The sequence below is a fragment of the Vigna angularis genome, chromosome 8, assembly GCF_016808095.1.
Source record: "Vigna angularis cultivar LongXiaoDou No.4 chromosome 8, ASM1680809v1, whole genome shotgun sequence".
Classification (NCBI taxonomy): Eukaryota; Viridiplantae; Streptophyta; class Magnoliopsida; order Fabales; family Fabaceae; genus Vigna; species Vigna angularis.
This window is the reverse complement of record NC_068977.1, coordinates 27,057,388-27,129,476: the sequence shown is the minus strand read 5'-3', so window position 1 is coordinate 27,129,476 and position 72,089 is coordinate 27,057,388. Positions and strand designations below refer to the sequence as shown.

The 72,089-nt window shown below is 32.7% G+C and overlaps 5 protein-coding genes across 11 annotated transcripts; 2 read left to right on the top strand and 3 right to left on the bottom strand.

Moving 5' to 3' along the window:
- The first annotated feature begins 14,457 nt into the window (after window positions 1–14,457).
- Window positions 14,458–17,080, top strand: LOC108344804 (beta-carotene hydroxylase 2, chloroplastic). The gene is made up of 7 exons (XM_017583304.2): window positions 14,458–14,940; window positions 15,170–15,229; window positions 15,362–15,433; window positions 15,749–15,883; window positions 16,075–16,200; window positions 16,682–16,738; window positions 16,905–17,080. The coding sequence occupies exons 1-7, from the start codon at window positions 14,554–14,556 to the stop codon at window positions 16,986–16,988; spliced, it is 921 nt and encodes a 306-aa protein (XP_017438793.1). The 5' UTR covers window positions 14,458–14,553; the 3' UTR covers window positions 16,989–17,080.
- A 2,406-nt stretch (window positions 17,081–19,486) lies between these two features.
- On the top strand, window positions 19,487–23,297 carry LOC108344947 (probable polygalacturonase). The gene is made up of 6 exons (XM_017583487.2): window positions 19,487–19,880; window positions 20,410–20,742; window positions 21,699–21,819; window positions 21,916–22,090; window positions 22,176–22,246; window positions 22,389–23,297. The coding sequence occupies exons 1-6, from the start codon at window positions 19,848–19,850 to the stop codon at window positions 23,087–23,089; spliced, it is 1,434 nt and encodes a 477-aa protein (XP_017438976.1). The 5' UTR covers window positions 19,487–19,847; the 3' UTR covers window positions 23,090–23,297.
- Window positions 23,298–23,750: 453 nt separating this feature from the next.
- LOC108344180 (probable serine/threonine-protein kinase At1g01540) lies at window positions 23,751–27,197 on the bottom strand. The gene is made up of 7 exons (XM_017582643.1): window positions 26,635–27,197; window positions 25,426–25,530; window positions 25,204–25,326; window positions 24,943–25,110; window positions 24,365–24,494; window positions 24,064–24,270; window positions 23,751–23,831 (listed from the first exon to the last, which is right to left on the bottom strand). Exons 1-7 carry the CDS (start codon window positions 27,195–27,197, stop codon window positions 23,751–23,753), a joined length of 1,377 nt encoding a protein of 458 aa, XP_017438132.1.
- A 4,749-nt stretch (window positions 27,198–31,946) lies between these two features.
- LOC108345706 (NADPH-dependent aldo-keto reductase, chloroplastic) lies at window positions 31,947–41,530 on the bottom strand. 7 transcript variants are annotated; one of them, XR_001833730.2, is made up of 9 exons: window positions 41,350–41,530; window positions 36,704–36,754; window positions 36,481–36,557; window positions 36,294–36,381; window positions 35,707–35,982; window positions 35,317–35,565; window positions 34,937–35,116; window positions 33,639–33,705; window positions 31,947–32,217 (listed from the first exon to the last, which is right to left on the bottom strand). XR_001833730.2 is itself a non-coding variant. In XM_017584403.2 (7 exons), the coding sequence occupies exons 1-7, from the start codon at window positions 41,467–41,469 to the stop codon at window positions 35,030–35,032; spliced, it is 948 nt and encodes a 315-aa protein (XP_017439892.1). In that variant the 5' UTR covers window positions 41,470–41,529; the 3' UTR covers window positions 34,819–35,029. The 7 variants fall into 7 exon arrangements, 4 of the variants coding, with proteins under 4 accessions (XP_017439892.1, XP_052723041.1, XP_052723042.1 ...); XR_008244783.1 differs by having other exon boundaries at window positions 33,639–33,690; XR_001833731.2 differs by lacking the exon at window positions 33,639–33,705.
- A 9,089-nt stretch (window positions 41,531–50,619) lies between these two features.
- On the bottom strand, window positions 50,620–55,290 carry LOC108345285 (glutaminyl-peptide cyclotransferase-like). Its single transcript, XM_017583876.2, has 11 exons — window positions 55,073–55,290; window positions 53,410–53,466; window positions 52,612–52,647; window positions 52,404–52,468; window positions 52,058–52,121; window positions 51,838–51,955; window positions 51,652–51,749; window positions 51,422–51,492; window positions 51,239–51,269; window positions 50,993–51,047; window positions 50,620–50,886 (listed from the first exon to the last, which is right to left on the bottom strand). Exons 1-11 carry the CDS (start codon window positions 55,256–55,258, stop codon window positions 50,753–50,755), a joined length of 915 nt encoding a protein of 304 aa, XP_017439365.1. The 5' UTR covers window positions 55,259–55,290; the 3' UTR covers window positions 50,620–50,752.
- Window positions 55,291–72,089: the final 16,799 nt, after the last annotated feature.

Below are 72,089 nucleotides of genomic sequence, written 5' to 3'. Positions count from 1 at the left end.
AATAATTATATATATATATATATATATATATATATATATATATATTAGCTTATTCAAAATTAATTTTACAGATTATACTTTTAAACATATGAAAATATTTTTAAACATACATTTTACAAATTTTTTAAACTATATATAAAACTTTTATTCAATCAAATATATTATTAAGTTTTTTTTTTACTTCCTCAATTTACTCTCTAATCCAAATATACCCTTAAAAGGAAAAACTTTATATTTCAAAATAAACAATAGTGAAATATTTTATCACCAATTTTTTTCTACATAATACTTTGATTTTCCAACTAAACATATTTAGATGAATTAAGAAAGGTGGGGATGAGTGTGAACCTTTCCAAAATAGACTTCAAAACATAATCTTAGAGTAAATATATATGCATCAATAGACTATTAAAAAAATATTAATCTTCTTAAATTGTTTAATCAAATAATTCAAGATTCAATATATATTACTTTCTTCTCTTATATTAATTTTTAAAATTGCAGGAATAGAGAACAATGGTGGAAACGATGAAAGAATAATGGAGAATGGTGTAGGATAAGAAAAATGCAAGTGGAATAGAACAAGAATAAAACGAACAATAACAAAGGAGAAGAGAAAACAAGTTTTGCATCGACGTAATAAAACATGACTTTGGTGTCTAGGTAAAATTAAAAAAAAAATATAACAATTATAATGAAATGTATTCATTACATATAAAAAAAATATCACAACTTTTAAAAATGGTATTAATTTTATAAAAAAAACAAATGTAATACTTTTATTAAAATTCTTACCAATGTCTCTTATTAAGTTATGGAAAATATTTACATGGACTTCAATACCTAATATCGTGGTTTGTGAGTTATGTTATTAGTTGAACTAGATACTCCATCAAATATCGAACTTAATATTTATAATATACACAATCAATTTAGTCAAAAGTAACTATTAACTTTAAATATCTTATTGTAATAATCTCTAGTCTTACAATTACATGAATAATCTTACTATCTAAATTCATTTTAATACACATCCTTAAAAAATTAGATTAAATAATTTTGTTAGCAAATCACTTTATATCAAGGGAGAGGAAATTAATACAAATTTTTCTATATTCCAATCATAAATTTTTCTTTAAGTAGTTTAAGCTATATTTTATTTATAGTTTATTTATAGGATGTTAGAATTGTTGGATTATATATATATATATATATATATATATATATATATATTATGTTTTTACATGATCGAATACATCTAGTAAAGATATATTTTTTACTATCTTTCCACATTATTTTGTATCCATCTTTCAAATCTCTTGCTTCTATTATCAAGAGGGTTGCCTCCAAAAGACTCTCCAATAGTTAAGCCAACACTTGATAAGAGCTCTTAAGTCAAATCTCAATTAATGTAAGAGAATCATAAATTATCATTAATGCGCTATTTATTGTATTTACCTTGTTGATCCTGGGTGCATTCAAATGAGCCTCAATGTGAGCCCCGAAGCTTAGTGGCCAAATTACCTGTTCAATGAGATTCAACTTTTGGCTAAATCCATCCATTGTGCATGCACGAGAGATCATAGGAAACATCGACTTGGACACTCAATTTGTGGGATCTGATCCACGATTTTCGATCTTTGAATATACCAAAGTTATAAATCTTGATTGAAAGAACTATTAGGTATTTAACCATATACAATACAATATATATATATATATATATATATATATATATATATATAAATGTTTTAATATTTTTTTAAAAATTTGACTAGTGTATAGTAATAGATTATTATAAATATTAAATGTATTAAATATTATTTTTTAAAATTTATATGTTTAGTATTATCTTATCGATTTATCAGTATTTAATAAGTATTTTGTAAGTAATAATAGTAAATATATAAAGTTATTAAATAATAGGAATTAAGTAATAATAAATTAATACTTTTCAATCCCTCAATCTCGATAGATTTAGTCCGTTAAATAATTTCAAATTTATCATGGTTCTTAATTTCCTGTTAAAAATATTTTTATATCTAAATTAATTATTCGATAAAAACAATGTGTTTATTAAGAAAATTAAGACACTTTAATATTTCTTTAAAACAAATATATTGATTGTGTGACATCCTAAATATATAGCAGATATATATGCAAAGACATCACCAATTTATAATATTAGAAAGCAGTTAAGAGATGTACTTAAAGTATTATAGAATTACACTTCCAAAATTTACTAAGAAATTAAAACTTCAAGTACTAGAGTATTCCAAAATATGTCCAGAATTTGAAACTTAAAACATAACAAAGTTCTTCAAAATTACATAAGAGAACTAAGAATTCCTAGTGAGTCTAAGCTGCAGCATCATCTTCATTTCTCTCCAATGTTGCCTCTAAAGAAACCTCATCTTCCTCTGCTCACATCCAAGTGGATGATCATTGCAAAAGAAAACACATACAACAAGCACACAAACAAGCAAGGGTGAGCTAATTATATAAAAGCACGCATCATATCAAGCACATAACATACAAGAGTTAACTTAAATCAAAGCAGTTTAAGGCATACATCCTAGCATGTTATCTTCTAGACTTGACTCGTCCGGACTTTAGAATGATAGTCGAGCTATGGCGGGTCCTACACTCGTGGTGACTTATGAAACTTGGGTTCCCCACCCTGCCACACTCACGAGGTTAGCCTGTTCCGGACCTTGAGGCACACTGGAAGCCCCCAAGACTAAGACCTCCTGCTACTCCTCACCACATGGATTAATCCCTCTACTTGAGTATGATTAGCCATTGAAGTTTCAGAATGACCCCCAAGACTGAGCTCCTACTTTCATTCTAAAACACTAAGGATCTCACCAAGAGATCCTACACAGATGGAACTTGATTTACAACTTGGATCATACTTTCATCACTTTGTAATCATATACTTTCTGCCACAACCAACATATACACAATCTCAACAATATACATTACTCACCACTCACAAATTATAAAAATAACATCTCCACAATTGAATCTAAGTTAATCAATATCAAGAACCAAACAACTTCAACTAACCCATAACAGCTCATAAAATGTATCAATTTATACATATCTACAAGTAATATAATTATTGATTAACACTCACGTTTCAATATAAGAAACAACTATCCTTACTTTATTATATATATATATATATATTAGATTAATATAATATAAAAATATATATTTATAACGTCACGTATCATATATATATATTTATATATGAATCTTACTTTAAATTCCAAACTCACAGTATTTTCTAAAATTATAATTGACTAGAAATTAACACATGATAACTTTATGCATCTACAATCAATTAGTTTTATTTTATTTTCATCCTAGTAGAGATCTTTCTTTATCCCAATTGGTCACTGGAGAGGACCCAGATGTCTGAACGCATCAAACTCACCTTCGACGCCAGCACATATGACTAGTCACAATTGACTGGACCAGGTCAGGGCTGCTCTATGATCAGGGATGTGCCAACTCAGGTTTTTAAGGTTCCTCTATCCTACCAACAAAGAAAGGCTCTCAACAATTAACAATTAATTTATTTAAATTATCTACCCTGATATCTTATGTTCTAAATCTGAAATGCCTAATTTTAATATTTTCACTTCCTCTCACAGCAACCTCAAACAGTACCTGTACATCTATTTAATACCCATATACATGCTATTACATAACCCTTACTCCAGACCTTCCAACAAGATCAATTTCAGCCAACAAACTCATTCAAAACAGATTAAATTCATCACATCACAACATGCACAATTTCACAGTTTCAGTTATAACACCCAATACAATAAAAGTCATAAAACAGTTTCACAAGAGCACACTAGTTCAACATTCATATGCATATATTTTTATAAAATAAATTCATACAAAAATAATTAGCTCCCCTTACTTGGAAAGCTTAACAGTACCACTCCTAGGAACGCTCTAGCAGTACCTCCTCACAGAGGCGAGTTTGACAGCACCTATAAGCCACCAAAAATTGGTGCAGAGCACATTTCTTAGAGTTGGAAGGGACAGAGAAACTAAAGGAAAATCTACCAGTAACAGGCAACCAGCAAGTTGCATGGCTTAGGTTCAAGAATGATTGAAGAAAAGGGAAAAAACACTTACCGGTCGGAATGGAAAAACGTTCGGTTCAAACTGAAGCCCTTGGTGCAGTGAACGCGGAAGCACCTTCAAATCAAAATTTGATCGGTTCAGTGAAGAGAAAATATAGACAGAAGGCAGAGAGAATTTTAGGGCAAGGGTTTTAGAGAGAGAAAGAAAGCTGGCAAAATGATGGAATTCTGATTTTTAGAAAACCCCTTCCTAAGGTCATGGGTCCTTAGCTTATGGGCTGACTACCTCAACATAAGGCCCAATAGCCTTATTATTTTCAGGCTCTTACAGATTGTTATTTTAATCTATATAAAAAATATAAACTTTATAAATTATTGAAAAGAGATAATATTTTTGTTTCTGTTGAATTGGTTTGAGGGTCGGTCGTCCTTCTTTGCTCTACTCTCTTTTGATCACCGAATCCTCTCCAAGAATGCAATCCTCACCGATGGGTTGTTGACCTGCAAAAGACACTCTGATGCTTAAGTCATATATCTTTTTTAAAGAAGTCTTTATTTTATTAGGATAAATCAAGGTTGAACGTTGGTGGTCCAACTGACCAAGCGGTAAGGGGCTGAACCTTCCTAGATATTTTTACTCACAAAAATATGGGTTAAACAAAAAAGTAAACGCTTCAATATTTTATAATTTTCTTTTTTGTGGAGGCATTGATAAAGAGGATTCAACGATCGAAAGAGAGCAGAGTAAGGAAGGATGACCGATCCTTGGACCAATTCAACCAAAACATTTGGCACCCATCGTGGGGCCGAGCAACATCCCCATTAAACCACGAGGAACCAGACGTGCACTCGGTCTCGACATCGCTACTTCGGATCAATACTAGGTTTTGCAACAAGAGCAAAAAATTCCATAATAATTTCTAAAGGTAGCCATTGAAGGTTTAGGAGGCAAATTGATGGCGTTCTCAAAGAGGATTCGACGATCGAAAGAGAACAAAGCAAGGAAGGACGACCGACCCTCGGACCAATTCAATCGAAACATTTGGCGCCCACCGTGGGGCCAAGCGGCATCTCCATGAAACCACGAGGAACCAGACGTGCACTTGGTCTTGACTTCGCTACTTCGGATCAGTACCGGGTTTTGCAACAAGAGCAAAAAATTCCATAATAATTTCTAAAGATAGCCATTGAAGAAGGTTTACAAAGTAAAAAATTAAATGCTTCCACAAAAATGAAAATTATCAAATATTGAAGCGTTTACTTTATTTTGTTTAACGCATATTTTTTGCGAGTAAAAATATCTTGCACAGGTTCAGTCCCTTACCGCTTGGTCAATTGGACCACCAACATTTAACCTTGATCTATCCTAATAAAATAAAGACTTCCTTGAAAAAAGATATCTGACTTGAGCGTCAGAGTGTCTTCTGCAGGTTAACAACCCATCAGAGTGGATGACGTTCTTGGAGAAGAATTGAGATCGAAAGAGAGCAAAGTAAAAAAAGACGACCGACCCTTGGACCAATTAAACCGAAACAATTTTATTTTTTCATTCTTAATAATAATAAGCTTATGTTTGAAGTACTGTTGTTTAGTGTTATAAGTGTCATTCATTTGATTCTACACTTTTTTTTCTCTCTTTTAGCAATTCAACTCATTCAAATATACTTTTAATTAATTTATTATTGTTTATTTAAAATTTTAGAAATAATTACTTGTTATATTATTTTAATATTTTTTAGGTTTTTATTTTTTATTTTGTGTTCATTAAAAAGTGGACATGTAAGTAATGTTTCATTAGATAATAATATATAAAAATTTCGCACAATAAAAATTATAAAAAATAAACTCAACTTAATGTTCTAAAACGAGATAAAAAAATTATACTTAAAAAAATAGAAAAGCAATTTATATTTAATTAATACTTATTCAATCAACATATTTAAATAAAATATTTTCTTTTGTAATATTTCATTTAATAGTGTAAAACTACTGAATAAAAGTTATATAACTGATATGAACAAGTGAGTAAGAGAAACATTCAATTACTATATTACACCAATCCATAAAGCATGAGTATAGAAAATTATACACACACAATAACATAAGCTAAAATTTTTCAAAAGAAAACAAATTATACACAACCAAACTAATCCTAACTATGTTGTTGCATCTCTTTCACCCTGCAACATCTTCATCTACTCACCTTTAAGATGATAATTGCAAACAAGAAATACAAATAGATAAAAAAAAGTGTAAGCTATTGTACCATAAAGTAATCATACATTTATAGAGATATTAACTCAAGTAAACATTCATATCAACAAATCCTAATACATGCAATCATTCATAATAGACTTGATTGTCTAAATACATGTATTGATATTAGACTCTGGTGAGTTATGCACTTATGGTGGCCTCTATTGTCCTACAACGCCATTGACAATGAGTTTCACCCTACCACATACAAGGTTAGTTTGTTCCTTTCTTTGGCCAAAGTAAAACCCCTAAACTAAGACCTCTTGCTCCTCTCACCACATACCCCACCCTTCTCTACTTAAGATTGAATGATTATTAGAGCATCATAACAACTCTCAATACGGAATCCATACATGAATTGAAACCACTACAAGAAACTTCCTTGAAATTCCTTCGACAACATTCACTAGACATGATCAAAATCATGTTATTAATAAATGAAACATCACAATCCATATTAAACATACACATAAACCATGCTAAAATTGTACCAAAGTTAAGTTTTTTGTAAATAATGAACGTTTTATAAATTATTTGTAGCATCCTGAAAGGGGTATTACAAAAACCACTTAAAACAAATTAGAGAATAAAAAGTTAACAAAATACTCATTGGCGCTTTGAAGTGACACTCAACGCAAAGCCTCTCACAAAAGAGAGCGCTCAACGATAGTCCTGGCACTCAATAATAGTCTTGTCACCCAATGTTAAACCTTTTGCAAAAGGTGGCGCTTAGTAACAGTCCTGATGCTCAACAACATTCTTCTTGCAAAACGTCTCGCTCAGTGACACCATTATGCTGCTCAGCGACCTAGAATTATATTGTTCCAGACCTACAGTGAAAAGTGGCGCTCAACCGTGCCCTACCACCGCTTAACACCAAAGAATTCGCAAAAATGGTCACTTGGTGGTGAAAAGGGGCGCTCAACGGTATAGAGTAAAAATGCTTCCAGACTTGCAAAACCAAGCTTGCGCTTAAAACCATACCAGATAACATCAAATTAAAAACTATGATTTGGGGAACCAAGGACCTGTTCAGATGATCAAATTGATATTCTTGACTTAGTGCTCAATTCAAAAACAATTTTCAATATCAGAATGCATACCAACTTGCTCAAATGGTCAATCCTAAGTTCCTCAATTCAACATCAATTCAGATAATTTCAAACAACATAACCATTGCAACACATTCAGATTACTCAACAATTCAACCACCAATGTCATAAATAAATCAATCTCAAACAGATCAAACAAGCAATATAACATTCTTAAAGAATCTATAAATAGAAAATAAGTTAATTAGTTTCCTTTACTTAATAAACCGATCAAATACTAAAAAACTCATAGAAACAACTCTAAACACATTATAAGAAACTTTTTTTTGTTTCTATGAACAACAAAAACATGATCAAGGTACACCATTAAGACCATTGATCAATAGAGACTCTTATAGAAGACTCAAACCCCACATGCAAACTATAATAGTCCACATGCATAAAAAAGCGCGCATACTAAGAAAAACAGCAGAAAACTAACTTACTCTATATGATAAACCAATCAGATGGAAGTGAAGAGCTTGCTTCAAGGATTACTCTAGCGGTATCCAATCTTCCAATAGATAAAGAGATGGTTAGAAAGTTTAGAGAGAGGATAAAAAACTCTAAAAAAAAAAGAAGTTCAAAGAGATAGTACGATATAACATAATGAAACTTTATAAAAACTCTATTTATACTTTAAACTTTTATTATTAAAATAATCTAGTTTCATCATTCTATATACAGTATCAATTCTAAAACATCATTTTCTAGGCTCTTACATATTTAAATAAAAAAATTCAAAACTTTTAAAAAATAAATAAAAGTATTAAAAACAATTATTAACAATTTCACTATTTTACAAATTTTTAAATTATAATTATATAATAATATAGTTTTATGTATAAAACACAATTTTTTGTTTATAGAATTATTATTATGTAGTAATATTCATTTATGTCATTTTTAAATTTACCGATAAATTTGTCATCTAATTTTATAATTCAAAAAATTAGTTTATGAGAAACTTATATACTAAAAATTATTCCCTCATGTTTATAATGTTTTCAATCTAAAGAAAAAAAATTCTAAATTAACTTATGTTTCTATGTTTCAAGAAAAACATTTTTTATAATTTTTTCTTAAATTAATTGTTGTCTATTTTTATTTAATGTAATATATAGATTTAAAAAGTGATAAATGTAACGCTCTTATTAGACAATTACATTATGCTAAAGATTCCACTAAACATCTAAAAAAAGAGTTATCAATTCGGTCTCTCCACACAGGATTTAAGTCCTGACCTATATAGGTCAGGATTTAAGTCTTGACCTGTATTATTTGGGTCAAAAAAGGCCATAAAACTAAAAAGTTTCTCATTACAAAAGTTCACAAGACCAAAGTGACCACAAAAGTCCTATGAAACAAATCAACCCATGGACTTTTTTTAAACATGAAAAATTATTGATTTTTTAAAAATAAATAATTGGACATATAAACAACAATCAATATAAAAATCAAAACTTCAGCTCAAACCAATTTTGTCTTGGGCCTTCTCGTGTCGCCTTCCTCCCAGGTTTGTCTTGACATTTTTCCAAGTTAACCCGTCACGACCTTCTACCGTCTAGACCATTAGCTTGGATTGACTCGTCTCGACCTTTGGCTTGGGATGACCCATCTCAACCTTCGACCCAGGATGACTTGTCTCAACCTTTGGCTTAGGATGACCTGTCTCTATCTTCGACCCATGTAGGTCCGTCTCGACCTTCGGCCTGAGGCAACCCGTCTCAACCTTCGGCCTGAGGCAACCCGTCTCAACCTTTGGTATGAGATTATTCGTCTCAATTTTTGGCCTGAAACGGTCTGTCTCAACCTTTGACTTGGCTCGAAGTGTTGTTTTTAAGAGTTCATTAAAGTCTTGTAGTGGGACCAAGTCCACCTTGACCCTGAACTTAACCCACTTTAAGATGAGACATTAATGACTGAGACTTTTATTGGCCCCCTCATTTGGTGGCCCCTTAAGAAAGAGCTTATTTAAGAGTGAGTTTGTTAAATTGACAACTCTATCTCATAATATGTTTGTAGTTCTCTATGAAGAAAAATTTTCAAAATATAAATTTCATCTCATTAAACAGAATCAAACACATATATTATTGTATAGAATACTTGCACAATTATACATTCATCTATCCCCTTACAGTGTTGAGTACTCCCATATGCAAAACCACATGCTCTTATGTAACATATGATTATAGTAGTAGAAACCATATATGAAACAACATAAGATAAACTAGCATATTTTGAAAGAACAAAATCATTTATAAAACTAACATTTCACACGTTACATTGTTTCACTAAACATTCCAACATATACATCATACCATTCATATTATATATATATATATATATATATATATATATATATATATATATATATATATATATATATATATATATATATATATATATATATATATATATATATATATATATATATATCACTATTGACATTATACACCACTTTCGGAAGACACAAGTCCTAAATTAAACTAATAGATTATGCATTATTTGTCATACTACCTCTTGCTCACACAAAACCACATAATTAGGAACTAATCTTTCTCTGATAAAAGGGTGCATTTCGTATAATTTACTTGAAACAATTCTCTTTCACATTAATTTAGGTTATATGAACCTCCATCGACTCTCACTACTTTGATATCTTTCTCTATGTGAGTCTGATGATTGGTAGAATCGAGATAATCTTGCCAAGGAATCTCTATTGAATACACATCCTAAAATCTGATAACATATTATTTCCTCCTTAGAAATACTACATTAACATCACTTGCACATTCAATCAACAATATTAGTAGATTATGGTTGTTGCCTAGACTCTACTCAGTCTTAGTAGATTATAGGTCTTGCCCTTGCTTTATTCAACCACCCACCCACACACACAAACTAGGTAAATCATAACAAGTTTGCATAATTCATAAAACTTGACAGATATATTAATTTGATCTATTGGTTCCAATTGGTATTTTTATCTCTTTTATAAGTCATGTTATATACATTTTAGTTCTAAAATCTAGTAACATGATCCAATTTAACCAATGTAATATACCTATCCTCAAATTATTCTTCAATCATATAAAATAATGGTTTAATCATTTCGAACATCCTTATTTGTGGAGGTTTTTCTCAATTAGGTCCTCGTATTCAAAATGGTCTCAATTAGGTCCTTTATTTTGTAAAATTAAATCAATTTAGTCATCGCCGTTAATTTAGGTAGACGGCGTTAAAAATTGTTGTCCGTGGCAGAATGACGTTACCAAATTTTACTAACGTGGCCTGAGTTGAATTTCTTTTATTTGCATATTTAAAAAACATTAATCAAAACATCTCTAAGGAATGCAAAGGGTGGTTATCAAAAACCCAATAATCATAATCAAACTCACCCAGAAGAATCTAGAAGCTGAAATGAGTCTTCTTAAACTCATCAGGAAGATCTTCTTCCAAAAGCGGATCGTCCTCCTCCTTATCACCCTTCTTCCCTAAAAACTCGGACTGGGCCAGCAACCTCGACTGCGAGGACGGAGTGAGATGGTTTCCATTGAATTCCTTGATTCCTTAAATTAGGATTTCAATCTTCAAATTTAGGGATTTCAATCTGCAGATTTTTTTTTCTACGATTGGTTTCCTCCCTTTAACAGTCACGTGCACGCTAGGGAGTTAGTGTTTTCCATCATCACTTTCTGTCCATATTCAAGATTTTTCCCTTTGTTTGCTCTTTCACTTTCTCCATAGACAACGATTTTCCGGTTCCGGGACACCCGCAAATGTACAGATTCCCGACCTTTCTCCATAGACAAGTGCAAAGCTAGCTTCACCACCTTTATTTGCTCACCATCTATTATTCAGTCAACAAAAACACCACTACATAAGAAGACAGTGAGAAAGAAAAGAATCTCGACCCCTACCTTTGGGATTCCACCTTGGTTTCACAGCTACCGGATCAGCTTGGTTTTCATCTGTGCCGAAATTGTTTACCTGCAAACGAACGACAAGCAATCGATCACAGGAATTGAAAGAGATGAGAGAGCGTATGTAGGGGAATTAGGATTTTGAGAATTACATTGCGGGAGTGAGAGAGAGTGAGAGAGGTAACAAGAGAGAGTGAAAGAGGTAACATGAGAGAGAGTGAGAGGTAACAGGACACGTCATTAAAAATTCCACCACACTATGCCACGTCATTAAAAATTGCATAGTCAGCAAGCCAAACTACACAAATTTTAACGCCATCCAATAAATTTAACGGCAAAGTCAAAATTGACTCAATTTTACAAAAAAAAAAGACCTAATTGAGAACTTTTAGAATACGAGTACCTAATTGAAAAAAACCTTCACAAATAGGGATGTTCAAAATGATTAAACCAATAATTCAAACTAATGTCCATACCAATATTCAACAACAATAATCGTGCTTTACAATTCACCAAATAAGTAAATAAATGATAGTAAAATCACGTTCAAACAAATCAAATAATTCATCTTATACTAAAATGGAAAATAAGGTAACTTTTCTTACTTGAATCAAGTCATTCTAACTATTGAGCGTCAAGGATTCTAATTCTCATAAGATAATCTACTTATACAAAAAAAAATTTCAAATAAATTATTCGAATACATCTTTGTGATCACATCCAAACATATATTTATTTAAATCTAATAAAGTCACATGCATGGAAGTAATTCTTCTATATGTAAGTACATTTTCAAAAATGACTCAAAAATAAAGTAAAAGATGAATTTATTTTATATTATGACAAAAAAGAAAGGTTATACCCTGTACTAAAATGTCCAGGACAATTTTTCATATTAAAAAAAAGACCAGTACAGATGTTATAACTTTGAGAGGATAAATAAATAAAAAATTAAAAAGACGGTAATTTCATTACAAAAAATATTAATATTACTGACGGATTTTTATCGACGGATAAATATTCATCGATATATTTTAATTTTCGACGGAATTACAGACGATTTTTTTATCTTTTTTACCGACGGTCAAAAGCCTTGGGTAAGGCCGTTGGTAAGTGACATGCACATTACCGACGATATTACCGAAGGCTTTTGGCCGTCGGTAAAAAGAACGGGAATTTTCCCCGCCTATTATTTCGCTTGACGACATTACCGACAAATTTACTGAAGGTTTCTGACCGTCAGTAAAAAAGCGGAAATTTTCCGGCCCCAGTTTCGCATCCAGTGCCAATATATGTGGCAACCACTCATTTCTCCTTCTCATTTCTCTCCATCTCAGTGTAATACTTCTTCCCATCGCTGCTCTCCACCACTGCTGCTCTCCACCACCGCTGCTCTCCATTATCGCTGCTCTCCACCACCGCTGCTCTCCACCACCACTGCTCTCCACCACCGCTGCTCTCCACCACCGCTGCTCTCCACCATCGCTGCTCTCCACCACTGCTGCTCTCCACCACCGTTGCTCTCCACCACCGCTGCTCTCCACCACTATTGCTCTCCACCACCACTGCTCTGTTGCAATCCACCACTGTCCACTTTTCAGCCTTTCCGACAAACTCAACTTTTCCGGTAAGCTCAACTTTTCCGGCGATCCATTGCAAAGTTGATTTTTGTGATTAGGAACATTTCTCTTACAAATATGAGAATTGCAGAGAAACTTTCCATGATTCCCTATGATTTTAACTATTGAAAATAAATTGGTTGTTTAATTATTTGGAAATTAGTTTGTTACTGGCATGATGCTTTTTTGGTGGCGGAATTCATGAAAACGAAAAAAAAAATGACACAAAGGGAGGAAGGAAGAAGAAGAAGATGAACCAGATCGCGATAATTACTGACAGATTTACCGAAGGCCAGAAGCCTTCGATAATTACCAACGGTTTTACCAAAGATCAAAAACCTTCGATAATTATCGACGGCTGGAATATCCGTCGATAAAAGTTACCGACAATGTTTTTATCGACGGTATTTTGATCGTCGGTAAACGACAATTACCGACGGATTTGATACATTACCGATGAATTAAAACCGTCGGTAATATTAATTATTCTTGTAGTGTTTTTGATAAATTAAATTTAATGAATTAAATTAATAAGTTTATTCCTTTTAATAATAATCAAATTTCATTTATAAAGCACCACTTTCTATTCTACCCACTTTTAATCTCACAATAACACTCAACTATATTATTTTATCAAGTGGTATATATATATATATATATATATATATATGTATGATTGTTCTTATATGTTGACAAAAATTCTTAAATTTTCATTATTTTATAATTAAGAGCAATATTTAATAAATATTGTCTTTATAAGTATACAATCAAATACAAATTACATAGTAAGATATTCAATTTCACAGATACAAAGTACGATAAATATTAACTACTAATTGATTAGTAGATAACAAATATTAATAAAAATCATTATTTTCTTCTGCTATGTTTTTATTACTTTATTAGCATTTAAGATTTATTAATTACTATGCATTAATATGTAATATTAACACTACATATTCAAGGTTGGTAAACAGGGACAGTTAATATATATAATATATATATTAAAGGAACTGATTTTTATATATAAAAATTGATTTTTTTTCTACATTCACCCCTGATGATCTATTTTTTAATCAGGACTGTTTCTGTCATTGTATACTTTTAATTAGGACAGTTATATTTCTGCGTCTTTCTTTGCATATTAGCGAAGATGATGAAAACACAACCTCCAAGCTTTCAAATCGTTTCATATCATTTGATTCAAACGTCAGTAAGACTCTCGTTTCCGTCCGCATGAATAGAACTCACCTACATGCAAACACAAGTAAAAGAAATAAATAATAAAAATTAAAAGGATTTATTTCGTGAATTAAGGATTTTTATTGTTTAAAAAAATAAAAAATTATCCATTGGTTGTGTCAGCGCATTTCAGCAATATTTTTCTCTGTTTCTACAGTGTCACCCACACAAAAGAACGAAAGAGAAAAATTGTGGACTCTGTTCATCCCCTTTTAAAACCTTCACTTCAAACCTTTCCTCTTCACACACAACACAAATACCTCTCTCTTTCTCTCTCTCTCTCTCTTACACACTCACACACACTTCAACCATGGCGGTAGGACTCTCCGCCGCCATAACCTTGAAGCCCTTCCTCCGCTACCACCATCCCCACTTTCCCAAACCAATTCCAGCCACACTTCCTTTCTCTCCCTTGAGAAATTCCCACCACACAACCTTCTTGAAGACCCAAAAGTTGTCACCTTTCACTGTCTCTGTCCTAACGCAGGACCCCAAAAAAAGCACCCACATGGAAATTGAGGACCAGGAGCAGCCATCACCTTCTCCTCCACAAGTCTTGTCACCAAAGTTGGCGGAGAAGCTAGCCAGAAAAGAGTCTGAGAGGTTCACCTACCTTGTCGCTGCTGTCATGTCCAGCTTCGGGGTCACATCCATGGCAGTGCTCGCTGTTTATTACAGATTCGCGTGGCAAATGGAGGTAAAATTTGACCCCTTTTCTTACTCTTCTTGCCAAGGTTTCAAAAAAGGTTGCATGTTCCATGTGATCCCGATGTTGCAAAAAATTACTGACAAACGAGATAAATGTGATTCTGTTGCCGTCTTTTTTACAATTGTTGCTTGTGTGTCTTTGACATTGTTGTCATGCATGATTGGTGATTTGCATGTGAAGATAATTTGGTTGTGAAATTGGGTTTGGTTTTGTGTAGGGTGGAGAAGTGCCTTGGTCTGAAATGTTTGGCACATTTGCTCTGTCAGTGGGTGCTGCTGTAAGTAGTCCTGTTGACTGATTATGATTTCAATTCATTCAGTATTTTTTTTTTATGGTTTGGGGATTCATATCGGGTATGTCTTTTGGGAATTTCGATCAGAAAATTCAACTGGGTATGTCTGATTTTCAGGTGGGTATGGAGTTTTGGGCTAGATGGGCTCATAAAGCTCTCTGGCATGCTTCCTTGTGGCACATGCATGAGGTATGCTTTCAGTTCTTTCATCTGCATCCTGTTTCTTCTTCACTGTTTAACTCAATTTACTCAAGTACTTTGTTTAGTTCATTCTGGTCCTCATATTTAAGTGAATTTATTTTTTAGTGTTTACATTTTATTTGACAGACCAATTCCCATAAAAATGAACATTCTGAACACACTTTTTTTTACTAATTGTTTGCACCACAAAGTGTCAAATGATTCGGTTTTTTGGTGAATCCTTGTGATGTCTCAGCAACCAATGGCCAGAAACTACATGATCTGCTTCACACAAACTAACAAATTTCTTTACTTCAATTGCAGTCCCACCATCGACCAAGAGAAGGACCCTTCGAACTGAACGATGTATTTGCCATAATCAATGCTGTCCCTGCCATCGCTCTCCTTTCCTACGGTTTCTTTCACAAGGGACTCTTCCCTGGCCTTTGCTTCGGTGCGGTGAGTGAATTCCCAAAAATTCAAACTAAATATATTAATCCTTTTTGTTATATCTTAATTAAGAGTTTGATTGGGAGTGAAATTCTTAATTAACAGTTTCGTAGGAAAAGAGTTTTCATTAAACAATGATTACTGCATAGACTTTATTGTCAAACGAACACTTTTACTAAGATACCTTCAACTATGAACAGGGTCTTGGAATTACTGTCTTTGGGATGGCCTACATGTTTGTACACGATGGCTTGGTTCATAAGAGATTCCCTGTGGGCCCCATTGCCAACGTGCCCTATTTAAGAAGAGTGGCTTCTGCTCACCAAGTAAGTATCATCATCATTAGATAACATTATGCACAAAAAATCATTCTTTTTTATTATAATAAATGTTCTCACTTTCAAATCCATCTTTATACTAATAATACCATTCTGAATAATACATCTTCATCTTGGTATATTCTTTTATACAATTCGTGTATGCCTTTACACTTCACTATTTTTATATATTTACATTCTTAAAACCCATATTGTCTATTATTTTATTTGTATTTTAACTTTCGGGAATTTAAAAAATTAATTTAATCATCAAATTATGATTTTTACTCAGTTTTTAATTTCAAGACTCTGCTACATTAGTTTGCTTTAAGATTCGTGTTTTGAATTTAAGATCCCTGTTAAGGAGCAAAAAGAGATAGATAAACATACTTAACATTTTGATTTTCTCAAAGCAAAAGTAAGTAAGTATTTGTGTTAAGTTCATTTTCATGTTCTGATACCCGTGATACTGTTCTTGTCTTTATCTCAGCTTCACCATTCAGAAAAATTTGATGGTGTGCCGTATGGGCTGTTTATGGGACCAAAGGTATGCTGCATTTTGTTTCTTTTCGTTGTTCATGTCTATTTTATAATTCTTTTGAATTTATATTTCAGGTTTTAGTTTTCTATTCTTCTTGGAATTATTAATTTTCTGTTGATTACCTCAAACTTTGATCATTAATGTCAGTGAAAATGTTAAATATGAAATGCAGGAAGTTGAAGAAGTGGGAGGGCTAGAAGAGCTGGAGAAAGAGATAAGTAGGAGAGCAAGATTACACAAAAACAGTTCATCATAAAAGCTAGTACAAATCCTTAATTAGCTGTTTCAAAGAATCACCAATGTAAAGCAGAAATGTGAAATAAATTGATCCAAAAAATTTTGCTAGCATATACATATATAAAATCCTTTACAGCATGACATAACATCAAAGATAAACATGAAATAACAGTAATAAAGAAAAGGTGGTGGTTGCAAACATTTCTGCAAACATTTTCTTATTCTGAGGTTTATTCTCTGTGTGATGAAGTCCAAAACATGACTATAAAAGTTAGGAGTGACAAAATGTATTAACCCGATTTGGTTAAGTTTTGTTTCGACGTGGTTAAAAATAGGTTGGAATTGGATGAGGTCAATTGAAAACAGATTAAACTTTATAATCTGATTGGCTAATGGATTTGTTTTTTTTTTTATGGAAAGTCTAATATTAAATAAAAAGTTAGAATTTTTTATTTTTTATATAAAATTAAGTTGATGTGGAACTCATTCTGAACTGAACTGACTTTGGTGCCTAAAATTTTGGCTTTGGTTTTGGCCCTGCCCCTAGTTGACAGGGGTAGGGAGCATTTGGCCAAAGTCTCTTTCTGTGGGGCATTGAGCTATGCATGCCACTCAAGTGGGATTTGGCACCATTAATTAGAGATACCTGAAAGGGTAGGGTATGGATTACTTCACTCAAACATTGGCACACAATCTCAATGTGGATAACAATCAATTATTAGGATTTTCCTTTTTGCATAAAATGTTAGCATAGGAGAAATAACACATTATAATAAAAAATAAGACATTTTTTATTCAAGTTATACATTAAATACAAAAAATAAGACATTATAATAAAAGAATTATAATAATTCACGTGTTCCCCTAGTAATAAAACAACACCCTTTCTAGTACATTTCATATTAACGTTGTGTTACTAGAAGGAGACAAATGACAAATAAAAGCAGAAGAAAATGTACATTTCATCTCTGTATAATTAGGTCAGAATCACGAATACCATTGTTTTGTCGTTGTTATGCTTGTTATCTCAAACCATTTTTAAGATAGTCATGTTTGGTTGGCCATGTTTAAATATCAGTTTTGATTATGATGTTTGTATGAAATTTTTCTCTGACTCTTGAAAAAAATAATTTAAATTTATTTTAAATCTTATAAAATTGACGAAATATATATCTATTTCTATAATTTAAATTATTCTTATTTTTAATTTACATAACATCTCCGACATCAACAAACCCTGAACTATAACTACTATTAACATCATTCACCTTCCCACTTTTTGAAAACAAGCATTTTTATAAATCAATACAAGAGACTGAAGTGGTTTTTAAAGAATGTAACTAGAGAAGGATTAATACTCAAACAAAAGAAGAATAAAAGTTTAAATGTTTTTGTTTACCAAATTAAAAATTCAATTTTTAGTTCCTGTAATATCAAAATGAAATATCCACGTCATCATTAATTTTAATATCTAACAAGGAAAAAAAGTGGATTTTAGTATTAGGAAGTAAAAAGTCACTTTTAAATTTGAAAATAAAAAGCAAAACTTGACCTACATTTAAAGGATAAAATAAACATCAATTAAGAAAAAACTTTGTGTAATATTCCTTCAGTTTATATATTCTCTTAAGATCCAAATACTGAAAATATGGTAAAATAAATTAAATATAAAAACAATATATCTTTTTTTTTCAATTTTTACTAAAGGCTTTGACAAAATCATACAAATCGAGAAAAATAATTAATTAATCCATTTTTTATTTTTTATTTTTCTATTAATGTTTGGAAAACACATCAAGAAAATTAATTAATTAATCTATTTTTTATTTCTATTTTTATTTTTATTTTACTAATCTGTGGAGTCTAATGAGAGAAAGATAATAATGTCAATTACTATTTCTCAAACTCTCTTCTCATTAAAAGCACCACATGTAAATCATGTCTTTAATGAGGACACATAAGGAAAAATAAAAATTAAATTTATTAAAATTATAAATTACCTTATTTTAATCACCATTTTCTTTTTCAAAATCCTTTCTTATAATAGACACGAGAGGTATTTTATATTGTATGTACTATCCACATAATAACAAGTGCTACAAGGTGACATGTTACAAAAGCACACTAGATAATTGAATTCACTTTGAACTCTAATATTCAACTCATGTTTTCAAGTTTGAACAAAAAATCATAACAATTTTTTAAAATAAAAAAAACACAACATAGTGACACACCATGAAACAAAATATCCAAACACATAATAAATATTATAGCTAACATGCATTTTTTTTCAATGATACACATAAAAATGATGGACATATAGATTCTTTGTAATTATTTCATCATTGTTATTTCATTTGTAGACGCATTAGTAAAGTAATGCTTCTTCCTAAAGTTTAGCCTTTTTGAATCATGTAACTTACAAATCGTAATTATGCCATATCACGTTCTTAGAGTCGTGCAGTGTTCCAAGAGCAAGAACTTTTTGAAAGAACTGTCAACAATGGAGCAAAATTTCTACATGTGAACCTACCTATCATGATAGTTGAATAAGTAACTGTTCAAGATCTTCCCAGAAAGGAAAATGGGTTTTTAAAAATGGCAAGACATCATGGTACATTCCCATACACGATAACATCTTTTGCTGTAACTGCCATCACATGTGACCATACTGTGGTTTCCTGACACGTAACTACACTTCTTATATTCTATAATGTAGCATTCAATCTCACCACGATCCTCAGATTCTCCGATAATATCTCCTCAGATGTACTCTTCTCCACAGTAATTCTAATAATTTTCTTTAAATATTATCCCTTTGTCTTCTGTGCGACCAAGGATATTAAACCGAAAGAAGCATCACAGTCACAGTCAAACTATGAAGCTGTGTCCAAAATTCAGTGAATCCTATGTAATTGTTATTTTCTGTGTGTGCATTGAGCTTTTCTGATAATGTTTTGTTCTGAATTTTCGTAGTGTATTTCAGTTTTGGTTGAAATCCTACATTGACTCCATACAAGACAAATTCATAATATATAAGAACTGGTTTTATAAGATTAAATTAGACCTTTACTTAAGATGGTTTTCTTGTAAAATTTGTTATTTATTGAGTATATCATATCACTTGTTATCAGAATCATTTGTTAATGTTTAATTCTAAAGTCGATATGCATGTGTGTAAGCGCGAGGGATGTGTTGGAGATCATTTTGGTTCCTGTGTTTGCACGTTCATGGAACCCTCTTCTTCTTCCTTTGCTTTACTCTTTTGTATATAAAGAATACTTTTCAAGGCGTTAAACAGCTGTTAGAGTTCTCTCATGAACTGATAGTAGCCATGGAAACCTTCAAAAATACGTTATAGTGGTTTGAATTTAAAACCTTAAGATAATGAATTAAGGATCAGTAAACTGGTGTTTGAGTTACCTGGTTTTATTGTGCAGGTTGTTGGGGTGATCTTCACTGTTTTGTTGCTGGGATTACAAGGAGTGAGGATTGTTGAATGCAAAGTAGCCAAAGAATTGGATTGCCTTGAGTACCCTGCTATCAGCTGCAGAAAACACACTGCATTTTTGACTGATTTTGGTGGTGTTGGAGATGGAAAAACATCTAACACCAAGGCCTTTCAATATGCAATTAGCAACCTCAGTCATTATGCATCTGATGGTGGAGCTCTACTTGTTGTGCCACCAGGGACATGGCTAACAGGAAGCTTGAATCTCACAAGCCATTTCACCCTTTTCCTCCAAAGTGAAGCTACCATTCTTGCATCTCAGGTATTTTATTCATTCTACCCTCCTCTCTTTCTGAATTAAAAAATTCTCTTCCTTTTTCATTTTTTTAATTATCAGAATATTTGACGGTTTCATGTTATAGCATGTGGCCAATCATGTAATTATTGAGATGCGACACAGGTTACAAAATTGTATTTTTGTTTAACTAATAAATATATAATATGATCTCGTTTCTTCATGCACATATGTGCACCCTAATAGTGTAAAAATACATTGACGAAAGCTATGGAAATCTCGCATGGATTAGAAATAAGACAAAATTATATTATGTGGGTGTAAATATAATTTTAATTACAAGCCAGCCTTATCTTAATCATAAGTTAGGATTGAATTAAATTTAAAATCTATTTCTTTAGTATCAGAGCAATCATGCCGTCTAAAACGTATTTTAGTGAGATTTATTGTTTGTTAAATCTATTGGACTATTTACTCTTGAACCACTATTATACTAAAGATATTGTTGACGATTCCATATTGACTAGAGATAAAACAAATTTATATTATATTATGTAAGTGAGTGCAAACCTAATCTCAATTACAAGTCAGCTTCATCTTAATTACAAGTCAGTATAAGATTAAATTAAATTTAAACTTCACTTCTTTAGTATTAGAGTGGTCATCTGAAACCTATTTTAACAAGAATTGTTGTTTATTGGATTTAGTGTGCTATTCACTGTTAAACCACTATTATACCATCTATTAATGTCTAGTCTTATACTCAAGATGTATATATCTTGGGAGAAAAAATGTTATTTTCTTTCTGATGTTGTTATTTGTTACAGTTCATTATTGGAATTTGGCTACCTAATATCATTTCACTTACTTTTCACCTTTTCTTCTAACTATGAATTATTGGCACGTTAGTTAAGCTACATTTGACATAATCTATAGTTATTTATTTATTTTGATGTTTATTGACCATGGACTCATATTGACAGGATGAATCAGAGTGGCCAACACTTGCTGTTCTACCATCATATGGCAGAGGAAGAGATGCTCCCGATGGAAGATTTAGTAGTCTCATTTTTGGAACTAACCTCACCGATGTAGTAATCACTGGTAACTACTAGCCCTATAACTAAACAACTATTAGAATTTGTTAAGGTAATTTCTCATTGGAAATCACTTTTCATGTCACTTTTTTCTGTTCATAAGGTTACAATGGGACAATTGATGGACAAGGATGTTATTGGTGGGACAAGTTCCACAAGGGTGAATTGAAACTCACCAGGCCTTACACAATTGAGATTATGTTCTCTAATCACATCCAGATATCAAATCTTACTCTGATCAATTCTCCATCTTGGTTTGTCCATCCAATTTACAGCAGGTGTCACAATGATTTTCATTTGTATACATGCTTTAATCTTAATGCTCAATATTTTCTGTTGTTCTTATCATCCATGTCTCTACAGTGACATCATAATTCAGGGACTGACCATTCTTGCTCCTATTGACTCTCCTAACACAGATGGAATAAATCCAGGTGATTTATATAATTCTTTTATTATAATTATAAACAGAAGATGAACACAGTGGCTTCCACGTGAAAAATTTCAATTACTACTAAACAATATTGGTGCTATGCAAAATTTAGCCATTGCCTAACTATGTCCTCGTTTTAGCAGATTCTTGCACCAACACTAGAATTGAAGATTGCTATATTGTCTCTGGTGATGATTGTATAGCAATAAAAAGTGGGTGGGATGAGTATGGAATAAAATTTAGAATGCCAAGCCAACACATCATAATTAGAAGGCTTGAATGTGTATCCCCTGATAGTGCTATGATTGCTTTAGGCAGTGAAATGTCTGGTGGAATCCAAGATGTTAGAGCTGAAGATCTTACAGCTATCAACACCGAATCAGCAGTTAGAATAAAAACTGCAGTTGGTAGAGGTGGATATGTGAAAGACATATTTGTGAAAGGGATGAACTTGAAGACAATGAAGTATGTGTTTTGGATGACAGGTTCTTATGGCTCCCACCCTGACCCTGACTTTGATCCCAAAGCACTTCCCAACATTTCTGGAATAAACTACAGAGATGTCTTTGCAGATAATGTAACATATTCTGCAAGACTTGATGGAATTGCTAATGATCCTTTTACAGGAATCTGCATTTCTAATGTCACTATCCATAGTGGTGATAAGAAATTGCAATGGAATTGCACTGATGTTGAGGGTGTGACAAGCAATGTGTATCCTAGGCCTTGTGAATTGCTGCCAGAGAAGAAAGAGAAAATTGAGTGTCCTTATCCAGATGACAAAGTGCCCATCGAAAGTGTTCAGCTGAAGACTTGTTCCTTCAAAAGTGTGTCATTCTTTTGAGAGAATGATATAGTCATTCATATGGGAGTTTTGAAAAATCAAACTTATAGAATAAATGGTATGTTTTTCTTATTACCCAAATGATATTTTCAGGTTTGGAATATCCTGATATCAGTAATAGGTGTCAAACGATGATTTCATCAACTATAGTGATCCTATATGTGACCAGAAATATAGTGGAAAATTCAAGTGTATTGGCTCGTATAAACTGAAATATCCATGTTTCGATAAGAAGAATACTAAATTGCATTTGATTACTGCAAGGTTGTCACTGTCACTGTTTGAACCATTGCTATAATTTGCTATAAATTAAGCAGCAAAAACACTAACGTGAATTTGTAATTTGTACCCTGATTGGAAGACACTGTGTGGCTACTTAACAACTGCTAAATTTTAAGGAGCTTGTTGAAAAAGTGGTTACATTCTGGCCCTACTTTAGTTTAATCTCTCATGCACTACAGAGGATGAATGAATAAGAGGAAGAAATTTTCTACGGATCTTAGTAAATTGACATTTGACTAAATGAAGTATGCACAAGAATAAAGCTCAAGTTACTCATTAACAACATGAAATAATTGAAAACTTCTTTCAAATTGGTGTGTATACTATAAGAACAGTACTGTTGTTTTCTTGCCATTTTCTGAAGGTAAATTGCTGCTGCTTACATCTTGGTATCACCTATTTTTTTCTGATTTTCTGTACAGTGATTGGCTTCTAAAGTCTTCATGGCAATTTGACGTTCCTTCAATAAATGAGGAAGAGGGAATTAAAAATCAGGTCCAAGTTAAATATGGTTTTGGTTACAAAAGATATTTAGTCCCCATAAAAGTTTTTACTGATTTTTAATCCTTGCAATTGATTAAATGAAATGATTTCAGTCTCTAATTACAAATGTTTTTAGCATAACTTTGTTAGATGTAAGGACTAAAATGAATGAAAGTAGGAACTAAAAATGAATAGATAATGGTTATTACCTCAAATAGAAGAATGTTGGTTTCAAGCATGCAAACCACATCTCTCATCTTGAGTCTAGGATTCACATCAGGATCTACACATCTTAGAGCAACCAAAGCAACCTGTTTAAGTGCCTTGGAAGAAGGCATTTTAAGCAATTTTGAATCAATTGCATTCTCCATCTTCCCATTGGAAATCATTGATTTGAACCAGTCCACTATATTAGTCTGCAATTTGGAATCATGTTAGATTCATTATCTGAAAGACAAGTGTGCAGAAATGAAAACCAGCAACTGATGAATCCAACATGGGTAGTTGTACCTGTGTATGGCCGTGATATGAAGGGAATTTTCCTGATACAATCTCCATAATAAGTAATCCAAAATCATAAATATCATTACCCTCAGTTAAGTTACTACTTGCATGACAATCTGGAGCTTCATAACTGGAGCTAAAAAAATGAAAATGAATTTGAAAATTGAGTGTTAGTTGAATCAAATAAGAAGTCTCTTTTTATGATCCTTCAATGTTGTTAGAATGGTAAATTTAGTAATTTTTAATAACTATTTTAAAAGTCATAGATAACATGAATTCTGAATGAATGACAGTGTAAAAAATATTATACAGACAAAACAGAGAAATTAACATCATAAAGTATTGTATGATAAGAAATGGCTCACCATGTGTATTGTATGAAATTATGTAGTAAGTTTGTTTGAAGTCCCACGTTAATTAACTAGTTGAAGTCCCACGTTAATTAACTAGTGATAAGGTCAATTTACCATATACAAATAGATGCAACCGTTTATTTTATAATTATAAGACTGAGTTAAGCTTAAAAGTCCATTTGTTAATAAAGATAAGTAATTTGATAATTTTGTGAAAGAAAGACAACTGACCCCAATGCTTCCACTTCAAGTATAATGTGACTCCTTTTGGAACTGAGAACCTCAACAAGGCCAAAATCAGATATTTTTGGATTCCATTTGTGGTCCAGCAAAATATTACTAGTTTTTAAGCTGCCATGGAGAATCTTTGGTTTAACTTCATCATGAAGGTATGCCAGTCTGCATAAATAATTTGCCTTTAGGTACTATTATATCAATATTTTTTTTTTTTGTAGATAAAGTTATAATGAATACATAAACATCTGTTCTCACCCTTTTGCCACACCGTGAATTATGTTCTTTCTTATATCCCATGTTAGAGGGCTGATTTGTGCAGGAAATTCATGAAGCCAGTGGTGCAGACTTTCATGTTCTACATATTCAGAAACTGACATCCTGATAGAGAAAAACAATTTAAATATTCAGGATGTTGGATATGATCGGAACTTGATATACAGAACCTTTTAGCTTTAGAAATTGACAAGTAGTATATACCTGTAAGCATCCTCTGCACAATATCCAAGTAATTTGACCAGGTTATTGTGCCTTGCAAGTCCAATTGCTTCCATTTGGGATGCAAAAATTTCCTCAGGTTGGTGACTATGAATCAGGTAAAAAGTTCAAGTCATTATTCACATGTTTGCATCAAATTCAATGGAGACATATTTTTCACCATTAGAGTGTGATTATTCATTCTATATAATATAACTGTTTGGTCAACCATGAACCCAACTGTCAACAAGTCTTTAAATCCTACATAAACCATCCGTCAGGTTATAAACAAAATTAATACTAAGAATAATTATATCAACCTTAAGTTAAATCATTACCATTTGGGTCGTAATTAAACTAACACTAATTAGAAACTCATTCCAAAATTTATAAATACATGTTTGCTATGTACGTAGTTGATTACCTTTTACTATACATTTATTGCTAGTCCTTTTGGATAAACATTGACTTTGGCATTATAATAGAAGCAAGACGCAATTTGGCCCAACATAGGACATGCAAAACCAAAACAGAAAATAGCGTATCAGAAGAATATACCAGACAATAATACTATATATAGGACTTTTATGTCCGGTATATTCTTCTATTGTGATATTTTCTCTTTTGGTTTCACATGTGCTTTGTTGGGGACTAAATTGAGCCTTGCTTCTAATAGAGTGTTTTCTACAAGTATCACCCGAGTTCGACTGAATGACAAGGAGATTAGAGACAAAACCTTGACCAAAGCTTAGAGATCAGAAACCCTTTAAGTAATAGACTTAACCTCGATCTCATATATCAAAACACATTCTATTTGATCAAGTGGTATCAGCAAACAACAAACTGGAACAAAATATGCATAACAAAATATGCATAACAAAATATAGAAGGAAGTTACTTCATACTTTTGTCAAGCAATATGAAGAAGATTTTCTTGATGATTCTAATTAGATTAAGCTTAAAAAACCCATTTCCGTCTTCACTAAATTCCATAAATTTAGCAAAGCAATAGTGAATGCATTCAGGAATGCAGATTACAAACAGGATTAAAGCATCATGTTAAAATTTATTGTAAGTTGTTACTAAGAAATCAAATTTGACAATCACATAGCTCAATAAATATGCATCTTTTTCTCATCAATATGAACTAGTAAACCCTATAAAATTGAACTGAATAGGAATTTAAACAAAAATTCCATACAAGTAATGTACCTTTTACATACTAGCCTCTTCACTAGCACTTGTCTATTACTTGGTAACAAACCAAGATATACAATCCCATTATCTCCACTTCCAAGCTCATTTTCTTTAGAAAATCCATTGGTAGCATCCTCTATCTCCTTAAGGCTAAAGTTCCACCCTTTACTTTTATCATTGACTGTGCAACATAACTTACCTTTTGATCCCAAACCTTCCAAATACCTATCATTTGAACTGTCATATCCCATTGGATAAAACTGACCAGGTATGAACAACTCATGATTGTAATAACCCGATGACAACTTCTGAAAGTTCATACTATGTTCTGAGACATTCCCTGATGCTGATAGTAACCTCTTGTCAAGAGAGGAAGAGCTAAAATCATCATTGTGGTGCTTGCATGCTATTGATTTAGGTAAAGAAAAACGAGGTTTGTATGGTTTTTTACGAGGATAATATACGAAGCAAAAGCACAAAATGATGCATGTCACAACAATGAATGCTGATATTGAAACTGCCACAATCAAAACCCATAATGGTATGCCAGTGAATGGTGTTGATAATGAAACCTTCATTTCTGTGATGATGGTTTGGAAGAGAAAGAGTATTGTGAGAGTTGTTGAGTTTGATGCGGAAAAATTTAGACTATTGGAAATTGAAGCTTCGTTATAGGTTTTGAAAGTTTCTTTTTTATCAAATATTTCTGGTACTATTTGAATATAGTTTTCTGCTAACGTTTACGTCTATTGGTTTCTGTGATTTATTTTTAAGTGGCTTGTTTATTATAAATAAAGCATTTTAAATATAGAAAAAAAAAGATCTTTCTGGTGGGTAATATTGTAGACATGGCTTTGTTTAAAACAATACGAGAATTTAATAAGGATTTCTAAATAGGCATGTTTGTTTAGATAAAGAAAAACATTTTTTAATAAAAAAATTAACATTTTCATTTTCATTTATTTTCTTATCAAATTTTTAGTTTTCACTTTTAATGTATTAAACTCAACCCAATTCAGTTTAAGTAAGATTTTTTTTTTCTATCTGATTTTACATTTTATGTTTAGAGTTTATTGATGATATAATGCAAGAAAATTATATTCTCAATTAAAACTATCTATTATTAAAAAAATATTTGTCGGTATAACTTGAAAGTTTATAATATTTAAAAGTTCATTTAGATGTTATAACAAAGGCAATTAAGATAATACACGAAATATAGTTTAGTCGTGTTTTTTTTTATGATGAAACATCAAAAGGTAAGAAATGGAATAAAAATATTGGATCAATTTATGATTATTCATTATAAAACTAGATTTATCTTTTAATAATTATATAGATCTAGGTTTTTTCTTTTAAGACAAATAATCAAAACATAGAGTAGGATTGTTTATGTTATTGTTTGTCGTTTTTCGCATATTTATGTGGAATACTCTATGATGTGATATAATTTAGGGTTCAACTATATAGAGAAATAAATAAATAGAAAAACATACAAGATGAGTGTAATAAAGAAAACTATGAGAAGTTTGACGTGATAAAATTAAATTAAAACGACAGACTTTGTATTGGATTATGTTGAGAAGGATTTATTAAGAACATTAAACATTAAATAAGGCATGAGTTAACTCTACTATTCAATTTTTCACTTAGGATGTAAACTAATTTTTTCAAGTAAAGAAGAAAGTGAAACCTAAAAATGTAATCATTCATATTATTTCATGTACGATGTACAACAAAATAGAGTATTAATACAGTGTAAGCACTAGGTAACTTAAGATATAATTTTAAACTTTACTTTATGACTCTAATCATATAGATGAGGGTATGAGATGGTGAGAAATTGATTAATGTTTCTATTACCCGTGTGAATGTAAGAGTAGTCACATATCTCATAAGAGTTTTAAAAGCTACCTTAAGAAATTCTAGAAAAACTTGAACATGACCACTTTGGAGACATCCAATTAGATCTTACAAGTGTTATTTTCTAGAGCTAGTACCTAATGCGTCTTTCCAAAATTGTCTAATTAATGATATGGATTGTGTTGAATGTTATGTAATTAATTAAATGAATTATTTATGAAAATGAAGAGTAGTGATGATGAATGTTTTGTGTTATGTCTTAATTTAGTTTAATTAGCTTATTCTCTAATCATATCAAACTGCAAGGCAAGTATGCTGGAAGCGAAACCCACATCGACACCTATGGTTTCATCCCTTCATCTGGTCAGTCATGGCTCTCTCCTTTGTTCTCTTCAATACTTTACCATCAGGCGTTCTGAACTTGCTTTCTCCTTCAACAAACTCTCCCAGTTCATTCACCAGCCACATGACCATCATTGGAAAGCTCTCAAACGAGTTTTACGTTACCTAGTGTCGAAAAGTGCTCACAAAAATAATAAAAATCACAAACAAATATTTCTTGAAGTGTGCATATTCACTATCTTTAATAATTTATTTGCTGTGTGTCGCACAAGTACGAGATATAATAAAGTCTAAAAAAGGTAAAATAATAAAATCAGGATATTATAAGAAAGAAAAAAAAGGAAGTAAGAAAATAAGAGGAAACAGGAGAACGAGAGAAAAATGTGTGTTTCTGGAAGAGTAAATGAAGGTCTATTTATAGACCCTAAGGCATTAGCTTGCAGAGAAGGAACAAGAAAATCAGGTACTAGTTCATTTGCAACGAGCTTGCAACGTTCAAAACAAAATCAACAAAGTTTGACCGAAACTTTGGCGGAGGATGCATCTTTGATATTTTTCGCAATATTGTTGCAGAGCAATCTTCCACATATTGCAAAGGAAAGCAAGAAAAACAAACGAAAGAGATAGAAAAGAAATATTCTGGGTTTCATAAGATGTAATGCTTCATAGCTAGTATAACAAGCTATATGAACCAGTCTTAGATTGAGAAACTTAATACACAGTGTAGTTGATATAGAAGCTATATGAACCAGAGACACTTGACGTGTTTCAAAAGTTTATCAATCACAATACACCCTCATAATCCTTATTGCTATCATTGTGATTCGCTTACTAGGTCATGTGCGTGTTCGATATTCATGAGTGCTCTAGATCTGCTGCAAGCGACTCTACTCGTCACTCATATAGATGATTTCATCAAGTGTAAATGTTATGTTTATCACTGTTCTTACTTTGTGAGCTGTTGTTTTAATGGTAGATTACCTCTATTTATTGTTTTTGTTTATGCGAGTAGATGTCCCTGGTGCATTATAGAGACGTGTAAGGATGAGAAATTCTTGGGTTTTTATTAAAGGATTTTATTTAATAAGCTTTGAAAATGATGTAACCGGATATTATATTTGAACATTTTATGTTTTTATCTTAATTCCGCTTGTTTAATTAGTAAATTTTTTATTAGTATTGTTTTTCCACCTGAAATATTTTGAAATTTATCACAACTTGTGACATCCTAAAATGGAGTGTACATTCCGTATTGGAAAGATAACTTTACTAAAACATAATCTCAATGTCATGCGTATTGAAAAACCTTTCTTTGACAACATCTTCAACATCATGATGAATGTTAGTGGCAAAACAAAAAATAATGACAACTTAAGAAAAGATTTAGCTCTATATTGTGGTATAAAGAGTCATAATTACCATATGTATATATGGAGACATTACTCCCAAATGCGTTTAGGTCTTTGTCAATACACATGTTAATTCTCTAATAGAAATTAATCACTTCTTCAAAGATTTATGTTTAATGAGGCCAAAGGAGAATTCAATAAGAAGGTTGTTTGAGGAAAATATTCCACTTATTCTTTACAAATTGGAAAGAATATTCTTTCCTGTATTCTTTAATTCAATGAAACATCTTCCTATTCATCTTCCATATGAAGCATGACTTGATGGACCAGTATACACTAGTAAAAATATGGGCTTTTAACACGCTTATTATGCTTCGGTTGAATAGAAACCGAAGCATAAGCTGACGCGGTGGCATTTTTGAAATTTTCGCTAACATATATGTCGCGGTTCTATTTTAACTGCGACCATAAGTGGTATACGGCCTCGGTTGCCCTCATAACCGAAGCCATAAAGTCTGCAAGAACTGACAATAAAAGACATTTCACCTGCCAAAAATCTGTGCAGAGGATTTGACCGCGGTTGTCCACATATCCGAGGCTAGAAACCCCTATCTCACGTTTTAAATGACTGATTTTTCTGAAAGAGTATATGGCCTCGGTTGCTTGCAAAACCAAGGCCATAGACCCACTTCCTGATGTCTTTTCAGATTTCCTGAAATGTTAAATTAATTCAAATATATATCTTTTTATTGGTTTTTGACCGCGGTTGCTAGGGAACCGAGGTAATAAACCTCTTTTGCCATGGTTGGGCGCGTAGCCGAGGTAAAATGCCTAATCAAAATTTCAAAAATGCCATTTAAAATTAATTTTGAATATTTTTCTTGGGACTATAGACCGCGATTGTCTGAAGAACCGAGGTAGTAGTCCCTGTCCAAAGTAAAAATTCGCGAAAGCGCGAACAATTCTTCTTCTCCAACGATTTCTCTCTGCAACTTCTTCTTCTTATACGTCGCTGCTACCTTTCTCCCTTCTTCCTTACGCCACCGTTGCGACGCCGTCGTTACTGTAGAAGGACTTTCTTCCTTATTTTTCATCACCTTGATTTGGATTATCAAACTTACGTTTTGTTGTATATTTTTGTAGGTATTGTGTTTTTTCTTTTAAATTTGTTCCGTTTCAGACCGCGGGTTGTTCCATCTTCTCCATTGTTGTGTGGTTTTTCACGCTCCCAGGTTCGTATTATTCTGTTTATTAATTTTCATTTTGTTAATTTTTAATTTTTTATAGGTTGAATATGAATAATTATGTATGATTGAATGTTTGAATTGATAATTTGAATGCTTATTAATTGTTTGATTGTATGATTGTATTATTCTGTTTATTAATTTTCATTTTGTTAATTTTTAATTTTTTGTGTGTTAAATATGAATAATTATGTTTGAATTGATAATTTGAATGTTTATTAATTGTTTGATTGTATGATTGAATTGATTGTATGTTGAATATATTGTATAATTGTATGATTGTAATTTTGTAGAATATTTACGTATGGATCGAAATTGGATTAATTTACCACGTATTAGTGCTGAGTACGAGAGAAGGGTAGAGGAATTTATACAATTTGCGCAACGTAATGAGGGTAGAAGTGATGATGAAGTGAAGTTTATATATCATTGCGTGAACTGTTTGAATGCGAGAAAGTTGAACGCAACCTAAATTAGAGAACATCTTATCTATGATGGTATATTATAGTGTAACAGACTATAAAGATACTAAAGTGTAACAGACTATATGTCCTTGTTTTAATGATTTTCACTAACTATTTACAATTGTGATAGTCATATGAGTGCGGATACAACGTAATGTATTGGATGACACACATTATATGTGCCCATATCACAAGAGGATGAGAAACAATAATATTTAGATTTAATGAATTTTGTTTTTCTCTATCATTTGGAATTCTTATACACTAATTAATATCATGTGTCTTGTGCAGAGATTCAAGACTCCTACTCCAATTCCTGAGAAGCCATTAACATTCCTGAGGAAAGCAATTGCAAAACATTTAGTTAGATTATATAATAGTTCATAGTTATTAGATTTAAAATACATTAGAACATGTTGATTTATATCCCCAGGTTATTACCTCGGTTCAACCGAGGTAATAACCCCTCCACCCACCTTTTTTTTCTCTTCTATACTACTTTAGTTTTTAAAGAACCGAGGCAGTAGCCTTCAAGGTATTACCGCGCTTGGAACCGCGGCCTAAAGTGTCAGACCTTTTTACCTCGCTTGTATATGTCGCGGTTCTAAAACTGAAGCGTATATTAAAAAAAAACTAGGATCGTTTCCCTTCGCTGCACTAGTGATAATATAGGTGAATGTATCCATTTGAAAGGTTTATAGGAGAATTAAGGTATTCAGTAAAAAACAAAGCAAGAGTGGAATGATCAATCTTTGCAGCTTACTTGCATCGTGTGACAACATACTTTTGTTCACATTATTTCAAAAACTTCATACTATCACCCAACAATGTTAGGAATGAAACATAATGACTAACTCAAACATGTCACTCAACATTATTAATGTTTCGACAAGTTGACCATCACGTAGGCAAGAAGTTCACTAATTGGTTAAATGATGTCGAATTCAACTTTGTTCATATGCATGTGTTAATCAATTGCTCTGAACTTACATCATACCTTGAGTATGTTCTAAACTCATTCTTAACTTGTGAATCCCAAAATTTTTATAGTCACTAATTGTGTTCATATTTAACAACTTATTCCTTGTGGTTGAGTAAGTCTTAGAAGGAAGTGCTTGTATTTGAATACACTCAGAGTTTCCTCACTGGTTTAGATATATATGAAGTATGTATATGTTTCTGATAATTAAAAAAGCAGTTGTTATTACACTTCATGTAACTTTTGATTGTGACATATTTGTAAGTTTATAACTAGTCATTAAATCCCACAATTCAAGAGTTAAGGGATTTGACAGATTGACCCATGAGATGCGTCAAAGAATGACACATGTATTGCCAATAGGTACAAGTTTCATACTAATGCATGGTCCAAAGGAAAGAAGACAATTAATTTTGGTGTGTTTGTCAAGGGCCTCACAGAGGGTGGTTATGATGATTTATATGGGATAATTCATAAAATATATGAGCTAGAGTGCAACACTTCTACTTACCCAAAGAAAGTAGTTCTTTTTTGTGAATGATTTAATCCTTCTAGAAGTAGTACAAGAATGGATCCTAGGTATAATATTGTCAAACTAGAAATGAGTTTAAGATATCGACTGTCTGATCCATTAATTCTAGCAAGTAATGTTAGACAAGTTAATTATGTCTTACATCCACCATTTCACAACATTAGCAAACGTGGTTAGTCTATTGCAATACAAACCAAGCCTAGGGATCACATTGACTTAAATGAGGTTGAAGAGGATATCCCCTACCAAGTTGAGAAAATGTCACATCTCCATGAAATTATTGAAGTTGAACCTGTATCTGCATTTCATGACCCTAATGGTGTTGAAGAATTAGAAGGAGAAATACAAAAAGAAAAAGAACACGAGGAAGAAGAAGAACATGATGATTATGATGATGATGACAACAATAACCATTATGACGATAAGGATGATGACGATGATTGAGTTAGAAGATTTTTTTGTGCTTTCTTAAATTTTAAATTGAAATACAAAGTTGTAATGTATAGCAAGTACAAAGTTGTATGCATAAAGTTTACATTCACTTGTTTTTGGTGCTAAATAGGATATCCATATGTTGTGACAAAAGTCAATCATTATAAGTACACATGTTTGTTTAATTTTATTTCATAGTGACTTAATCCTTTACAATGTTTCACTTTATTTTAAACCATGAGAACGTCCATCACATGCTGATAAAAGCAAGAGGATAACAAAACCTGAGAAGCAACGACATGCACACTATATATTAAGAATTCCTACGGCACTACCATCCACAACTACCCCCACCCCACTCAACGAAAGGTTATCATGTGCCCATCCACAACTACCCCTACTCCACTCAACGAAAGGTTATCATGTACAGCAAATCCCTCTTTTGGTATCCACAATAGACCCTCCTCTCCAACCTACATCAGACCCTCCTATTGATCTCACAATATTCTTTATATTACTTAATAAATTTTGTATACAAAAACCTAATATATCTTAATTTGGAATATTCTTTATCACTTTAATTATATCAATTAATATTTTTAATGTTAGTGTTAAGTTAATCATGAATAAAAAAAGTAGTTAGTAAACATTAAGGATTTGAAATTAAAAAATATTTTTATAAAAATTAAAAAGCATAAAATTTACCTGAACTAAAATTGTATTAAATTTTAAAAGCAAATAGAATAAATAGTCAGTTTAGTACAATAAATAATATGTTTCTATTTTAATATAATAAAAAGTTATAATTTTAGTTAAAAAATATTTTTTTTTAATTTTGTTTGAATTTTATTGTTAAAATAATTAAGTATATATTTGATTTTTATTCATTGTCATATATGATTATTAAATAAAAATAACAATTAATTAAATTATATAAGATTTTTATTCATTGTTATTTCATTTTTTTTTACTTAATTCTGTAGCAAACGTATCCTTAATGAAAATCACTCAATTGTATATCAAAGAGAAATATGAATGAGTGTCAAGATGCTAAGTTTGATCCAACCAGTAATTTAATATAATTTGCTAAAATCAACAATTGAACAGTGCACCTATTCAGAGTTTCTCAGAACCCTACACCCAAAGACAGTGACGAACTCCTACTCCACGTTCCATTCACTCCATCGAACAAACATAGCAGATGCTCAGATTTCACCATCCCATAATTCCTCGACAGTTTTGTAGGCACCCCAAGTTTCATGGACGAATGTGGTACCCCTCAGTAATCTTGCCTGCAAGAACAACCACCCCTGTCATAAAACTTGACAATGCTTCCATCAAACTGAATTTCAGATCAAAGTGGCATACTTATTAATTGACAAATTCCAAATATCATGCTTGCAAAAATATAGAAAAAAAAAATACAAAGAGGGATTTGCTAGATGGATCAGATATAAACTCTTACTCTAGGTTGACAATTAAATAATGTTACCTGCTGAATCTCAGAAAATTTAGCGAGTAAGTCCGCAGGGATAGACCAGCCAAAAATATCAAAATTCTCCTTTATCCGTGCTTCGTTTGTACTCTTGGGAAGCACACTTTGACCCATTTGAAGTCCCCAGCGAAGAGCTACTTGTGCAGGAGTTTTGCCTAGCTTCTTCGCAGTCGTATTTAAAACTGGGTGCTTAAGGACGTCACTTTTAAGCCAGGGTGTTCCAGGGGAACCCAAAGGTGAATATCCCTAAACATGTACGATAAAAAGATCACAGATGAAATAAGAAAAATTAGATACAAGATAATGTTTCATGACAACAAACAGGCTGGTTTATAAATAGCGACCATAATGCGAAGACAATTCTAGAGTCTAGAGTTATAAACTTACAGAGAGGTGGACACCTTTGGATTTGCAGAAAGCTCTCAGCTTCTCTTGCTGCCATGAAGGATGACACTCCACCTGGTTGACAGCAGGAGGAACACGAGCAACTTCCAGCAAATCTGCCAGCTTTTTGGTGGAAAAATTGCTTACGCCTATAGCCCGAGCCTTGCCAGAGTCAAAGAGTGCTTCCATTGCCTTCCATGTGTTAGGTATGTTTGCTTGCACAAGATTTTCAGGATTAAAGCCTTGTGTTCCTTTTTTCATTGGAGTTGGCCAGTGGATCTGAAAAGACACAACCGAGTTTTCAATTGTGTATATCATCAGTATCAATGCACCCAATTTTGAAAAAACAAAAATCTAAAACAAAACAAAAGCCGCTAAACAGTGCAAGAAATGTTAATTTAGTTTTTTACTTATACTCATTAGTTACTTATTTAAGGCTTACGAGATTTAGCTTTGACAGTCAGGGAGATTTAGTTCGTAGAGTAATTAGAGTTACTTTGTGGGGCTGCAATAATTAGAGAACTAAGAGATGTGGATTATAAATAACAAGAGAGGTTGAGAAAATTGTGAGCTTTAGTGATATTACATACAAGATACAAGTCTACATAATCAAGCTGCAAATCTTTCAAAGTCCTGTCCAATGCCAGCGGTACATCTTCTGGAGCATGATCAGTATTCCTACAGATCATCTTAAATCCTTGAGTTATAAGCAGTGAAGACTATTAATTTAGCTTAAAAACGGAACTAAACTGATTAGTCTAGAATCTAAAATCAAACCAGAGTTTAGATGTAATCCACAAATCCTCGCGCTTCACTACACCCTCCTCAAACAGCTTCTTCAACATAGAGCCAATCTGCATCAGATTTAATGAATCATTTCCTTCACACATAGCATGACCAATCACTTTCAATCATTTACTGAAAATAGCTAGTTGTGCTGTTTAATCGATATAACATGACACCAAATGAGCAAGAACAAACGCCTAGTGGTGACAATTACCTCCTTCTCGTTCTCATAGATGTGAGCACAATCGATGTGGCGGTAACCAATCTGCATCAAATTAATAAAACCAAAGATCCTTGTAATGAATCACAGATTTTCAAATAGTGAAAGAGAAACTAGTTGGTTGTTGCAGAGTGCAAAACAGAGAATAATAATCTTATTTAGATAAATAAAGAATTTATTATGATAGAACAGAAAGGTACAAGAAGTCCCCAAAAACTAAAGAAATCAAGACCGAAGATTAAAGGAACAAAACTAGAAAACTAAGAAAAGGACCACATGTAGAACACCACGAGGAAGCAAGAAATGTTGGGTAAACTTTAAAAGGGTCCACACGGTTTTATTTGTTTGTTTGTGATGATTGTAACTACCACACTACACCGAAAGTAGCCATCCACTTCACTAACCACTATTTGGATTATTGTGTGCAACTCACTTATACCTCCCAGCTCGATTTCTACAAATTGGTATCAGAGCTACGGATGGAAGAGGAGAAGGTCACGGCTGGCGCTGATTTCATTTTGGAAGGTGCTCACGCTGTGACTTCAGGAGCTCTCGGACACAGCAGCAGAGAAAGGAGTATGAGGGAGAGCCGCCACTGAAGAGGAGAGGGAGCTGGAGTGTCTCCCGCAGGAGCCGGGGGAGACGCTGGAAGTGGCGAAGGCGTTTCCGCAGGGGTTGGTGCCGAAGATGGAGAAGGCGAGCAAGCTGGTTCCGGGGCTGGAGCGGGCGACAACGACGTTGGAGGCTAACGTGTTGATGGCGTCTTCCGCACATGAAGTCCAGCAGCCAAGAGAGTTGGTGTGTTGGTGTGCAAAGAGAGGGGGCTGGAACGTATTGGAGCAGCCACCAAACAGCAGGGAAAAGAAGAAGCAGCAGCGTTTTAGAAGTGCACACGGCAGCAAGCAAAGAAGGAGAGCATAGCTCTCGGTCATGGCCATTGAAGAAAAGAAGAAGGCATGGGTCCCATTGTTTAAGGGTGTATACCTTACTTGAAGTGGAAAGCCGTGTGGGAATAAAAGAGGGGGCCGTGAGGTGAAGAGGAAGCCCGTGAGAGAGGGTTTCACTTGGATTCATTTGAAAGGAGCAATAAGAAATGGAGGGCCTCTCCATGTGTTTTGGAAAATGTGGAAGAGAAGGACAAAAGAATAAAGATGTAGCTTTTGAGAAAAGTGGAGGGCCACCCCTTATTTTTAGCATGCGTCCAGGAGCACTACAAAAGATGGATTCAAGAAAGTTATAAAAAAAAAAATCTTTAAAAAAAACATGCACATGAGAACGGCCAAAGAAAAAAGGATCCATCTTTCATTTTGAAAGGCAGTGTGCACAAGGGAAGGAGAGCCGAGAGGTGCTGAGAATTCATTCTTGTGGGTTAAAAAAAAATGTAGCTGATTTAATTGGGAGAACTTTGAGTGTCCGAAAAAAGGATAGTGAAAAAGAGAGAGAGTTTGAGTATTCGAAAGAAAGAGAGAGAGAGTAAGAGATGACTAATCTTGTTAACAGTGTCCCTAGTTCAGTTGACAGAGTGTGTCAACTATGGTGATTGGAGTCTGCAGATGAAAGCTTTTGTTGGATCCCGGTGTTTGGGATGTTGTGGATTGTGGGAAACGAGTACCCACAGAGAAGGAAGAGCAAATCTGTGACCCATATTGTTGAGTTGAAAAGGACGCCTGTGAGGAGGAGTCCAGCGGTGAGAAGATAGCAAAGGAGGCATCTTCAAGAGACGCGAGTGAAGGACAGAGAAGTCCAGCGGTGAGAAGATAGCAAAGGAGGCATCTTCAATAGACGCGTGCAGGGGACAACTGTGTTAGGCAAGACAAAGTTTGAAAATTTGAAGGAGAAAGTGGCAGATCAACTCGGCAGAAATGGAGAGTCGCTGCCTGTCAGCCGAGTTGTGGAGAAGAGTTTGAAATCATGAACGGATGATTTCGAAAGTTTTGTGTGCGTCATCGAGGAGTGGAAGGACCTATCAAAGCTCTTGGGTAAAGAGGTTGATCGGGTTCTAGAGACGCACCAGCAGCGGAGATTTGAGCCACTAGATCGAATGCTTCGGGAAAAGTTTGATTTGAAGAGGAGGAATTCAGAACACTCAAGACCTAGACGATCCAGGGAGAAGAGATCGAGAACAGGGAGCAGAAGATCTGGGAGAAAAGAAAAAAATCGAGATGATGGGATATAGTGTAAGAAGACCAATTTAAAGTTTACGGGGGAGTTTTGTTGGGTAAACTTTAAAAGGGTCCACACGGTTTTATTTGTTTGTTTGTGATGATTGTAACTACCACACTACACCGAAAGTAGCCATCCACTTCACTAACCACTATTTGGATTTTTGTTTGTAACTCACTTATAAAAGTGATTGAAGAAGTGGTTGTAAAATACCCACCACCGAGAAGAAAGAAAATACAGAGGAAGGTGTGGTCGTGTGACACACTTGTAGTGTGTGCACCGTGGAGAATGGGCAGTGAGAAAGGAGAGAGTCTCCATGTTTGTGAGAGAAAGAGTGAAAATGGGTTGTGTGTTGTGAGTTGTATGTTGTGAGTTTGAGAGATTAATGTGTTGTGTTTGTATTTGTATGTTCTGGATAGTTTGTCCAGAAAATTTATATATATACATAATGAAGAGTATATTTCCCAGATAATACAAATTGGTATTATACCTCCCAGCTCGATTTCTACAAGAAAAGCTATTGAATTCATTACAAAAACGGAATTCAGTAAAAATTCTAATTTTTCATTTCAATCAGATACTGCAAACTGAGAACTATAAAACATCTTAGGAATCTCTCTCCTAGCGCTAAATCCTTTAAAATTAACGCACAGAAGTACTAGAGATCCTAGGGGGAAACCCAATGTTCAAAACTCAATCTGAATATATAAAGCAGATAGAAATCTTTGAATTTGAAGTAAATCACTCTAATCAATTCCATTAAGAACAATATGACTTAACCATAGAGTCAGAAATCGATTTCCAAAGATTAATATAAAAAGAAAGAAGCATTATCAGTTGACATTGAGAAACTGAAAATAGGATCGCTAAATATAAACCCAAAGACTCAAAGCTTCTTAAATGGATTAGAAGAAAGATAGATTGAAACCAGCAACACATAAAGTGAACTTAGAGAATTCCCTATCATGCAAATTTCTTTAGAGAAACTTCCAGGAAGGAGCAGATCGAGCTGAAGAATACAAACGAGTAAGAGAAGCATTGTGCAAACTAATAAAATTGCTCGATATAACTGTCTGATCCAAGGTTTTATGCTAATAACTATGTGGCGGGACTACACTATATCGGCAGTGCTATAATAGAATTTGACTCGATAAAGCAAGTGATACACTTCAGATGATAAAATTTGTTTATAACTAGAATAAATCAGCTGTTAAGGTTATCATAGATACATAGACAGAGTTGGATTACGATTTCAGATTGTCTTGTTTTAAATTTTCTCATTCTATCCAAAAAGCAAGGGTATGTTGGCAAATGCTAGTGAGGTTTGCACACCTAATTTTATTTTAAGTCAACTATATTAACAAGAAATTATAGTTACGACTTTATTAAAATTCATCTAAACTGTACCTTGTTAATTTATTCTAAGTAGAAAAAAATAAGTACATTAACAATTTACTTTGTCCTAGAACAAGTAATAAAATTCAAAGTACTAAAAGTAATATACAGAGCTAACACTAACACGTAAGAATTCATATTAAAATATCATGAGTATAACTTCCCTAAAGAAAAAACAAATTTATAGAAGATTTCCAGCCACAATTATTCACGATCATCACCAAGACATTTGTCAGCACAATTATAATTATAGTCGTCATCAATAATTTCATCACCTTCAGAAATAAACTTATGCATAAAGATAACTTTTTTAAATATTAAATAATATTTGAATTTGATTAAATAAGAGTTTAAGTAATATTCAATTTTTTATATTAGGTATAGAGTAAGAATAAGTATTTATACATCTATTTTGTTGTTGTACCAGTTTTAAAGTATTAAAATATTCTTAATTTAAACTTTTATTAGTATTATATATATATATATATAATTATTTAGTAAATGTTCAAAGTGATACAAGTGTACTACTCCCAATTACAGAAACAACCATTTCACAAATTTCCATGTATCAAATATTCAAGACAATAATAGGTATGCGTTTTCACTTCAAACGATCTAATAAAAAAAGCTGAGGTATACTGAAATTCACACACCACCATACCGTCCCATTGCGATACTAATAACAACGACATCAACTGTAACGATGACTATAGTGGTAGTGATCGTCCTTAATTAAGGTATTTTAAATGGATGTCCTGGGGTATACATATAATGGTCACGAAAGTGGTAATAACCACTACTCAATCACGATGCGATAACAATCATAAAATGCTCAAACACATCGGCGCATGTATGATCATAGTCATTATTCTTCTACAATCATGACCATTGTGAGAGACCAAACATCATTAGTGACATTTATCCGCATCTCAAGAGTTTTGGAGTGCAATTACAGTGAAACGATCACACACGCTCATGAACAAATACATGTTAGCGTAACGTAACGGTCAGTATCAACAATCATCAAAATAAAACCAATCAAATCAAAATTGAAAGGAGAATCGAAATGGTAACGAGAAAACCTTGATGGCAGCAGCGACGGCTTGAGCAACAACGCCGGGATCGGATTGCCAGGTTCCCAAGGCGATGGCAGGGATCTTGGCTCCCGTGTTGAGGTCGAAGAATCGAATATCGTTCGACATTTGTCTCGCAAACCGAAAGCTTCAATGGTGCCGCTGAAAAATGTAGAAAAAGAGAATGGACTTTTCTTGCCTCACTGTGGGTGGCAGAGTCTGTTATAGAGTTTGTTTCTGTCACTGATGAAATAGAATATGACCGAGTAATGCCCTTTTTTAGTTGTAAGGTTAACTTTTTTTTTAGTTAAATTTATAAATTGTATTTTATTAATTATTAAATTAAATTATATATATGTATTTCGCACTTATAGTTTATAAATTTTATATAAAATAATATTTTTAACGGAAAATTATATTACAGTTTCTCTATACAATTCTATAGAAAACACATGTCGGGATTTTTTAGTCTAAGATCAAATACAGTTTTAAAATATAAAAACATTCAATTTAATCTTATTTCATAATATTAATTTTTTTTCGGTTTTATCATATTACTTTAAAGAATTTTAGTTAATTTAGTTTATATTTTTTTCAAATAAGTTAATACATTCTTTCGTCAGTACTAATACTATCAATGCTAATATGACACAAATAATAAGGAACGCTGGTAACATTTTTATTACCAATTTAGTGGAAGAGATTATTTTTAACTATTTTTCCAAAAAGTAGCTTATGAAGATTATTCAAAATAATGAAATAAAGTTAAAAAAAATCATTTTTTTAACTTTTTCATTTTTTATAATACTTAATTAATTTTTTATATGGGTATGATTAGACAATTTTTTTGTATCTAATATATCTAAGGAGATAAAAGTATTTTATAATTATTTTTGTTTATAGGCAGCGGTTCCACAACCGAGGTATATATATACGACTCAAAAAGGGTAGGCTTTTTGCCTTAGTTACAAACCAAGGCAAAAAAGGGTAAGATTTTATCTTAGTTCTTAGCTAACCGAGGCAGTAGTGTATTTTATTTTTATTTTAGGCCTCAGTTGGTACTGAACCGAACGGTTCACACCTCGCCAAGCCCTAGCCGCGTCGTCGTCATTCTTTCGCTGCCATCATAGTGCCCTTGTCGCGCCCTCACCCTACCCTAGTCGCGTCTTCACCGTTCTTTCGCTGCCATCGATGATCCTCCCAAGTTGGTTGTCTGCAAGAAAGGAAGAAGAAAGAAGCTTGAAGCTTCTAGGTTCGCAGGTTCGCTCAAGATAAATGGCAGAGAGAAGAGACTGGGAATAGAACCTCTGAATAGGGTTTGTTGAGAGAAACCAACAATAGGGAAAAAATTGGTGTTTCCCTTCTCTGCAATACCAACCTAAAACCAGTGAGAAAGGGGGAAGAAGATAGGTACCCCCTAGCAACCCTCTCGCGCGAGACAAAGAAAGGGAGAAGAACAAAACCTCTGTTTGCTTCTTGAAGTCGTTGCAGAACGCGTCTGACATCTTCTTGCTTCTCTCAAGGTTCCAATACAATGCATGGGACTCTATTCGCACCCGGAAAGATGAGCTAGGTTGGAAGATGAGCGCGAGAAGAAGGCACATGGGAGATGGGAGAGGAAGACGCTCTTGCACGAGAAGAAGAAGAAGGGAGGGGAAGAAGAAGAACGAGGAGGCGTGCGCTAGGGGAAGAAGAAAATTGTGTAAACTCTTTTCATGTTTAAGTAATTTGAACCAGTGAAAGAGTTACTACCTCGGTTCCACAAATAACAGAGGCAGTAGGAACACTACTAACTCGATTTATCTGATAACCGATGCCTAAAGAGCTAAAAAAAGGGATTGAAACGTTCAATTTCAAAGAATGAACGTCCGATTTATGCTTCGGTTTCGTAGATAACCGATGCAGTAGAGTGCATAGGCTTCAGTTCTACAAGTAACCGAGTCAGTAAGGCCTTTAGGTCGTGGTTTAGAGAAGACTGAAGTCGTAGAGGTCGACAAAAGGGATTGGAACATTCGGTTTCAAAGAATGAACAGTTTTATGCTTTGATTTCCTAGATAACCGAGGCAGTAGAGTGCATAGGCTTTGATTCCTAGTGAACCGAGACGTATAAGTTTGTCTTAATTACAAAAATATCACCGCGTTTTAATATGTTTCGGTTTTGTAAAAACCGAGACATATAAGACGCATTAAAAGACTGTTTTTTACTAAGTGAATAAACTTTTTGAAATGATCTTATCTAAGATTAAAATTAATTTGTGTCAAAAATAAAATGAATTATATTTGTGTTTATTGTAATATTTTTTTTCGTAAAAGTATTGATAGAGTTGTACTATTATGTGCTACAACTTATTCTTGTACATTTGAATCCTTAGTTTTGGGTGTAAATCCGTCCATAGGAGACATTTTCTTTTTCACTTGGAAGACCGGAAAATTAATCAGTAACATTTTACAGGTTTGTGATAAAATATAAGAATTATACATGCTCTAGATTTTACGAAACCTGATTAATTTATTTTAAAAAGTATGTATATGGGTCTCGTTTAAAACAGAAAATTATGGAAGAAGTTAAGTTGTGATACGAAATAGTAATATTATTTGGAAGAAGTAGCCAAAAACATGCACGAGTTTTGACCATCGTAATAAAGTCATAATATGTGATGACAAGTGTAATATAAAGTCACTACCTTACATAATTTGATTAAAAACATAATTAGATTAAACATTAATTTGTAAAAAAAAAAAACGTACTAGAGACCGGCAATTTGAGTTAAAAATTTTGTGTAAAAGAATTCGTGCAAGCTACCGACAACTTTAACGGGTATTATATTTTAATTGAAGTTGTTTGTTTCTTACAACTTTAATATAAACTATTTTGAACTATTGTCAACTTAAGTGGTAATTGATTCACCCTTTCAAGTAGTTTAGAGTAATTGGTTTTGAATTGAAGTGGACATTCCTTGTGACAATTTTAGAGTAATTTAATTATAAACTGAAATCGCCATTATGTATGACAACTTCAGTGTTATTACTATGGTTTCCAACCTTAACATGAAACGAAAAACCAAAGCTTTCAATTTTCTCTCACTTTTTTATTTTTTTCTTTCTTTTCTCCTTTTTAGTATATTTGTTTTCTTCCACTCCTTTTCCTCATCAAAACGTTGTCGTTTTCCTTCACTTCATTGTCACCTGCGCTTCTCCCTTCTAACCTTTTATTTCTCTTCCTTTACATCTTGTTCTTCTCATCGTTAACCAATATACATAGTTTGGTTGTGTTAAGAAATTGAAAAAAGGTACATGGAAAATTCTGTCTTATTAAAAATGGATACTTTATTTTGATGTTTCTCGTATGTGTAGAAAGAGCGACCAAACGAGGCAAAGAAAGAGAGAGACGAATATTTTCTCTTTTAATTTTATTGATGTATGAATTTTCCTAAATTTGTATTTATCAAGTTACATTTATTATGTTTTTTTTTAAATTGTTCTCTAGTGTTTGCCCTGTTTTGTTCATTTTGAATATGGTTTTGTAGGAGGCTTTAGGCTGATCTTATTCTGTTTTTATTTCTACATTTGAAAAAAAAAATCCTAGAGACCAAGTTGTGTGCTTACTTCTCAAATTTAAAAATTCTCCAAAATTTTCATAATACACTAAAGTTGTTACACATAATAATGATTTCAGTTAATAATCAAATTACTCTAAAGTTGTCAAAAGTGACGAATTTAGTTCAAAACCAATTACTCTAAACTCATCATAAAATTACACAAATTCAGTTCAAAATCAATTAACATTGAATTCGTTAGAATGTATGATAATTTCAGTTCAAAATAAATTATACTTAATTATGGTGTCAAAAGTGAACATGCCTTTGGTTAAAATATGATACCCATTGAAGTTACTAATGGCTTGCACGAGTTCTCTTATGTAAAAGTTTTAACAGAAATAGTAAGCACCTTGTACAATTTCTTCTAATTAATTAGCGTTTAACTTTATGTTTTTAATCAAATTATGTGAGAAAGGGTTGACTTCATATTACATAAAAGTCGTCATCATGTGCTATGACTTCATCACAATGGTTAGAACTCGTACATACATTTGGTGAACTCTTCCAAACAATGTCGTCATTACGTACGACTTAACCTCTTTCAAAATAAGTTAATTCTATTTCGTGAAAAAACTTACTTTCACTAAAAGAAATATTGAAATTACCGACAAATATTTAATAATAGATGCATTTTGTTAATAATAATTTGTTATCGGTGGATTTAATGACAGGTTATGTCACGAAAATATTTGTCGGGAGTTGCATTGATAAAGTATATGCATAAAATATATGTTGATAACATCGTCGTAAACTACTACATCATTACCAACAAATAAAAGTAGTCCATAATCACTTGAGAAAATTCTTCGTTTGTGTGGTCGTGGTGTGTTCGCAATGGTAGTTCTCTCATTCTTTGATTTGGCAAAATCGTTTTGTTGAGCACTAATTGCCCGAATGTTCTATTTTTTTTATTGGTCTTTTACGCATTAGTACATGTTTCTACATGTTTCTGTGCATGCACATTGTTCATGAATCATGTTTACAAAAGAATCACATTGTGCTCTCTAGAAACAATATTCAAAAGTTATGGGTCTATCGAGAAGGAGATTATATGTGGGTTACACAAACACCAATAACATCTGAGCCAACTATATAATGGATCAACACCACTCTTTACCCAAAACCTTAAGGCAATGGGTTAATGGGTCTTTCACCTTTATATACTGCTCTACTTTCTCATTTCTATCCAATGTGGGATTTGAACTCACACTTGGATTTCCAACAATCTCTCCTTCAAGGGTGAGTCCCTTCCACATAGGTACACTTCCCCTCCAACGGAAGCATTGCCAACCAACCACAACCACGAGTAGCCCTTTCCAACCGTCGTATCTTAACAGAACTCGCTTACCTGGATACCCTTTGCCAGGAAGACTTTCAGTATAGGGATTATTATACTCGTCTGAGCCGATCACTAAGACAAACCAGGCTTTGATACCACTGTTGGGTCTATCGATGAGGAGGTTACCTGTGGGTTACACAAACACCAATAACATTTGAGCCAACTATATAAGGGATCGACACTACTCTTTACCAAAAACCTTAAGGCAATGGGTTAATGGGTCTATAACCTTTATATACTGCTCTACTTTTTCATTTTTATCCAATGTGGGACTTGGACTCACACTTGGATTCCTCACAGGTTTTTACTGCAAAACTAAAAGGACGAGTAGAATCCTTGCTTAGGTCACGAACTGAACAAAATAGGGTGTATTAGTTTGCAATTTGGTAGTAGCATTAGTTACCTTCTTGAACCAAGTAGGATGAAAATAGTGATAAAGGGAAAGAAAACAAAAGCTTATGTCAGATGGGACAACTGAATTTTTTTCCTATTTCACTTTGAAGCGTAACTCAATGACTTTAAGTTTATTTTAGTTTTATGCTTCAAAACATTGACTAAATACGTAAATACTATAGACAGTGAAATTTTACAATGTTATGTAAAATGACTTAAGCTTGTGTATCTCTGTTGTGTTTTGTCATTCTTTAGTTCTATAAACATGATGTATCTCTAATTTTCTTTTGTATCAGTTTTTATCACAACGTAATAATACAAATTGTGTTTTCCTCTCTTCTCCTTTTCTTCAATACCTTACATACATGTTTGTAAATTAATTAGCATCGCTTTTTTGTTTTAAGGACGTTAATGAGTCACTTAATCTACTTTTACTCCTAATATCAGGAGAATATAATACAGGTACAAAAATTAAGAAAAAATGCACAAAAAAACCTTTTACAAATATAAAAAATTCATAATGTTTCAATAATCAAGCTAATAAGAGATTTATGAAAATATTTTATTAAAAATAATAAAATATTATACATTCACTTTATAAAAAACACATAAAACTGTTGTATAAGCTGACAAAAGAATAAAGATAACGAACAAGGATTTCTTGAAGCGTGTAGATCACTATCCTTAAGGACTTATCCACGGTGTATTGCACAAGCTCCCAAGGATACAACAGAACTTCTCAGAATTTCTGAGGATCTCAGAACTAACCAGGAACTCTAAAGAGAGTAAAAGAATAAACCCAGAATAGAAGGAGATAAGAAAAGAAAGAAAGAAAAATTAAGGAAAAGGATTGTAGAATAAAGTTTCTTTTAGAAGAGAAAAGAAAGCTTTGGTTGTGTGTTTAAAAGTTGACTGAATGCTCTATTTATAGAGATAAAAACAAAAAGGGAATGACCCACTAGTGCCATGACTTGCGGGGTACACCTCGCATCAAGGTTTCACGCAACCCATTCAAGCCAAACTTCTCGAGGCTTGTAGTGCAATATCGCAACATTAAAAAAAATAACGTTCATCTGCAAAAAGGAAAAGTATTTTGCAATACTTTATTCTACATGTACAACAATCCCCAACATATTGCAAAATATAAAAACGAAACAAGAAAATTATTCTGGGTTTCATAAGATGTAATGCATCAGAACTGGTATAACAAGTTATATGAACCAATCTTAGATCAAGAAACTTAACACACAGTGTAGTTGGTGTAGCAAGCTATATGAACCAAAACACTTGAGTGTGTTAGAGGTTTATCAATCATAGTACACCCCCACAATCCTTGTTGTTATCGTTGTGATGCGCTTACTAAGCCATGCACGTGCCCGATATTCATGAGTGCTCTAGAGATCATGCCAAGATCTTATGCAAGCAACCCCACTTGACACTCATATACGTGATTTCATAGTGTATGCTACAAATCATACACGACCCATAAAGGATATGAAGATCACTAAAAGCTTTGTTTAATTACAAAAGTTTAACCTCTCAATAATGCAGTCTCTAGCACTTTCACACACCATAGGAATGGACATATTTGATTTAAAATCAAATTAGTGCTATCAGAATTAACAAGTGACTTGTTTTTACCCATATGAACCTTATTCATGGGATCTCTAATCACAAAGGTTGGGTTACCATCACTTGTTTGTTTGCTAGTGGCTTAAGTCTCATTTCCCTCGATGTTTCTAAGATTATATTTCTTCCCAAGGGTTTTGTCAGAGGATCTGCTAGATTTCGTTCTGACTTCACATAATCAATGAAAATAGTTCCACTCTTTAGCAGCTGCTTCACCAAATTATGTCTCAATTGTATATGTCTATTATTTCCATTGTAATTCTTGTTTTTACCTATAGTTATTGTCGATTGGCAATCACAGTGTATTTGACACTGATGAGGTAGGTTTCATTCCTAGTGGAATGTTTGCTAAGAAGTTTTTCAACCACTCAGCCTCACTACCATCCATCTCAAGAGCGACAAACTTAGATTCCATTGTTGATCTTGCAATAATAGTTTGTCTGGTTGATCTCCATGTAATCGCACCACCCGTAGTGTAAATACATAACCACTAGTGAATTTTGTCTCATATAAATCAGAGATCCAGTTAGCATCACTGTATCTTTCTAGTATAGCGAGAAATCCATTGTATTCAATGGCATAATCCATTGAACCTCTTAAGTATCTCATAAGCCTGGAAAGTGCATCCCAATGTTCTTGATTTTAACATTGAGTGTACCTACTCAGTCTACCTACTGCATAAGCAATATCAGGTCTAGAAAAGCTCATCAAGTGCAGTAAGCTCCCAATTATCTGGGCATATTGAGGCTGAGATAATGATTCTCCTCTATTTTTCATTAATTTAGAGTTAACATCATAAGGGGTACTCACGAGTTTGAAATCAAAATACCCAAACTTTTTAAGAAGTTTCTCAATGTATTGTTCATGGGATAGTAATATATTATCTCCCTTCCTTATGATTCTAATACCTAAAATCACATTGGCTTCACCCATATCTTTCATTTCAAAAATCGATCTTAGAAATAGTTTAGTTCTAGCAACAATATCATTGCATATACCAAAAATTAACATGTCATCCACATACAAACATATAATGACACAATCACCATTTTCAAATTTAGAATACATACATTTATCAGCATCATTAGGTGAAAAACCAAATTTATTTTTTCGAGTAATTAAGTAAAATTACCTATACCCCCATAATTTATAATATTTAAGATTGGTAAACCAAAAAATACCTGGTTGTGCTTCTCTCATTTGTAGGTAAAGTATTAAAAAATTACTCAAGTACCCAGCCTCATCTTCTTATTTATTTTTCTTTCTCTGGAGAGAAATCTTCTCCACCTTTCGTCAAACATTACAAAGGCACGACATAGTAAAATTTGGATTCATCATCCTAACTCCAACGAACTCCAATTTTTCGTCTTGTCTTCCTCTTCTTCATCCTCATCCGCGGTCCATACAAATGCGATCAAAAATCACCATTGTTGCAAGCACCTTGCCAGCCTACAGAAGTTCTTCTAGAGAAGACCTCGACTTTTAACACGCCCCGGAAATGATTTCGCGAAGGACTGTTTGAGTTCCAAAAACAGTGGTTTGGCTCTCCAAAGGCATGTTGTTGATGTCAGTCATAAGTCCTTAAGATTGTTGTATAAGCTGACAAAAAGAATAAAGATCACGAACAAGGATTTTCTGAAAGGTGTAGATCACTGTCCTTAAGAACTTATCCGCGGTGTATTGCGCAAGCTCCCCAGTATACAACAGGAACTTCTCAAAAATTTTGAAGATTTTAAAACTAACAAGGAACTCTAAAGAGAGTAAAAGAATAAACCCATAATAAAAGGAGATAAGAAAAGAAAGAAAGAAAAATTAAGAAAAATGCTTGTAGAATAAAGTTTATTTTGGAGGAGAAAAGAAAGTTTTGATTGTGAGTTTAAAAGCTGATTGAATGCTTTATAGAACTAAAAACAAAAAAGGAATGACCCACTAATGCCATGACTCGCGGGATACACCTCGCATCATGTTTTCACGCAAGCCATTCAAGCCAAACTTCCCATGGCTTACGGTGCAATATCACAACATTAAAACAAATAACGTTCATATATACAAAAAGGAAAAGTATTTTGCAATATTTTATCTACGTGTACAACAAAATCATCATCTCCAAGAAATATCACATGAAGATTATGTTATAATTTGCTGTAAAACTTGGTTTGTTACATAATAAACTCTCAACCTACAATTTTATTGGAATTATATTTTACATTACTTTTCTCATAAAATGCATAGATAAAATAAATATATATTTAATATAAGAGAAAACACAATTTTAAAAAATACATCGAAAATAAAAAACATATTTAATCTAATAAGAAATAAAAGATAAACTTACAAATTTATTTATTTAATGTCAAAATATCTTCTATCTTACATTTATTCCAAAGCTAATTTTAAAGTCCTCAACCAAGTTAAGGTCTTCCTTTTTGATTTTGCTTAAGCACATATTTTATTAATGAGTTTGAGCTCCTTGTGGTGGATAATAAGGCTCAGGCAAGCAAAGTTTCTCAATGGTTCCTTCGTCGATGGGTGTCGTTATAGGACTGACCTTGATTTCATACAGCTTTGGCCATAATTTTCCAGTTACTGTAACAAAACACATGTTAAACTTATTTGTGGAGAAAAAGTAAGAACATTAATTGAATAACAAATTTCAAATCGATAATTTAATAATTAGAAAAAAAGAACTTACCAAATATACGCTTCTGCTTACCATCCCAAGCTATCCCATTCAAAATGTCATTCTCCTTAAAGATGAAAGATATGAATATAAGTGCAACAATATCAACTTTAATGATTATTTTTTATTTCAAAAAAGAAATTAGAGTAACATTTTGTTTGTTTTCATATAACATATTTTTATATCATAGTAACATTACGAAAGTGCAACATATATACAATAAATATAATCTTAATATCAAAAGAATCAACTCCTTACATTGATCTCTCCAGCATCTACAAGTTCCTTCCTGCGTATGATAGACCAAATGTAACTTTAAGCAACTAATAATGAATAAAGAAATGTTCTGCTTTTATATACTTCAATAAATAATTTTGTTAAACTATTTATTCGTAAAATACTTATTCTATGTTTAAATGGCGCTGAAAAAGAGAACATTACTTTAAATTTTGGAGGAGAATCCATCCAAGAATTCTGCCATCATTGGGAGATATTCTCACTATGCAATCAGTCTACACAAAGAAAATGTCAATCACAAACAAAACTCTTTCACTATGCACTAAAAAAAATACAAATTTATTGATTGAAAAAAATACAAATTTGACTATGCACTAATAAAAAATCACAAACAAAACCAACTTAAAATAATAATGAAACAGAGAAAGACATACGGGTAAAACATTTGCCCAAACTTCACCATTTATGTATTCCAATTCATTGAGATTGTATACTTGATGACCCTTATAGTAGATAACATGTTTTGATAGAGCTGCAACAAATATGCCAATGTTAATTCCATCAAATACAACACAAATTATCAACACAAAAAGAATGGAACTTCCTTTCGATAGACAAACCTTTAAATGTTCGAGGATGAAGTTGATACAACGTTGAACTGCCATCACTTCCAAAAAACACTTTTCCATCAGTTGCCAGACCCCAACCATCATTCATATCATGATTAAATCTTCCAATCTATACAATTTTTTATCTTTAACTTTTAGCATGGATGTTTAAAAATATTCCTAAGCAATGAAAAAGAGAAAAGTAAAAGAGATGAAAGTTAAAGCGACAAACTTGGTTTGAATTTTTAGGGTCATATATGAAACCATCTTTCCGCAACCAAGTCAGTTGATACAACCTACATAAAGTGCAGTGGATATTAGAATGCATCCAAATATCGAATTTTAGAGTGAAAATAACTTATTTTTCGTTTTTAAGCCTTAGGATTTTAGAAGGAACAAGATATTTGACACCAATAAATAATGAAAGAGCAAATATAAAAAACTAAAATATTAATTTCAATCTAAAATTTCAATACAACAAATTTATGTGTCTTTAACTTATATATTATCTTACTATTTTTTCTTTACCGATCGACCTAAATAGAAAACTAAAATGCAACGTGATTATCTTTTAATACCTCTTAGTGAAGAGAGTTAAACCTTCCCCAAATAAGGAATCATCCATCTTATGGATATTTTGAACCTGCATGTCACAAATAATCATTACAAAATTTATACTTCTCACTGAACTGCATAACTTAATAAAATGTTGTAATTTGAAATCCAAATCAACTAATAATTGGAACAAGTGTATAGTAAGAGCTTAAGAAATGAGTATATTTGTACCTTTCCGGTAAGAAGAGCAACTTTTCGAACAGATGACTGAAACAACGAATTATTGAAAGGTTAAATGCAATTTTAAAACAAGTATTAATTAGAAAGAAAAATAATAATTGTTTTCTCTTTTATCTCATATTTAATATTTTAATTATTTATCTTTCAAAAAAATATTTTTTATTTTTAAAATAATTAACATTTTAAATTTTAATTAGAACATGACTTTGGACTTACTTTTAGCTTATTTAATGTATTTAAAAACTTGTTTTGTTTTATTAAAATTATTTAACTGAAAATTAGGGTTTATCATTAAACTGACCAAGATGATGCTTTAAGCTTAATAATCGAACTGTAATTAAATCCTTGATCTACGGATTTATCCTTTTAAATTCTCATTTGAAATCTTTTATCTAATTTCTTATTTCGTTTAATTTATGAAGTCATTTTCATTACAGAAGTCAATAGATAATCTCTTAATTTACTAGTTCGAATTTCACATCTTCCAACATAAATATTTTTTAAAATACTCATACATTCTTTCGGAAGGAAAAATTCAATCCAAGAGTAATTGATATGGACTGAAATCACTTTTTGAAATAAAAAGAATTAAAATGGAGATATATAATTTGCTAAAGAAATAATCTAGTGGTTCAAAAACTCTCCTTTGATGTTTATACTTAAAAACATTTTATTTTATCATTTTTAAAATACTATTTTAAAAATTTTAAAATCTTTATTATGAATATTAAATAAGAACTAAAAATAATTAAATGGTGATAATATAAGAATGAATTAAAGAATGTTTACCTGCCCATAAAGGCCAGTTGACTCAAATAAGGTGTCATTTCCATAATAAAGAAGGCCCTGAAATCAATAACAACAAACAAAACCAACAATCAAATAATGTCCAAATCAACATTTTGGTATTTCATAATTAATAATAACATAAACTCTCTCTTCAACATAAGGCCAAATATTCACACAATTACTTGAAAGGGTGTCAATTAGTTTTATCTATGAGAGATTGTCAACAAAACTTCTTTTTTTCCCTTTTTAAGACTTTCCTCCTCTTTCTTTCTATTTTTACGTTAAGTTACTAAAACTAGTTTTGAAAAAAAAAATATTGGACAATATTAAATAAAATTTTAGCTTTAAAAATATTAAACATATGGAAACTTTCAATTTGTCAACACAACTTATTCTCATTAGGTTCTTTGGTTTAAGGAAAATAAAAAATAAAAAGAATAAGGTTTTTTAATTTGAAAAGTAAATAAATATATTTTTAAGGTTTAATTAAATTTTAAACTCTACTAATTTTTTATTTGATTGAGTATCTATGCTCTTTTTGTTTTTCAACTGAGTCTTAGTTCTTTATTTACTTTTTTATATTTGGGTGATGAGATTATTATGTTACTTATTTGTTTTAAAATGTTGAAAAATTAAAATATAAGAGTTTATAATATTTAATAAGGAGATCATCATATTTCGAAATGACTTTTACGTTATCACTTATATTAATAAAAACCCGTCATCGTTATAATCATCAATGTGAGGGAAGGTCATTATTCACTTATTATATAATACGTTTTAAGTGAAAATAATAAATATCTTTTGTCATTTCACATTAACTATTTATTTGTTTATATTAATTACAAAACAATCATATTTTTTAAACTTGTAAAACAAATATAATTATCATCACATAACCTGGTTAATAAATTATAAAATCGCAAAATAGAATGTTTATTTCGTCTAATTCAAGAGACAAACTTTTCTAAGTGGAACTCTCTCTACTAAATAAATAATAATTTTGTCTTTTTCTGAATTCTTTACTCGTTTTCTCACTCTCTTTGTGTTGTTTTATTAAAAAGAAAATAGAATAGTTTTTAAAAATTGGTTTAGAGAGGAAATATTAATAAATTTGTACAATGTTTTTTCTTAAGAAAAAGGTAAAAGGTCGATGAAAATATTCATCTATGTAAGAAAAGCAAACCTTTCTATTTTTTTTAACACAAACCATTTTATTAATATTAAAAAAAAGTTACAAAGTCATCACCAATTTAGAGATGAGACATTGAATCGAACAGAAGAAAAAGAAAGTAAAAAGTGAAATGATTTAAATTTTAAAACAATTAACAGAATTCGATGAGAAATTTGTAATAAAGACTAAAAACATATATTTTATTTTTTAATTATTATAGTAAATAAAAACATAAATATTAATAAAAAAATTAACAACATAATTGCTTAAGTTTTTATATTTTCATTCCTCATTATAACATACTTTCTTTTAAAGACATAATGAATTATATTTTGATTTCTCTCTTCAAATTTTAGGTTATATTTTATACTCTCAAATTTTTGTGTTTATACATATCAAGTAAAGTACATTTTGGGTTTTGTCTCTGGACGTACCGAAAGAGAGTTTGAAAGAGGCAAAAAAGAAAAGAAAGAATAGAAATTGGATGACCTGGGTGAAGGCTTGTGGGTCGTGAGGGAAGACATTGACGATGGAGAAGTTGGCATAGGAAATTCGGTGTTCCAACGCCCAGCAACTGTTCGACGAAAGGACTGATAAGAGAAGGATGAGGGAGAGAAGGAGAGAAGCAGCCATGGAAGGTGAGAGTGTTGGTGAAAGGGTGAAAGAGGAACGCATTTAAGGAGTTACGTGATAGCTGCTAATCCTATTATACACCTCACAAGTGTAAAATGTCGGTGTTTCTTCAAAACAATACTTACACGTTGGTACGCACGTTTGTTTTGTCTATATTGTTTATATTGATTTATTAGATTAAAAAATATTCATGTTTTATTTATTATATTATTAATAAAATATTTTTATAATTAATTTTTATATTATTATTAATTTTAATTTAATTTTATAAATATCATATTTTAAATGATTCTATATATATATATATATATATATATATATATATATATATATTATAATAAATAATTTTAATAAAAATTAAATAATAACTTTTAAATTGTATTTAGAAAATTAATTATAAACTAGATTAAAATAATTTATTTTTAAATATTATTTTTGAAATATTTAAAATTGGTAGTTACAACATATCTATTTTACAAAGTTTTAATTATTTTTTATATTACAGTATTTTATTTAACAAACTATTGTGTGTATTATGTGTTTATATAGATATTTTTGGTATGGTTATATCTTACATGTTTCAAAGGTGCACTAATGTTTTTCGAAATTCTATTGATATTTTGGGTAAAAATTATATAAATTTGTTAATGTAATTTGTTAGGATTATTCATATGGAAAATGATTCTTTGACAACAAATTTTTGCCAATTATTTGAAAACGCCACGTGTTGCAAAATGATTAGCTTAATTTTTAAATGGAATCGGCTTGTTCAGGAGGGTGTTTTTGGAAAGAAACAATATTCAGAAACCCTTTTTGGCGGATTGAGTCTTCTTCTTTCGAAGTTTAGCACATTTGCAAACTCGATTTCCGTTCTCTGCCACTCTTTCGATTCTCCAGTGTGAGTCTTCTTTCAAAGTTTTTCACTTTTGCGAAGTCGGTCTCCGCTCTCTTGAGAATCTTCGCCAGTCTTTTATGACTTTCAAAAATTATTCAGAAACACCCGTATTGTGTTTTCGCATTGTCTGAGTTCTATCATTTCCCCCTATTTGGATATTCGTCGGTGGCGACGTTTTGGTATTTCGTACACACCGGCGAGGTGGAAGTTGGTTTTCCGCACACACCGGCGAGGCATGGATTACTATGTTGCTACTTTACTATTGTAATGTTTTTAATACTCAAGTGTTTTATGGAAATTTAAAGTTTTCATCACGAATGTATACATCAACCTTTTGTGGATTATTGTTGATAAATACGTACTTGAATAAACCAAGTTCTGTAATAGACTTCTGAACAAAAAAATCGACTATAAAGCATTATTACTTTTATGAATATTAGGGTGTCTAAACATGACTTTCCAACCTCTATTCACATTTAAACACTAAAATCAAGTGAAAATAATTGAATTTATGACAAAAAATTAAAAATTTTGACTATGGTCACCTAGGTTACCACCACTGATTCCTCCACTACAAGTTTCTGTACAAATCCTAGATTTTGTTCGTGTAATCGGTTACCAAGCATCTGTAAACGATTACAAGTGTATTTTTTGGTGCAGAAGTTTCAAGACTTCATCTAAGTTGTTCATCTCATAAACATTGTTCCTTTCCTCAATCATGGGGTGCCCAAACATGACTTTCCAGCCTCTACTCACACTTAAACACTAAAATCAAGTGAAAAGCATTGGATTTATGCCAAAAAATTAAAACTTTTGACTGTGGTCACCTAGGTTACCAAAACTAACTCCTCCAGTACAAGTTTCTGTACAAATCCTAGATTTTGTTCGTGTAATCGTTTACCAAGCATCTGTAAACGATTACAAGTGTATTTTTTGGTGCAGAAGTTTCAAGACTTCATCTAAGTTGTTCATTTCATAAACATTGTTCCTTTCCTCAATCATGGGGTGCCCAAACATGACTTTCCAGCCTCTACTCACACTTAAACACTAAAATCAAGTGAAAATAATTGAATTTATGACAAAAAATTAAAAATTTTGACTATGGTCACCTAGGTTACCACCACTGATTCCTCCACTACAAGTTTCTGTACAAATCCTAGATTTTGTTCGTGTAATCGTTTACCAAGCATCTGTAAACGATTACAACTGTATTTTTTGGTACAGAAGTTTCAAGACTTCATCTAAGTTGTTCATCTCATAAACATTGTTCATTTCCTCAATCATGGGGTGTCCAAACATGACTTTTCAGCCTCTACTCACACTTAAACACTAAACTCAAGTGAAAAGCATTGGATTTATGCCAAAAAGTTAAAAATTTTGACTATGGTCACCTAGGTTACCACAACTGACTCCTCCAGTACAAGTTTCTGTACAAATCTTGAATTTTGTTCGTGTAATCGTTTACCAAGCATCTGTAAACGATTACAGGTGTATTTTTTGGTGCAGAAGTTTCAAGACTTCATCTAAGTTGTTCATTTCATAAACATTGTTCCTTTCCTCAATCATGGGGTGCCCAAACATGACTTTCCAGCCTCTACTCACACTTAAACACTAAAATCAAGTGAAAACCAATGGATTTATGCAAAAAAATTAAAAATTTTGACTCTGGTCACCTAGGTTACCACAACTGATTCCTCTAGTATAATTTTTTGTACAAATCCTGGAATTTGTTCGTGTAATCGTTTACAAAGCATCTGTAAACGATTACAAGTGTATTTTTTGGTACAGAAGTTTCAAGACTTCATCTAAGTTGTTCATCTCATAAACATTGTTCCTTTCCTCAATCATGGGGTGCCCAAACATGACTTTTCAGCCTCTACTCACACTTAAACACTAAAATCAACTGAAAAGCGTTGGATTTATGCCAAAAAATTAAAAATTTATACTATGGTCACCTAGGTTACCACAACTGACTCCTCTAGTACAAGTTTCTGTACAAATCCTGGATTTTGTTCGTGTAATCATTTACCAAGCATCTGTAAACGATTACAAGTGTATTTTTTTGTGCAGAAGTTTCAAGACTTCATCTAAGTTGTTCATCTCATAAACATTGTTCCTTTCCTCAATCATGGGGTGCCCAAACATGACTTTCCAGCCTCTACTCACACTATTAAACACCAAAATCAAGTGAAAACCAGTAGATTTATGTCAAAAAATTAAAAATTTTGATTGTGGTCACCTAGGTTACCACAGCTGACTCCTGCAGTACAAGTTTCTGTACAAATCTTGGATTTTGTTCGTGTAATCGTTTACCAATGAGTTGTAATCGATTACAATTGTATTTTTTTGGTGCAGAAGTTCCAAGACTTCACCTAACTTCATCATGTCACAAGCATTGTTTCATTCCTCCATCAAATACATCAATACTAATCATAGTGGTCACTTTATTCATTAACAATTCAAACAAAACCTCATTTCACAATGACAATAACAAAGAAAATTCAATTAACATTAATAATATGTACAATTTTGTATTACTTTCTCTTAACATTAAACAAAATATATTCCAAATTACAAACATTTGTTCATCTATGTACAATTTTGTATTACTTTCTCTTAAGAAATCTATACAAATATCACTCATATTTTATTCTAAGAAATCGAGTGTAAGGAGTCCTAAGCACTCTGCTCTTGTAATGCCTTCTTGACCCCGTCCTCACATAAGTCTTCATTGCTTCATTGGAGGTGGATTGGTGGACATGCCTCCCGGGAAAAAAAAATCTAGTATTCATGGACGGTTCTTCACATAAAACACTTTGCCCATCATCTCTGCAATCAGTGATCGGTGCTTCTCTGTCAAATGCTCGTTCAAAGTAGAAATATACTTTGTTAAAAAGGAGTGACTAACCCTCAACAATAAACAAAATAACCAAAACATAAAAGCCCTAAAACAAAAACAACAAAAAATTTAACATGGAAAACCCAAAATCCAAACCGAAAACGCAATGTACAAAATGAAGGAAGAATGCATTTACTTTGCTCGTCGAAGGACCATGGTTACCGGAACTTGCCATTTTGCACAATACACTCAACAAAGAGGACGACATTGACCAAAACGAAGAAATGTAACGAAAAAGTAGAAGAAGAACGACAAGGAAAAGCGACAACCATAAGGAAGAGGGAGACCGAAAACCAAAAGGGAGAGCTAGAACGAAGATGGTGAACGAGAAGGAAAAAAGAGAACGGTAATTTCTAATGAAATAGGACAAGGGGTATATTTAGAATCCCAACTTTTCTGAAGCTCTCATTTTCGATGTCACAATTTCAGAAATAAAAGAAAAAAAATTGGACCAATGCACCAATGACACCTAGCGTTGTTAAAAATGTGTTAAAATTTTGTTGTTAGAATATCATGATGCTATTCATATTATATCTTATTCTTAGCCATAAAATTATTCTATTATATCTTAATATTTGAGAAAAATCATAAGCTCTTATGGTTACTTCATTCTCAAACTCATGACAGTAAGTTAAGGCATTACAAAAAAAATATAACTTACGGATTATTATATATAAATGAAAATATGTAGGTAAGTTTTGCATTACATATTAAAATTTACTGACAAAATTATATTAGTAGGAAGTACGGATTTTTCAATATGTAAGTCAAAATTAATTACCTATTGTTGGGTTCGACAGAGAAACAATGAAACCCAGAAAAAAAACCGAGAAGAAAGATAAGAAAGAAAAAAACACAGAGAGATTGTAATCTGAATAATTTGTGAATTTTTTTATACTACGAAGAATAGGAGTTGGCTACAAAATATAGCTAACAAAAGTACCAACAAAGGCAACACAGACAAGAAAATCGTCCGGACCATTCGGACCAGACCGAACGAACACAAGTCGAAGGAAATCGTCCGGACCAGACGGCATGACAAGAAACCGTCCGGACCATACGGATCAGTCGGCCAAAAAATCAAGTCTAAACAACAATTCTCCACCTAGACTTGAAAAAAAAACAAAAAAAATAAAATCGGACGGTCAAGCAATTAGAAACCGCACGGTAGAAAACCAATCCTGGACAACAACTTCAGAAACTTCACTCTCGCAAGCGGCTTCGTCAACATATCTGCGGGGTTGTCTTCGGATGCAATTTTGCATATTTGAACATCACCGGATTCCACTATGCTCCTGACAAAATGCAGCTTGACGTCAATGTGCTTTGTTCTGGAATGGTAAATCTGATGATTGGCCAGATGAATGGCGCTCTGGCTGTCACAATGAACACAGACAGACTTTTGATTAAAACCCAATTCCTGAACCAAACCTTTTAACCACAGTGCCTCCTTTACCCCTTCAGCAAGAGCACAATACTCAGCTTCAGTGGTTGATAGAGCAACGACAAACTACAATGTAGACCTCCAGCTTACAGCAGTACCAAATAAAGTAAACACATATCCCGAACGGGATTTCCTTGTGTCCATGCACCCGGCAAAATCAGAATCAACAAAACCTTCAATATAACCTCCACCTTGAAAGTTATTCTGGAAGAGTAATCCAGTATCAAGAGACCCCTTATATATCTTAACATCAACTTCAAAGCTTCCCAGTGAATTTGTCCAGGATCAACCATAAACCGACTGAGAACACTTACACCATGTGCAAGGTCGGGTCTTGTGCAGACCATGCCATACATAATGCTCCCAATCCCATTTGAAAACGGAACAAATTCCATCTTCCTCCTTTCTTCCTCGGTTTTCGGGCATTGATCCTTGGTGAGTTTCAAGTGTTGACCGGTCGGTGTGCCAGCAGGTTTAGATCCAGCCATCTGATACCTTGAAATCACCTTCTGCAAATAGCACTTTTGAGATAAAAACAATTTTCCACTCGATTTTTCTCGCTTTATGTCAATGCCCAATATCCGCCTTGCTTCTCCAAGTTCCTTCATCTCGAAAGCATCACCCAACTTTGCTTTCATTTCATGAATCATGCTCCTGTTACTGTTGGCAATCAAAATATCATCCACATAAAGAAGAAGATATAGCACCTCATTTTCACGATTCAGAGTGTATACACAGTCATCGTAATTGCACCGCTTGAAGTTCAGTTTTATCAGAAAATCATCAAATTTCCTGTACCACTGTCTTGGACTTTGCTTCAAGCCATATAGAGACTCCTGCAACAGACACACCCTATTATCCACAGCAAAATCGTCCGGCTGTTTCATATAGATGGTTTCCTCCAAGTCTCCATGCAAAAACGCCGTTCTGACATCGAACTGTTCAAGATACAAATTGCAATGACTCACAATTGCCATCAAGACTCTGACCGAACAGTGCTTCACCACCGGAGCAAAGATCTCATGATAATCTACACCTTCAACCTGAGTAAAGCCTTTGGCAACCAGCCTTGCTTTATACCTAGCTTTCTCGCCCCCCGGTATAGCTTCCTTTCTCTTGAAGATCCATTTTGAACCTACAACCTTCTTACCCTTTGGCAGATCCACAAGTCTCCAGGTGTTATTCTTCTTCAACGCCTCCAACTCTTCTTCCATAGCACCCTGCCAAAGATGTCGATCGCTGCTGTCAAGAGCCTCCTTGTAACTTCTCGGTTCATCCGATTGTTCAAGATCTTCAGCAGCATTCAAGGCGTAGCAAATCAGATCTGCCTCTCCAAACCGTTTGGTCGGCTTAGAGACCCTTCTTTCTCTATCACGAACAAGCTGATAGTTCCCCAAATCAACACCAGCTGCTCTTGTGTGACTTCCATTTCCAGACATATCATCTGCATCATCACCAAGGTCTGTTCGCATCGCACCCGTTCGGTTTTCCTCTAACGACCGAACGTTTTCTTCTTGTCCTTCAGCCGTTCGGTTTTCCTCAGTCAACGACCGAACGGTTCCATCATTAGTATGCTCCACCTCTACGAGAGTCTTCTTCTCGTCTCTAGGGTTTTCAACATGCATAGCCATCCTTGTTTCATCAAACATGACATCCCTACTAATGATTAATTTTGAAGGTTTAGAATCTAACCTCCACAACCTGTACCCCTTAATTCCTTCAGCATATCCAAGGAATACACACGTCACCGCTCGGGCGTCCAACTTATCACCTTTGATATGAGCGAACACCAAATATCTGAAAACCCTCAAGTGTGAGTAATCAGCCGGTCGTCCACTCCACACTTCCATTGGTGTTTTAAAATTTAGAGCTGAAGATGGACTCCTGTTAATCAGATATACGGCTGTATTTGCAGCCTCTCCCCAGAAAGCCTTTGACAATCCTGATCCAAGTAACATGCACCGAACCCTTTCCAGAATTGTTCTGTTCATCCTTTCAGCCAAACCATTCTGTTGAGGAGTTCCCACCACAGTCCTGTGCCTCCTGATCCCTTTCTCTTTGCAAAACTCATTAAACTCCTCTGAAACAAATTCCAGCCCATTGTCAGTTCTCAGACATTTCAGATTGCACCCCAATTGGTTCTCGGTCTCTGTGTGCCACTCCTTGAACCTTTTAAATGTTTCAGACTTATTCTTCAGAACATAAATCCATACTCTCCTTGAAAAGTCATCAATTATACTAAGGAAATATGCTCCTCCACCATGAGTTAGAGTTCTTGCTGGTCCCCACAAGTCTGCATGGACATACTCAAATGGTCGTTCGGTTAGGTGCTTCCCTTGACCGAATGCTATCCTGTGTGATTTTCCCAAGACGCAATGATCACAGAAATCTAGCTTCTGCAATTTGTCTCCCAGAAGTAAGCCTTGCTTCTCCAATTCTTCAAGACCCTTCTCACTGATATGTCTCATCCTCAAGTGCCAAAGCCGAGTGGTATTCTCAGTCCCACTTGCTACCTAGACATGACCAATGACAGTCGATCCCTCGAGAATGTACAAGCCATTCTTCCTTCTGCCTTTGACAATTACAGAATCTCCAGAACAAATCCTCATCACTCCATCTTCGACTTTTGTGATATAACCCCCAAGATCAAATGAACTAATAGAGATCAAATTTCTCTTCAGTTCGGGCACATACCTCACATTCTGCAACACCATCTCACGATTGTCAAACATCTTCAGCCTCACCGTCCCCACGCCTTGCACTCGGCAGGCTTTGTTATTTCCAAGCAGCACGTTTTCATGCTCTTTCTGATCAAGATTCTCAAAAAACTCCTTCACCAGGCACATGTGATAGGTGCAGCCGGAATCCATGACCCAGCTCCTTTGAGAATCTTCAGACGAAGCCACCAGAACACCAGCAGATTCATATCCCTCACACGCCTCTGCCACATCAGCAGTTTCTTGTGACCGAACGGTCTTTCCCTTCTCCGGACAGAACTTCTTGATATGACCCATCTTCTGGCACTTGAAACATCGCACCTGTTTCACACCGTCTGGTTTCAACTTCTTCCCATTTCCAGCTTGCTTCTTCCATTTCCCTTTCACCGAAATCAGTCCAGATGCTGCCTCCTCGGTTGCCTTCGAATCTTGGAGCTTTTGAAACTCCTTGGTACGAATTGACGTCACAACCTCTTCCAACGTGATCACCTGGTCTTTTCCGTAGAGCAACGCATCCCTGAAATGCTCGAAGGTTCTTGGAAGAGCATTCAACAGGATAACAGCCTTATCTTCATCCTCCAAACTCACACCAATATTCTCTAGATCATCTACAACCTTGCTGAATTCTGCAAGCTGCTCCTCTATCGTTCTTGATTCTGACATCTTGAACGAATAGAGCTGTTGCTTCAAACACAACCTATGTGCTAGCGACCTTGTCATATACAAAGACTCCAGTTTCGCCCAGATTTCAGCTGCAGTCTTCTCCTTCGCAACCTCCCTTAGAACCTTATCACCAAGGCACAAGATGATTGCGCTTCTTGCTTTATCCCCCATTTTCTTCTTCTCTTCTTGCGGCATTGCAGCAGCCATGTTTAACTCACCATTCAACGCTTCATTGCATCCTTGTTGTATCAAGATAGCCTCCATCTTGATCTTCCACAGCCCGAAATCATTAGAACCATTGAACTTCTCGATGTCAAATTTGGTTGCCATTTCTTCTGGAGATTCTTGATTCAAAGCCCCACGGTGGGCGCCAATTGTTGGGTTCGATAGAGAAACAATGAAACCCAAAAAAAAACCGAGAAGAAAGATAAGAAAGAAAAAAACACAGAGAGATTGTAATCTGAATAATTTGTGAATTTTTTTATACTACGAAGAATAGGAGTTGGCTACAATATATAGCCAACAAAAGTACCAACAAAGGCAACACAAACTAGAAAACCGTCCGGATCATTCGGACCAGACCGAACGAACACAAGTCGAAGGAAACCGTCCGGACCAGACGGCATGACAAGAAACCGTCCGGACCAGACGGATCAGTCGGCAAAAAAATCAAGTCTAAACAACACCTATGAATTAAATTTGTGGAAGGTTGCTTGAGATAAGTTGTGGTTAGTGCTCGTCTTGTGGTGGAGCGAACTCCAAAATTGAATTTATTCTGATTATTAACTCTCATGATGGAAATTATTGACTTTCAATATGTTACATGTGGTTTAAGCTTGGAAGACTATATTGCTTTAGCAAATTATTAACTAATTTATTTACAGTTTTTGTCCATAAATAATCCATAGATAAATTTGTTATATAAAAAATCTTGTAATTTATTTATAGATTTTTTTTGTTAATAATAATAATAATTTTTTCTCGATATAATTACCATCACAAAAAATCCAAAAGAATATATATATATATATATATATATATATATATATATATATATATATATATATATATATATATATAAAATATTAAAAAATTCAGAACCATAAAATTTCTAAAAATTAAAATATCCCAAAATGTATTGAAAGATAATTAGTATAAATATACTATATTATAGATCAAAATTCTTAATCGTGTTCATATAAACGCAACCACAAATTACATTACTAGAAAGTTAGCACAGCTGAATTAATATAGTAGTTGAATGAATATAACACTCATATCAAAATATTTAAATCCATCTATGTCTAAAAATAATGAAAAAACCCCAAATTATATTCAAACATAGTTGTTATTTAAACTCATAAAATGAGGTTAGTATAAACAGGACAACAAATGTCTCAATAAAAATAAGAATAACAATGCATATATCCACTCAAGACATGGTTAGCACATCAGTTGGCCTGTGATTAGATACAAAGTTTAGTGAAACAAAATAATTATTGTAATGCATAATATGTATTATAAAAAATTTGAAATGAATATAGCATCATATAGATCTTGGTAAAACTAAACAAATAATATACATGTGAAAGCAAAGTACTTTTTACTCTTTCCTTCAATCTTACAAACATCCTAAACCTACAATAAAAAGCAAATGGATTTCTGTGAAAAAAACCAAAAATAAAAAACACAGTCACATTTCTCAATCAAAATTTAAAATAAAAAACAAAAAATAAAACAATTTTGGTATAAGGGAAGGTGGCTAAACCAAAAATCCTAAATTATTGCTCTTACGGATGAGGATAGGAAGAAGAAGAGAAAGAGCTAAAATTAACATGTGGAGGTGTAGGAAAAGGAAGAGAGGGAAAAAAATAATAGAAGGAGAAGAAAAAAAAAATCAAATCATAATATTTTTTATAAATAATTATTATTAATCAAAATTTATTAATAATTATTAATAAATATTTATTAAAAAATTATTACTAAATTTTCATTCATTTTATCGATAAATATTTTGTTAACTAATAATAGTTTGGAAAATGATACTCGAACAACCAAATTTGACAACATTTGGACACAGCACACGTGTTAGCGTTTGAGCGGCCCACGTTTTGGTTGGAAAAAGCTGCTGCGTTCTGAGAAAGTTTGATGAAACCTGCTTCAACGCTGACGTGGCGAGGACGGGCACGGGCACGGGCAGACTGGGGTGTGCGTTTCAAAAATTAAAATGACGTGGCAATGACAGAATTGGGGGCAGATTCAAATTTTAGGGTTATTTCGAAAATTTGAGATTCAAATTTAAAATAAAATGTAATTACTGTGTTCTGTTATTATTAATCAAATCTATAAATATAAATCTATAAATATATATAAGGTAAAAAAAATAGGTAATTAATTATTAATACTTATTTAATAATTAAATTGTTTTTAACATGAAAACACCTCCTGACACTGTAAAACAAATGACTACTATGAATTAGGAGACCATAACTATCACATAGATATTAGACCTTAATCTCAATTACCATGTCGAAAGAATTATAAATGATTTTATATATAATTTTTAAAAAGTTATTGAAAATTAAACAAATTTATTATATAATAATTTATATTTAGATAATAATATAAAACTATTTTCCAAACTAATGTCATAACGTTTTCTTTTCTTTTTATAAAAAGTTTGACCGTTTATTTATTTTATCTTAGTCGTATTTATGGCTCAATCTTCTATATATTTCATTTATTTTTATTTTTGGATTGAGTTTTGGAAAATTAAATAAAAAGGGGAAGTAAAAATTTATAAAATTATTTGAATTAATGAAGAGAAGAAAATAAATAAGAAATAAGTTTTTTTGCCTTAACTAGAAGGAAAATCAAGGTTAGTAGGTCATTTCCTTTAGGTGCTGGAAGAAATTATGGGGGTACAGAAAGCAACAGCATGCACCCCTTCGCACACTAAACTAAATCCTTGTTTTCCTTTCGTTTCTACTAAAGCCCAAAACTAAGCCCATTTATGATTTCAATATACCCATTATCCCAAGTTACTAATTTCACCCTTCCCTGAACTTAATTACCATGTTCTTCCTAATAAACTTGTCCACTAACCCACAAATGTCAAAAACGTCCCTAATTTCATAATTAAATAAATCAAAACTTCTATTTATATATATACATCCTTAAAAAAGGTTACTTGTAGTACATTTCGAGTATTTTACCCTTTCTTCTTTTAGTCTATGGAGCACACAGGTTTTGATGTCATTATTTTGAGTGTCGTTTAGCAAAAAGAAAGAAAGCCAGAATGGAGTGAAAAAGAGTGGACAAACAAAACGCCAAAGGAATAAACGACGTCCGCTTTATTCCGTAAGCCCAAAACAAAATGTACAAATTAATGCAACTCACTCATTCTCCAAGCGCGTGGGACCATGCTTACTGAAAAACCAAATTTATATTATTCCCCTCTTATAAAATAAGACTGTTTTACCCTTTTTTTTATTTTTTTTATGTAATTTTACTTTTTTATATGTATACCTTTTCTAGTTTTTTTTCTCCATATTAACAAAAATGTTGCACGTTTATAACTTATATTAATTTGAAAGTAATGACACTGTTTATTTGTCCTCCCTGTTTGTTTAATTCATTCATTTAAAACTCTCCATGTTAATGTTAAGAAAAAGAAAATGTTACTAAGAATAACACTACATTTATATTTCTATCACATTAATTATAACTACATGTAGTGTGTCAGACCCACTAAAACTCACTAAAAACTCCAAGTAGTGGAAGCCAAGTGTCAAGAAGAGAGAGTCAGAGTTTCAGTAGTGAAAAACAAGTGGCTGCAAGAGAGTGACGGTTCGGTTTTGGGTGATGGCAGTACTTAATGCCAAATTTCAAATGTCGTGCCATTTCTCTGCATGCTTTCCTTCTTCTCCAAACTGCTGAAACCATTTTCTCCTCCTTCTCTCTAAATCTCATTCATCTTCTCTTCTTCCGATCACCTCTCAGGCACCATTTGAACTCTCCCGGCATCAAGAGCTTTCGTTTAAACCGATCGGTTTGTGGTTCTAAGCTGGTGAATTTCTTTCTCTTTAGCACGATCGTTTATTCTCGCTTGCAAACCCCTATTTCTGGTCGCCTGAGCGAATCGTATTATTCTGAGTGTTTCTGGGTTTTCTGTTTGGTTCAGTATTCCTAAAACGTGACTGTCGAACGTAAAGTCTTTGGTAGTGGTGAGCTTTATTCTGCATTTGTGAGTGTTCGGTTACGGTTAAAGGTAAGGGAAACTTATATAATTTGATTAAGATTATTGTTTTGAACGTTTGTATGTTTGCATGATACGTTGTTTGATTAATTGATGAGTATGAAATATGCGTGTTACTGCTTGTTTGGATGTGTGGATGGATGATTGATAAATGGTGTGAACAAAGTTGAGATAGGTTTTGATCTTCAACTCTAGTATTCTGAGTAAATGTTGTAGTATGGTCGAGCGTCATTAGTGATCGTTCGATTCTTCATGGAAGTGCATGGTCTTAACTGATTTCTCATGTTTTAGGATATTGTCTAAGAGTCATTCTGTAATACTCTGTAGAATTAGGTAAACTGTGACCGAGAGACAGTATTAGCCGTTCAGTTTTCCTTGAACGTCCGTCTATACTAAATTCTTCTTCTCGAGAGAATTTCGTTCATGAAGATCGTTTTATAATATTAGATATATGTAAATGAGCGTTCGGCCTAAGTGTAGTTCTCCTTTAGGCTTCCTAAACAGTTTAGTTAATGTATTCTATACTACTTAAAGTCGTAGACGTTATCGTTATTTTTCATTAAAAATAAGTGTGGCGTAATTGTATATATATATATATATATATATATATATATATATATATATATATATATATATATATATATATATACTCATTCGTTTTATGTAAGTTTATTAGTGTTCGGTCTTAGACTAAGCGTTCGATCTTAGTAGCGCTCGTTCAATAGTGTACGGTTTTCTACAGGGCTCGGTCTTAAACCAAGAGCTGGGTCTCGTTTCAGTAATCTATTATTACCATTTTTTTAATAAGAGTCTTCAGCCAAACTCGACAACGTTCGTTACTTCATAGTTTCTCATCAGTATTAGTATTGGGTGTCAAACAGTGTTGGTCTTTAAAAGGTGTTCAGCCTAGAGTCTTAGTACTCGGCCTAGGCTTCGTGGCGTTCGGTTTGAATTCTTAGGGGTCTGTTTATTGAAGTGGATAAATTCGTAAATAGTGCTCGGTCATGTTAGTTTTTAAGAAGTGTTATTACAATCGTACTTGTGCTATGATGAGAAAGGGTGATCTTATTTCAGTTGAATATATTGATGATGAAGTATAAGAGAATTTGAAATGTGATGTGAATGAAATAGTTGGGTTATGAAAGAGTATTCCAGGGAGGAATATCTCAGAAAGTGGCTATTGATTGGTAAAGTATGAATGTGGGCAAAGCTTAGCGGACGTTTATCCTGATATTCCATGATTACTCATTCTCATGTAGAGAGGAGTAAGTCAGGTGTGGGAATGGCAGGAGGTCCTAGTCCATAAGGTTAACTTGTACGAAACGGATTAACCTCGGGTGGTAGTTGTTGAGGGTATCTCAGTTATTACATCACCCAGGTGCACAAACGTCGTAGCTACATAGGATTCATACAGTTCGAACAGTCAAAGTCAAGTGGTCGGTCTTTATATGCCCTTACGTATGAATTATGATTTGGTGTGGCTGATTTAATTATGAACGTTTTATGTCGTTATTGAATTAATTAAATTACATAAGCTTACCCTGTTTATCATTTTATCTGTGTTGTGCGTTCGGTTGTTGTCCTGTTGCAATGATCATTCGTATGGATGTGAGCAGAAGGAGAAGAGTTGCTGGAAGAAGCATTGGAAGAGGCTGAAGTGAAGGCCGAACCTTAGGAACGTTCGGTCAGTTGTTGGCTTCACCTTTTGTAAGACCGTTCGGTACAAGTTCATTTTGTAAACCGTTCGGTCTAGTTGTAGCTAACGTGCGATTTTCAGTCCCTACTAACATGTAAGGTCGTTCGGCCATAATAGTATCTCGTTTGTGCAGAATTGATCTGTAGTATTATTAACATGTGATTATTCTCGTATATGGTTTTATACTGTATTTTTGGGATGTTACATAATGCCTTCTTTTTCCTTTCTCAATTTGAATCTACTATATTTTTTTAATCTATCAAAGAGTTATTGTTGAATTTGAAGTTTTCTTTTTTTATTTTTGTTTGACAAAAGTTAAATTTATTCCATAAATTTTAATCTGAAATTTTTTAGTGACTTGTACTTTTCTCCTTTAATTTTAGATTCAGGTAAATATCATCGTAGGTTTTTTCTTTTAGAATTAAGTTAAACATTTGCAAATGCTTTGTGTCCATCAATATGCATTTAATGTTCAAACAATTTTCAAAGTATAATAAAGTTAGAGTTTTTTACCTCAATTTTTATAAGAACATTACCTCATGTAAGATAATCAATTCGGATTATACAACCAATTACTTTATGGTAGAGATTTTATATTTATTAAAGATAAATTACATTTATCGTAAGTAGGTGTATATTTTATTTCACATGTAAATTTAAAGTTTATCTTTTAATATATTAATATTTTAACCATAACAAATGTAATATATTGATAAATGCAAACTTCATTTTACACATTAGTTTTATAATATTAGATTAGACTAACTTTTATTTCTTAAGATTATCATAAATAAAGAAAAAAAAATAGAAGATTTGATATTTTCTTCGATAGAGATAAAGGAAAAAGAGAAGATTTCAAGAGATAAGATTAAAATCTTCTTCAGCATCTTCAATTTATAGTTTTATGTTATATCAGTTTTTCAGTAATTTCTGTTTTTATGCTTTTTTGATGGCTTAAATATTTCTATATATTCAATGTCTCTCGTTTGTATTGTTTTAATAAATAAAAAGTTTCGTTTACTTTTGTTTCGATTGAATTGGTCCGAAAGTTAGTTGTTTTTTTCTTGTTTTGTTCTCTTTTGATTTTTAATCCTCTCCGAGAATGCAATTCACTCCGATGAGTTGTTGACATGTAGAAGAAACTCCGACGCTCAAGTCAAATATGTTTCATAAAGAGTTCTATATTTTATTAGGATAGAAAATGATGCTTTTAACTGAATATCAATAGTATATTTGTAGGGCCTGTGGCAAGGCCATTGATTAACCGTTAGTGTAATATATTTTTAGTCAATCAAACCCAATAATCAATTATTAATACTGTAAATTTGTAAAACGTAAGGCAATCTGACCTATTAATACCTGATAATTGTCCATGAATGATCATTAACTTTGATCGGTCTATTTTATATAGTACAATTTCTATTCTCTTATCCAATACACTCACAAGATTTGATACTTTGTTCAACAAATAACAAAAGAAAAAGGAGTTGACTGAACTATTAGCTTAAAGTGTGTTCAATGAATTTGCTAATTACCTGCTAAACAATCTTCCATACTCAGCCTAATCTATTAATCAATTAATCCATTTTACAAGCCTTATGTCGTTTTCATTGTCTCAAATTCAACGGTGTTTCGAAGGTTGGTCTTCTTAGTTTGAAATTCACCAAATTCTTACTTTTGTGAATTTTAAGCTTTCGCCATTAAAAAGAAAACCAATGAACTACAAACAAAGTTTGACAATGGAATGTGGCTACTGCGTCAATCTTCAAAAATCAAATCAATAAGATGATTAAGAAATAGTTGCTCTTGATGAATCAAAGGAAATATAAAAATAGATTGTATACAAATAAATCCAAATTAAGATATCTATTTAACTTAGAAAATGTGAATTTTAGCTCCAATATTTTTTAATATAAAATTATTACTATTATTATATTTTTATGTTCAAAAACACTGTTTATTTTTTAAATTTTGTAAGAAAAATGTCATCTCTCCTGTTTCTATGCACTAGATGGGGAAATTATTGAATAATAAGCACACCAAAGTTCGTTCCTATTTTTTTCTTCTTTATTTTTATCTTCCCTTATTTGGTCAATACCTGTTTTGAAAGATACCAAACCCTAAATTATTTTTTCTCCTGATTAAGTGACACACTTCAGGAAAATAAAATCCTTTAATGGAAAACTTGGAGAATTCGTGTGAAAATAAAATAAAAAGCATTGATAAAAACATGGACTTTCAAATTGAGCATTTTCTTGTGCACTCCAACGTACCACATTTCATATTTCTTTTTCCCGTTAT

Bases quoted from the DNA above. Each gene is read 5' to 3' on its own strand.
- LOC108344804 (XM_017583304.2), top strand. From the start codon at position 14,554: ATGGCGGTAGGACTCTCCGCCGCCATAACCTTGAAGCCCTTCCTCCGC. The intron at 14,941-15,169 runs GTAAAATTTGAC...GGTTTTGTGTAG, and splicing joins GATTCGCGTGGCAAATGGAG to GGTGGAGAAGTGCCTTGGTC. The intron at 15,230-15,361 runs GTAAGTAGTCCT...TCTGATTTTCAG, and splicing joins CTCTGTCAGTGGGTGCTGCT to GTGGGTATGGAGTTTTGGGC.
- LOC108344947 (XM_017583487.2), top strand. From the start codon at position 19,848: ATGAAGCTGTGTCCAAAATTCAGTGAATCCTAT. The intron at 19,881-20,409 runs GTAATTGTTATT...TTTATTGTGCAG, and splicing joins CAAAATTCAGTGAATCCTAT to GTTGTTGGGGTGATCTTCAC. The intron at 22,091-22,175 runs GTGTCACAATGA...ATGTCTCTACAG, and splicing joins GTCCATCCAATTTACAGCAG to TGACATCATAATTCAGGGAC.
- LOC108344180 (XM_017582643.1), bottom strand. From the start codon at position 27,197: ATGAAGGTTTCATTATCAACACCATTCACTGGCATACCATTATGGGTT. The intron at 24,495-24,942 runs GTCAGTTGTCTT...TCATTTTTTTAG, and splicing joins CTTGAAGTGGAAGCATTGGG to CTCCAGTTATGAAGCTCCAG. The intron at 23,832-24,063 runs GTAATAACCATT...CATTTATTGAAG, and splicing joins CCAACATTCTTCTATTTGAG to GAACGTCAAATTGCCATGAA.
- LOC108345706 (XM_017584403.2), bottom strand. From the start codon at position 41,469: ATGTCGAACGATATTCGATTCTTCGACCTCAACACGGGAGCCAAGATC. The intron at 36,558-36,703 runs GTAATTGTCACC...AATCTGATGCAG, and splicing joins TCTATGAGAACGAGAAGGAG to ATTGGCTCTATGTTGAAGAA. The intron at 35,566-35,706 runs GTAAGTTTATAA...GTACATGTTTAG, and splicing joins CCAAAGGTGTCCACCTCTCT to GGATATTCACCTTTGGGTTC.
- LOC108345285 (XM_017583876.2), bottom strand. From the start codon at position 55,258: ATGCGTTCCTCTTTCACCCTTTCACCAACACTCTCACCTTCCATGGCT. The intron at 51,493-51,651 runs GTATGTCTTTCT...TTCTTTGTGTAG, and splicing joins TTTGGGCAAATGTTTTACCC to ACTGATTGCATAGTGAGAAT. The intron at 51,270-51,421 runs GTAATGTTCTCT...TATCATACGCAG, and splicing joins ATTCTCCTCCAAAATTTAAA to GAAGGAACTTGTAGATGCTG.